General features: G+C 45.4%; 2 protein-coding genes and 2 long non-coding RNA genes across 4 annotated transcripts; 2 read left to right on the top strand and 2 right to left on the bottom strand.

Moving 5' to 3' along the window:
- Positions 1-18,253: 18,253 nt before the first annotated feature.
- LOC127043225 (olfactory receptor 2G3-like) lies at positions 18,254-19,219 on the bottom strand. The gene has a single exon (XM_050937061.1). The coding sequence runs from the start codon at positions 19,217-19,219 to the stop codon at positions 18,254-18,256; it is 966 nt and encodes a 321-aa protein (XP_050793018.1).
- Positions 19,220-19,620: 401 nt separating this feature from the next.
- LOC127055792 (uncharacterized) lies at positions 19,621-26,261 on the top strand. Its single transcript, XR_007775621.1, has 3 exons — positions 19,621-19,682; positions 24,670-24,861; positions 26,053-26,261. It is a non-coding gene; the product is annotated as an uncharacterized LOC127055792 (long non-coding RNA).
- A 21,666-nt stretch (positions 26,262-47,927) lies between these two features.
- Positions 47,928-52,247, bottom strand: LOC127055721 (uncharacterized). The gene is made up of 2 exons (XR_007775586.1): positions 52,152-52,247; positions 47,928-48,221 (listed from the first exon to the last, which is right to left on the bottom strand). It is a non-coding gene; the product is annotated as an uncharacterized LOC127055721 (long non-coding RNA).
- POGLUT1 (protein O-glucosyltransferase 1) lies at positions 51,062-70,902 on the top strand. Its single transcript, XM_050960254.1, has 11 exons — positions 51,062-51,637; positions 54,134-54,224; positions 54,843-54,986; positions 57,874-58,009; positions 60,714-60,835; positions 63,243-63,302; positions 65,007-65,106; positions 67,969-68,027; positions 68,704-68,871; positions 69,643-69,699; positions 70,286-70,902. Exons 1-11 carry the CDS (start codon positions 51,559-51,561, stop codon positions 70,440-70,442), a joined length of 1,173 nt encoding a protein of 390 aa, XP_050816211.1. The 5' UTR covers positions 51,062-51,558; the 3' UTR covers positions 70,443-70,902.
- Positions 70,903-71,437: the final 535 nt, after the last annotated feature.

Raw genomic sequence — 71,437 nt, 5'->3', positions numbered from 1 at the left:
GGATTGTTCCTACTAGGTGGACAAATGATTAACCTTGGTTTACTTAGGGCATGACTACATTATGCGCAGGATCCACGGACAGCAATCGATTCAGCATGAGTCGATTTATCATGTCTAGACTAGATGCGATAAATTGACTGCTGAGTGCTCTCCCATTGACTCTGCTTCTCCACCGGACTGAAGACACCGTGGTAAGTAGATCTAAGTATGCCAACTTCAGCTACATTATTCAGCTACGTAGCTGAAGTTGCATAACTTAGATTGATTTTCCCTCCCCCCTCCCGCCCCTGCAGTGTAGACCAGGCCTTAGACTGTAAAGTCTATGGACAGCGAATGCCTCTTTGGGCATGTTGACAGAGCAAAAGCTGTGCACAGTCTAGCCGACCTAAGTTAGCTTGAATCCACCTAGTGCAGGTAATAATAGCAGAGAAGACAGCACAGCATGGACTTCAGAGTGAGCCAAGTACACACACAGTGTCCATGCTGGGCTTGTACTACCTGTGCCGAAGTCCACGCTATGCGGTCTTGGCTGTTATTGTTAGCCCTGCTAGCTGGATTCAAGCTAGCTCATGCAGACTAGGCCATGCATTAGGGTGACCAGATGTCCTGATTTTTCGGTCTTTTTCTTATATAGACTCCTATTACCCCCCACCCCTCATCCCGATTTTTCACACTTGCTGTCTGGTCACCCTACCATGCACAGCTTTTGCTGTGTAGACATATCTTCTGTTATGCATTTGTACTGTGCTTAGCACAATGAGGTCCTGATCCATGACTACTGAAGTAGCACTTAGGGGCTACAAATAAGAATTGTTTCCCAGTCTCATGACTGAATGTTTCTCTCATCTTGTTTTGCAGACAAAATTGATCAGATTCAGGAATGTTGCTCTGATACCCAGAAAGCAATGCCAGTCCAGGAAAGACCAAATGCACCACGCTTCGTGTTCAAGTCTCATTCAGAGATTCTGAGGGCCCCAGGGAGAAATCTGTACCAGTGAACCCACACATCTCATATCTGGCAAAAGGTTGGGCTATACCCAGCACTGTTGCTGATGAGGACTACTAATGCCTCCCTGTTGGTACAATATTAATTAACAATCTGCCAACCCTCACTCAGTCATAACCAAGCCTTTCTTAGGAAATTTTAGGAAGGAAGCAACAGTGGATATCCATGTTTTTTACTTTCCATTGATGGCACAAAGGATGGAGAATGTAGCAAGCAGTTGGCACTCCTGGGGGTATCAGCAAGGAGTGAGATGTGCCTCTATAGTTTTCCAGGTAATTTTGGATCTTAAGTGACTACTCTGTATTCAAAAATTTAAACTAAAAAGAACAGGGTTGGAAAACCAGCCAAAGGAATAATAGTAACATTCATGTTTGGTAAGGGTTTGGCAGATACAGAATACTGATTACTCCTGGGTAAGTTTTATGGTTTCCTTTTCCCATCTGTACAATTTAGACATGGATGCTATTGAAAATCCTACCTTATGTGACCTAGGAGCATGAGTCTCATTGAAAAGCAATGACTTAAAGCATCCAAGTGACTTAGGTGTTTTTAAAAAAAAATTGCACTGAGAGGTTCAGTGACTTGCCCAAAGTCATACACAGAGGGAGTTAAGAGTCAGAGCAGGGAATCTCCTTCAGAAGTTCCTAGTTTCTAGTCTTAAAATTGAGGAACATGGGACAGGAACATAGGCAATGCCATACTGACAGTCCATCTAATTCAGTCTCCTCACTTCAACCATAGCTAGTACCAGATGCTTCCAAAGAAGTCCAAGAAACTTTATAATAGGTGCATTTTAGTAGAGTAGGGGAGGGCACAGATAACCTGCTCATAAGGGCAATTTCTTCCTAGCCATGGTGGTTGGTGGTTTTCTTACACAGGAGTGTATATGGCCTTTATAACTTTGTATCCTTACTAATAACTGTGGGTGTTGTTGTCCATATCTAATCCTTTAAAGAGTTCGGCAGGTGTCTGAGTATCAATGTTACAATGAGTTCTGCAGGTCATTTGCATTATAATAATGCCCAGCTCTTATATAGCACTCTTCATCAGTAGATCTTAAAAGTGTTTTATGTAATAAAGCATGTCTTTTTATCAGTTAGAAATGTTACCCAACAAAATTAAGACATCCTATTCTTGTTTCTCAAGAGACCAAATAGGAACTCCCAATCTAACCTCTCTACACTGTTCATTTTATCTCTGAATCATGTCACCTCATATTTTTTCTACTCCCCAGCCCTGCAGTCCCAATCTTTTTCATCTCTCTTCATACCAAATTCTACCCATGCATCTAATTTTTGTAGCCCTTTTCTAGACTCTCTGTTTCTCCTATATCCTTTCTGAGATGGGGTGATCAGCATTGAGCCCAATTTTCAAAGTGAAGCTGTCCCATCACTTTATATAATAGCAGTATAATACTGAGTATTATTCTGTATCCCTTCCTTACTATAACCTATCATCTTGTTTGCTTTGACCAGCACATCGAGCAGATGTTTCCATTGAGCTGTCCTCAATGACGCTTAGAGCTTGTTTCTGAGATTAGTTAATTTAGAATGCATCAGTGTGTCTGAGTAGTTCAAACTGTTCCTTCCAATGTGCGTCACTTGCCCTTTGTTTACACTTACATTAATCTGTCCTCATGCTGCCAGTCCCCTCATATTTCTGTAGTTCCTAGTGGTGTCCCATAGTATCTGCAGCATCTTAAAGCCCCAGCTCTTGGAATCACTGGATTTTGTGAGACTCTGCTATTTTTGTTTTAGTGAATGTTTCTAGCTCTCATGGCTGGGAGAAAAGCTACTCCAAAGGTTAAAAACACTAGAAGGCAAATAAGCAGAACTGAAATTTTAGAACCGTTATTTCTCATGATTTGGGGGAGGTCTGCCTCATGTTTTTGATTGCTTGGGGTTCGCAGTGCTATAATCAGTTTCTAAACCATTGTGTCTTTCCCTATGACTACTGCATTTCCTTAATAGCCTCCTATACATTATTTTATGAAAGGTTTCTTGAAAAGTCCAAATATGTATTATTAAAAATAGTGAATAAACAATAACTGATTGAGATCCTCAAGGAATTCCAATAGACTGGTGAGGCTGTGTTGGTTTGTCCATCTATGTCATGTTCACTGTGGTGTTTTAGCTTATCATTTCCAGCCCGTTTAGCTGCTAGCAAACCAAACTTAACCAAAGTCAGACTTGTTGGTCTGTAATCCCCAGGATAACTCCTAATGCCTTAAAAAACAAAAAGAAATGTATAAGATTTTCTTCCTTCCCAGTCTCAGCTGAGTCAGCTTGTTTCAATGACTAATTGAACTAGACCATGATCAAAATAGTTAAAAACTGCAAGACGCTGATCAGGAATATATCATTCCAAAGAGCACAGACAGGGTCATGCTCAAGTCTGCGCAAGAGAGTAAAAGGTATGAAAGCAACAGCAAACACTGAATTCAAGAACTTTCTGGAATGGCTCTTTCTGTGATGTCCTGGGTATTGAACGCAGGCCTGAGAGTCCCCAGGCATCTGCTGCATCCTGGCCTCTGCCCACTGTCTGCTGAAACCTGGTGGATCAAGGAGCTAGCAGGACTATAGCCTCAGCCAAGGCACCACCCAGGGTGCCATTGCCCAGCACCACTGATTTGTCCAACATGCTATTTTGGCCAGAAGGAAACGCAGGAAGTTTGTCCAAGCAACCAGGTGATTTCTTGTGGTTGCTGCATTGGACCCTGCTTGTGCCTGCCTCCTGCACCTACCCCTGTTCCTGAGTCCTGCTCTGCTCCTGGCTTGCCCCTGCCTTTGCTCCTGTTTCCGGCATGCTCCAGCTTTGAACTTGATCCTTGCCTCTTATCCAGTTCCTACCCTTATACCTTGCCTCCAATCAGCAGTTACTAGTCCTGGTTCTTACCCAAGCTTCCGGCATCTGACTCTAACTCAGGCTTGGCTCTGACCCTCACCTTCGATTCCTGGCTCTCACTCTGGCTTGACCCCTGGCTCTGGTAATCGGCAATTGAATCTGGTGCTGACCCTTGGCTTTGTTCTCCAACCTGCTGCATGCTCTGATCACTAGACCTGACTCCTGCTCTGACCACAAGGACAGATTATCTACATCCCAGTCCATAATACCACCAGAGACAGCAGTAGAACCTGCAGCTGTGAACATCTGCAAAGCGATAGCTGTACTTAGAGAAAAAACACTGAATTAATCATTTGATTTTACTGAATAGGATACTATATCCCAAGACATGTTATAAGAGTTATTTAAGCCCTACAATAACCCTGTGAGATAGGGATTATCCATTTGTAGGTATGGAAACTGAGGCACGGAGATTGTGTGGCTTTGAGCAGGTCTCTCAGTGAGTTCATACAGAACAGAGACCAAGAGCCCCAGCACTTGAGCCCCTGCTTTTATCCAGATCCAATCCCTCCTGACTTGATGAGGGGAAAGGGAGAGTTTGGTGGTGTACTACCCAGCTTTGTCTGCAAGCCAAGCTCCACCCACCTGAAATGCCAAATTGAAACCATTCACAGCAGACTGTGAACCTAGTCAAAATATGATCACAGGGGCTGTTCTGGACTCCTCAGGCTTGGCTCTGGGTAAAAGGGGTTCTGAAGTAAACATGCCTAGGCCAGATCAAGCCTTAGGTCCAACTGACACATATTGATAGTCTCAGCTCCTGGAAAGAGTCATGAGATGACGCTGGAATCATCTGTCATATTATTTTTTCTAGCCCTTATGTCTTGAACATCTGACCCAGGTGTAACTGTTGCAGTGGTGTCTGTCTGAGTCTGCAGACTGCCTCCTATAGAGGAAGGAGCAGCAGTCACTAGAGCCAGGGAAGAAGCTGTCTTGCCCTACACCCACCACCAGACATTGTATGAGCATAAGAATGGCTACACTGGGACAGAGCAAAGGTCCATCCAGCCCAGTGTCCTGTCTTTTGACAGTGGCCAATGCCAGGTGTCCCAGAGGGAATGAACAGAACAGGTAATCACCAAATGATCCAGACCCTTTTGCCCACTGGATGTCCTGCTGGCCTCTGTCGGATCAGCTTCCTTTTTATGGAAACCAATTCACACCTAGCGCTCTGATTAACCCCTCTAATCTTTTTGTCTCCATGGGTCAGCTTAGGGAAAAGGCGGTATCTCTCAAGCACCATCCACTTGTGCCACTAAAATGAAACTTGTTTTGACAGCAGCGGAATAGCTCAGAACATTGAGAGTTTGAGCATCCCCATGCCAGCAGGGTGAACACAGCCTTGAGAGGAATGGGGTAGCTCTCGGCCTCTCAGAGCTACTGTCATTTCAGGCTCTGTACAAATCCCAGCAGGCATTACTCACTATACCAGTTTACATCAGTGTCTATAAGGACTAGAGATTTAGCTTTTATTATTTTTTTAAAAAGGTAAATTCTGCAGAACATGGAAGTCTGAAAAGAAGGGGCAGGTCGTTGACCTGTTGTGACCCAGCCCAGTTTCACCCTTGCTTACTCATAGTACATGGATGGATGATCTTCTTCCTTCTTGAAAAATTACTGTGCTACTTCCAGGAGAGTGTGTCTTGGCTGGGTCCAAACAGGATCAGCCCAAATTTAACTCAGGTTTACAAAATATTTGTGCAATCAAATATTAGGTCTCGTTAGTATTCAGTCCTTAATCCCATTCTGATCCATATATGAATTGGCAGAAACACCACAATGCTGCCATTGTCAGGGTGTTTCCAGCATGAATGCATTCAACATCATAAGAGAAGTGGTCTCTCGGCATATGGCATTTAAAAAAAAAAGGCTGCTCTTGTGGAATTGTTCAGCTCCATTTCATGGAGAGAGCTGCACAGAGGGAGGGCTATGTTGCTGTGAGAAAAACATGCTCTGCTACATACATATGACAGAGGGAGCCAGAAGGAACCTGACAGGCGGGGAGAGGACAGCAAGAATAGAATAAAGACAAAAATGAGAGAGGAAAGAAACTTAGAAATTAGAGAGGAGACCATAAAAAAACCAAACACAGCTCTATATAGTCAGCTCCTGGGTCTTAGATTTAAATTGGAATATAAATATGGGATCAAAATACAAGTAAGCCTCATTCTCCCAGCCACAATGTTACTAAGAAAATAACCATTTAGGTATTCAGCTCATAAGATGTTTTTCCGCCTGCTTCCTTATTACTAGCCTGTGCTGCCCTCTAGTGAAGATAAGACAAACTTCCAAAATAAAATTCATATTATGATGGATTGCTTCCCTTAAAAAAAAACCCCACCTCTCACCAGTCCAGTTCCTAGCTCTACCATACTTCATCTGGGCTAGTAATACTGTTTCCTATTCCCTATCCCTATGGTGATGAGTGCCATCAAAATGCTTGTTTTCAGAAAAACATCTGTACATTGCTAAATATTATAACCCAACCACTCTGCAATGACAGCCTCATTGCCCAGTTCTCCAGGAAGTATTTTCTCCCGTGCCACCCCTTACAAGTGGGAAATGCTCCCAGTCAAAGTTTGCAAACCCACCACCTTATCTTTCAAGTCTCTCCTCAAAACTCACCTCTTTCATGAGACGGACAGTGAGCTGCAGCATGATCATGGCCAGGCAGATGGTGAGTGGTGTTCCCTGCTCCCGACTGGTTAAGAAATTATCTGTAAAACTCTGGTGGTAGAATCATAGCACTGGAAGGGACTGTGAGAGGTCATCTAGTCCAGTCCCCTGCACTCAAGGCAGGACTGAGTATTATCTAGACCAGGGGTCGGCAACCTTTCAGAAGCAATGTGCCGAGTCTTTATTTATTCATTCTAATTTAAGTGCCAGTAATACATTTTAATGTTTTTAGAAGGTCTCTTTCTATAAGTCTATAATATATAACTAAACTATTGTTGTGTGTAAAGTAAATAAGGTTTTCAAAATGTATAAGAAGCTTCATTTAAAATTAAATTAAAATGCAGAGCCCCCTGGACCAGTGGCCAGGACCTGGGCAGTGTGAGTGCCACTGAAAATCAGCTCACATGCCACCTTTGGCATGCATGCTATAGGTTGCCCACCTCTGATCTAGACCATCCCTGACAGGTGTTTGTCCAACCTGCTCTTAAAAATCCCCAATGATGGAGACTTCACAGTCTCCCTAGGCAATTTATTCCAGTGCTTATCCACTCTGACAGTTAGGAAGTTTTTCCTAATATCCAACCTAAACTTCTCTTGCTGCAATTTAAGCCCATGTCTTCTTGTCCTATCCTCAGAGGTTAAGGAGAATAATTTTTGCCCCTCTTCCTTATAACACCTTTTATGTTCTTGAAAACTATTATCATGTCCCCTCTCAGTCTTCTCTTTTCCAGACTAAACAAACCCAATTTTTTTCAGTCTTTCCTCATAGGTCATCTTTTCTAGACCTTTAATCATTTTGTTGCTCTTCTCTGGACTTTCTCCAATTTGTCCACCTCTTTCCTGAAATGTGCACCCAGAACTGGACACAATACTCCAGTTGAGGCCTAATCCGTGCAGAATAGAGCAGAAGAATTACTTCTTGTGTCTTTTTTACAACACTCCTGCTAATGCATCCCAGAATGATGTTCACTTTTTTTGCAATAGTGTTACGCTGTTGACTCATATTTAGCTTGTGGTCCATTATGACCCCCAGTTCCTTTTCTGCAGTACTCCTTCCTAGGCAGTCATTTCCCATTTTGTATTTGTAAAGTTGATTGTTCCTTCCTCGGTGGAGAACTTTGGATTTGTCCTGATTGAATTTCATCCTATTTACTTCATACCGTTTTCCCAGTTTGTCCAGATCACTTTGAATTTTAATCCTGTCCTCCAAAGCACTTGCAAGCCCTCCCAGTTTGGTATTGTCTGCAAACTTCATAAGTGTACTCTGTATGGTGCTATCTAAATGATAATGGAAACTGTATGAACTCTTCACAAAACTTACACTCTCCCAAGGGTGGTGCTGTAGAAACTGGAAAGTCCCCTTTGCTATGTAAGTGAGGAGGCAAATAGCATGGAGTGAGATAGGGAGGAAGAATGATCTTATGGGTGGGGCACTGGAATGGGACTTGGGAGACCTGAATTCAAATCCAGATTTGGTGATGGACTTTCTGCATGACCTTAGGCAAATTACTTGTTCCTCCCCATGCCTCAGTTCCCCCTTCTGAGAGATGGGGACAATATGTCCCACTTTTAGGATAAAATCCATAAATGATTGCAAGTGCTCAGATACTACAATGATGAGGGCCATACATACCTAGATAAAGCTTAGAAATACATTTCCTTACTGGGGTGGGGTGGGGGGATCCCTTCAATTTTAGGGGTGATGAAGGAAGCATGAGCAATCTCTTGAATCATTAAGGGAATGATAGAAAATGTATGGGCTTCTCTTCTGCTCTGCACATGGTGGAAACTGGAGGGATCCTCTCTGAAATGGCTTATTGGACATAGAGGAATCCAGATTGTGGACAGAGTAGAAATTCTGCTGTTCTTTAGTGCTCCCATCTAAGGATCTCTAAGTGTTTTCCTTGCAACACCTCCAATTAAGTATTATCCCTATATCTCAGGTGGGGAAATTGATGAAGTAGAATCTGTTTAGGTGACTTGCTCCTAAGTCACATAACAAAACTGCAGCAGAGCCAGGAAGAGTACCTGGATCTCCCAACTCCTGTTCAAATACTTTAATCCCCAAGCCTTCAAAAAATGTGTCTGTCCATGCCACGAACCTCTTCTCCATCACTCAGTGTAGGTGATCCAAAAGGTCCTTTCACTTTTGGGATCCAGAGAGCGAGGGCAAGAATTCAACTTTCCTTCTATAGGTCCCTGAACCTGTGAACACCTATGCACATGTTTAACTCTCTGCTCAAAAGTAGCCCTATTAATGTCAGTGAAATCATGTGTGTGTGTAAAGTTAAGCACTTGTCTAAGTGTTTGCAGGATCAGTGCACAGATTAATCTTCTAGGAAAGCAGCTCCACTAACTCCCCTGCTGCTCAAATAGGGAAGACCTCACCAGGAACGTAACTGGTTGTCATTTATTACTGGTGAAGGATGAAGACTGTGACAGTTTGGGGAAATGATCTTCGTACAGCTTATGAGTTCTGACTGACATTATGAAGGCTGTGTACAATGCTAATCTTCACTGTGAAGAGGCGTAGTCCCTGTCAGAAAATAGCTGATTCCTGTATTACATTCCCTGTCTGGAAACAGCTACAAGACAATCACAAGAATGGTTCACATGGATTGACCCTGAGCTGATAGAACAATTCTTATGCTAGAGGAAACTGGTTTTCCCCCCAAAGTTGACTGCAGGGAGATGAGTTGGAGCAATGGAAATTCCTCATCAAAGGAGAACAGTTTGAATTTTAATCCTGTCCTCCAAAGCACTTGCAACCCTTCCCAGCTTGTTCTCGTCTGCAAACTTTATAAGTGTACTCTGTATGCCATTATCTAAATGATAATAGAAACTGTCTGAACTCTTCACAAAACTTACACTCTCCCAAGGGTGGTGCTGTGGAAACTGGAAAGTCCCCTTTACTCTGTAGGCAAGGTGGCATTAGAAACTGCTGTCCAAAAGGTTCATGTCCTCTGTGCAAGGGGAACCTGTTGATGCCAGACCTGAGCAAAGCAAGGAGAGTGTGTTGCATGGGGAGGGAGCAGGGCTGGCTCTAGGCACTAGCGAAGGAAGCAGGTGCCTGGGGCGGCCAATAGAAAAGGGTGGCAGGTCCGTCTGTTCTTGAGGTAGCATGTCTAGGACTGCAGTGGCAATTCGGTGGTGGGCCCTTTAGTCTTTCGCTTCCTCTTCAGCGGCACTTTGGTGGCCACTCAATTGGTTTGTGTTTTTTTGTTGTTTTTTTTCCTCTCAATGCTGCTTGGGGCGGCAAAAAAGCTGGAGCCGGCCCTGGGAAGGAGAGAGAACCTGAAGGCTGAGCCAAAGGAGTGGAGGGTCTGGGGACAGTGAAGGATTTTCCAAAAACCTGAAGGCCTTCAGAATCTCAAGGACACCATTGGCTTGGTTTCTGTGTGTGGGTTTTGTGATTTTGGCATAGATCTGTAAGTCCCTATGCTGTCTCTAGGAATAAGGTGTGTGTGGTTAAGTTACTTTGCAAAGCCTTGCAGTTCATTGCTCTAACTGTCATGCATCCCCAAACTGACCAAGTGAAAACCAGAGTACTCTGAAGGTGGCAATTTGGGAAAGGGTGTGGTTGAGCTACTGGGGATATTTGAGGGGGTCAGCACTGGCCTTGGGACCTAGGGCTACTGGACTTCAGGCTCCCATTTCCGAGAAGAGGTACCAGACATGGAGTGTACACCCTGAGCGTGAGCTTGAGTAGCCAGAACAATGCAGGGATGCTGCTCAGACTCAGTGTGCGGAGATGCATCAGCCATAACAGAGCAGGCTGGTGAGTGTCCAGCAGGGGAACATCAACGACAGCTGTGACAAAGAGAAAGGACAGTCCGACATTACTTATTTAACTGGATGATGGATGCAGTGTAGATTGATTCACTTCTAGGATTCCACCTCCAGCTCTAGTGATCTCTAAACATATTAATACAACTGTCTAAAATTACTTTATTTTCTAGACTGCAGCATCTTGCATGATGACACCTGATGTTTTTATTTTGTTTTGAAAACAGATTTTGGAGCACAATTTGTAGCAAATAAAAAGATCTGTGTCCATATATAGGGTTGTATAATGACATGATATGTAGGCCTTGTGTACACCATATAGCAGAGCAGGGGTGGAATGGTATGGGTAAGAGCTAAAAGCCAGATTTCTTGATGAGATCAGAGAGTATATAGGAAGTCACTAAGCAGGAGAGATGGCTGGAAGGCTCTTCCATACTGCAGGAGCTGCAGAGCAGGGCTCAGCTTTCAACACAATCAGAGCAAGATGCCTCTTGGGGGTGGGTGGGGAGCTGTATTCTGTACCCTGTCATGAAAACTGAATGAGGAACACAGCTTGTGGCTTGAACCCTTTGCTCTCCCCACAGTTTGGGGCTTCAACACCATTTACTCTCCATGGCTGCCAAGCTAGGACCTTTCACCAGCACTAAATTCACTACCAAAAGTAAGATTACATCACTCCGCTCTACTCTACTGCATGAGAAATTAAAGCTGGCAATTGTAGCCATCCACTCTGGACTATCCAGGCTACACCAAAGCCAGAAGCTGCCAGGAACCCTAGTACGCAGAACAAAAGATCAATACCGAGAGGGAAAAGAGCTGCCTCTTTTCCCCAAACCACGAGCAGCATGTTGAGGATGTAAGCTACAAGCTCTCCATAAGCACATAATGCCATTATAAGGGGCCATTACTCACGCAGGCCCAATTACACCACTCTGACAGTTTAAGAGAGGCTGTAGTCAGGGCCGGCCTTAGGATTTATGGTGCCCTAGGCGAGATTATTAAACTGGTGCCCCTGTGCCTGATCTGCTCTTAGCAACACAAACATAAGCTTATAGTATTGGAAAACTTGCCACATTCACATTATTAAAACCAGTTTAACTTAATTAAGCACACTGCAATGCTGATGGACTAGCACTAAAGAAGCAGCACTATAGAAAAAATTCTGATATGACAGAATGATGCAAATAATATATTTTTTTTAATTTATCAAAATTTTATTGGAAATTTATATGAAGAAGTATTGAAACAAAGATTTGTTTTTAATTAAAAGCAATCTTTCTGGCTTTTTTGGCTGCAAAATCAGTAATAATGTCATCATATGACAAAGACAAAGTCGTGTCTTGTTCGATCGCAAGAACAGCAAGACCAGTTAAGCGTTCCTGACTCATTGTAGAGCGGAGATAGTTTTTAATGAGCTTTAGTTTTGAGAAACTCCGTTCTCCTGATGCTACTGTTACAGGAATTGTCAGTAGAATATGAGTGGCAATGTACACATTAGGATATATGTCAACAGGTTTGCGGGTATGAATAAACTGTACAATGTCCATCACCGATTTTGCATGTGGCAACATTGATGACAGTGTACTCAATTCTACGTACAGTTCAAGTCCATTTAAATCAAAACTATCACCGTGCATCAGGAGGCTCTCTAGATTCTTGCACTTTGTCATTAGTTGCTCTTGTTTTCCTATTTCGTTGAATTTAGTTATGTCATACAAAAATCCAAACTGTTCATGGTGTACTTGCAAGGTATTAAACCTTTCATCAACAGCAGATACTGCTTTATCCATCACAACATTAAAAAATTCAACCTCAAATTTCTTTTCTGGATCGTCTATGGGCATGATCTGCTGTACAGATTCTTCACAAAGAAGTGTCCCTGGCCTTTTTAACTCATATTAACTATGTATTTACTTTATGAACATTGGAGAAAACATTGTGAAAACGTAAAACATTGGCTGCCCAACTCCTGGGCTGGCAAAAGTTATACTGACTCACAAGGGAAAAAAAAAGCAGGAGAATCTTAGTACAACATATGGTCACTCTATACCAGGGGTTGGCAACCTTTCAGAAGTGGTGTGCCAAGTTCACTGTAATTTAAGGTTTCTCGTGCCAGTAATACATTTTAATGTTTGTAGAAGGTTTCTCTCTATGTCTATATTATATAAATAAACTATTGTTATTATCTGAGGTCTTGACCACCGGTCCTGCTCAGGCCACTGCCAGCTGAGTAAATGAAACCCCAAACTGGCAGCGGGCTGGTGGCTGGAACCCTAGACAAGGATCCCAGGCCCTGCTCAGCCCGCTGCTGGTCTGGGGTTCTGACCACCAACTCCTGCCAGCCAGGATCCCGGCCGCCAACCCCCCCTCAGCCTGCTACCAGCCTGGGATTCTGCTCACCCAGGCTGGCAGGAGGCAGAGTGGGGCTGGCGGCTGAGCTCCTGACTGGCAAGGGGCCGGCAGCCGGAACCCCGGAGTAGCAGTAGGCTGAGTGCTGCTGGCACCCCAGACTGGCAGCAGACTGAGCCACTCAACCCCCCACCGGCCCTGCTCAGCCCGCCACCAGCCCACTCAGCCTGCTGCCGGCTGAGTGAATGGAACCCCAGGCTGACAGCAGGTTGAGTGGTTCAGCTGGCCTGCTCAGCCCACTGCCAGCCTGGGGTTCCTTGGGGGTCCCCAGGCCAGCAGCAGGTGCTGAGTGGGGCCAATGGCTGGTATCCCAGATGGCAATAGGGCAGCAGCCAGAACCCCAGAGCAGTGATGGGATGAGCCGCTCAGCCTGCTGCTGCATACCATCAAAAATCAGCTCACCTGCCACCTTTGACACGTGTGCCGTAGGTTGCCGACCCCTGCTTTATACACTAATGAGGAGATGAGCATATTACAGTTGTTGGAGGGCTCTTATCAGGAGTAACAGGCTATAGGAAAGTCAGTCAACATTTTTTGTTTCTCTGATGAAAACTGGCCCACTCCCTGCCTCAAACCAAACCTGTCACTAATAATTGTCAACAACTTAATTTTCTGTTTTTGGCTAAGATATTGATTTTTTTTTAAAATATTGAAATTGGATTCAGGATTGTTAGCAAGAATTTTTGGCAAACAAAGTTGTTAAATGACAATCTAAATGGCAACAAAGTACTGCTTTCATGCTTGGCTCACCCCCCAGCCCGCTGGTCCAACAGCTGCAGTAGAGGAGGAGATAGGTGGAAAACTGCAGGACCCCAAAATCCACCTCTTGGGGTGCAGAGTGGCAACAGCAGCAGCAGACCCTCAGATCCAATCACACGGCAATGGGCACCACCACCAGCCTTATGGACCATGGTGAAGTTAGCACAGCATCTGATCTCAGGTACAGGGCACCCATGGAGCCACAGCAGCTCATCCTGCCCTGTGCAGCTCCCCCCGGATGAGATGGATCCCTGGAAGCTGCCAGCCTGGGGGAGAGGCGCTCCCCAGCTAGGGTGGCCAGATCCAGATGTCCTGATTTTATAGGGCCAGTCCCGATATTTGGGGCTTTGTCTTATATAGGCAGTGTGACATTCCAATTCTGGTTGCCTGCCCAGGAAGTGAGTTACTTTCACTTTCATTCCTCAGCAAGCAGCCAGCCAGCCTTCCCTCCCTCCCAGCACTTCACCCAACCCAGCCCTGACGGAGGGGAGAGAGGAGAGAGAGAGAGGTGCTCCTGGGGAGGAGGGAGAAAGGAGGGGGTGCTCCGTGGGGCGGGGGGGAGAAGAATGGATGTTATGGGAGACAACAAAGGATACTGGTTCCAGAGCCACAGCCTCACCTGACCTCAGCCAGGGGGAAAGACTCACACTCACAGGTGAGCTCCTTCCCCAACCCTACCCCTGCCCCTTCCCAGAGACCCCAGCAGCCAATCCCATTCCTCAGACTGTGCTGCATTCGGCTCTCTCTAGGACCCAGCAGCCCTGCTTCTACACTGTCTGGGCTGCCTGGAGAGTGGTGCCCCCAGGCAGTGTGAGGCCCTACGCAGTTGCCTATTCTGCCTATGCCTAAGGACGGCCCTGGCTGTAGTGTAAATACAAAGCTGGCCACATGTGCTTACCTTCAGTTTCTTTGAGTGTGGCACATCATGTGACAAGAGTGAAGTTAGCACAGCATCTGATCTACGCCACAAGAGGTGGCAGGCACAGCCTGAGGACAGGCTCTTGACAAGACTCTGCTTGGAAAAATGTTAGGAATTCCTGGATTCCCCTTTTTTTCCAGGCAGCTCCCTGATCTCAGTAGCTGAGCCACTGGTTCAGATCCTAGTGCCTTCTACGCTAGAGAATCACCAGGTTGCTGCTTAGCTGGCTCTGTGTACCCAATCCAAGCACTGGGGAGCCTTCCTTTCCACCCCTGCACACTACCCAAGGAAATATCTAAGCCTGCAGAAAGCTGTGGTAGTGGAAATAGAGGCTGAAGCAGGCTGAAACACAAACTAAGGAGCAGGGTGAGACTGGGGTCAGAAACGCAGGTTAAGCTTGTTACAAATTTTGGTAGAAGCAATTAATTGCATTAATGTTGTTTGAGAAATGAGGGGCCATTTTACTTGAACTGAAGGATGCACCACCAATCTGAGCATTTTCCTCACATTGTCCACCCCTGGCTGGCTGGGACATGCAAAGATCTGGTCCTTGAATACCAGGAAGAGATTGTTTTAAGGTGCGGGGAGAGAGTCTTCTTGTGACCCATGAGCAGGGCCGGTGCAAGGATGTTTCACGCCCTAGGCGAAACTTCCACTTTGTGCCCCCCCCACCCCGTGCCCCCACACTGAGGCAACCCCCTCCGCCATGAGGCTTCCCCCTTGCGGCAGCTCCCCACCCTCCACCCTGAGGCACCCCTCCCACCCCAGTTCACCCCTGCTCCACGCATGAGCACAAGCATGAGCACCCCGAGCACGCCGTCGCTGCTTCACTTCTCCCGCCTCCCAGGCTTGCACTGCCTAAGCTGATTGGCGCCGCAAGCCTGGGAGGTGGGAGAAGTGAAGCAGCTCACCCCTTCCCCACCACCTCCCCGAGCACACTGTGGCTGCTTCACTTCTCCTGCCTCCCAGGCTTGCGGCGCCAATCAGCTTAGACGCCGCAAGCCTGGGAGAAGTGAAGCAGCCACGGCGTGCTTGGGGAGGAGGCGGGGCAGGGGTGAGCTGGGGCAGGGAGTTTCCCTGAGTGCTGCCCCCCCACCTTACTTGCTGCAGGCGGCCCTCCCCACGCTCCCCTGCCCAGCTCCCTCTGCCTAAATGCCGACGGCAACTGGGGTGGCTGAAGATCTAGCCACCGCAGTTGCTGCCGAAGAAAATGGTGCCCCCCAAATCCCAGCGCCCTAGGCAGGCGACTGCCTAGGTCACCTAAATGGTTGCACCAGCCCTGCCCATGAGTCCAGTCCTGGACTGCATCAATACTTCCTTAGCTTCAGTTCCCCCTAGATCAGAGTACAAGCAGAGGTCAGGCAGGGCAGTACTCAGATAAGAGAGGCCTTCTTTGCAAGTGTTGGGGCACTGGGCCAATACCCCAGCATGGTAGAACTGGCCAATACCAGCTGATCCAAGGGGCCAGTATGGCAGAATGGAATCAATGAGGCAAAAACCATCTCTTGTGCAGGCAGCAGGGAGGGAAGGTGGCACAGGAGCCACCATCCTGGCTTCACACTCCTCAAGGATCCCTCTACATTGGGGAAATACCAGAAGTGAAATTAAGCCGGTCCGGTCCCGTACGGCATACTGGCAAAAGCCAGTACACCATGCTGGACTGCACTGGCTTCCACGGTGGGGACTGAAAGGGCTCTGGGCTGCCTGCGGCTGTGGACAGCTCAGAGCCATTTAAATCCTGGCCGTGGCTGATATTTAAAGGGCTCAAAGCACCCCGTGGCTGCGGGCAGCCCAGAGACCTTTAAATCCCGGCCGCAGCTCCAGCGGCTGGGCTGGGGCCAGGATTAAAGGGCTCAGAGCTCCCTGCGGCTGCGGGCAGCCCAGAGCCCTTTAAATCCTAGCCGTGGCTGAGATTTAAAGGGTTCAGAGCTTCCCGCGGCTGCGGGCAGTCCAGAGCCCTTTGAATCCCGACCGCAGCTGGGATTTAAAGGGCTCAGAGCTCCCTGCGGCTGTGGGCAGCCCAGAGCCCTTTGAATCCCAGCCACGGCTTTGGCGGCTGGGCTGGGGCCAGGATTTAAAGGGTGCGGGGCTCCGCTCAGTGGCAGGAGCTCTGGGCCCTTTAAATCTCTGTCCCAGCCCCGCAAATCTCGGGGTTCCCCCATGCGGCTGGAGTCCTGGGCCCTTTAATTTGCTCCTGAGCTCCGGGAGGCTCCCAGCCACCTCTTCAGCTGGGAGCCCCTGGTTGATTTAAAGGCCCTGGGTCTCCCAGCCACAGCTGGTGCCTCAGGGCCTGTAAATCTTGAGAGGCCACACCTCTTCTGGATGATGCCACGCCCCCTCAGGACTCCAGCAGTACCTGTTAGTGCTGTAAGTTACTTTCACCCCTGGGAAATACACAGCTGCTGACACCAGCTTCTGTGCACTAGCAGCACAGCCCAAGCAGCTGTCCCACAACGCAGAATCTGGGCAGTGAAATTTCCACTGGGCTCTAGTCTCCCTGAAATGAGTTAGCTGTATCCAGCCCACTCCCACGACTGTGAGACAGAATCCATATTTACTACTACAGCCTATGATTTAAGGACACGGCAAGCTCTTACTCTCTCTTCTCTAAGAAACATCTTCACCCATCTGCTTTATGGAGTCATCTTGTCCATCTACACTCAGTTCATTGTACAAGCAGTAGGATAGTGGGAGAGCAGGAGAATCACATTGCCCTTCTCAAACTGAGTCGTCCAGGCTCAAGGGGAGTATTTAGCTTTCCCAGCCCCAGAACCTGCTACTCTCACCTCCTCTTCTCTCCGCACCAAGTGCATCTGGGCAGATCTGGACCAAGTTCACAAGCTTAATTCCCTCACTTTGGGCCAAATCCAGAAGGTAAGAGGAGCCCTTGAAACTCTTACGAACTTCAGTAGGAGAGGAAGGAGCTCAACACCATTCTGGATTCAAAGCTACATACAGACACTGTCCTTTGAGAAAACCCAGATTTAACATAGAGTGGAAGTTTATATGGAAAGCATGGATGGCTATAGGCATTTACTCTGGTTTGAAGATAAGCTCAGGTCTTTAGCATACTGTTTGGCCCATAACCATTGCAGTTTGGATAGTCCTTGCAACTGAACCATATGCTCTTTGATGCCTTTGCAGCAAACAATGTTGGCTTCCGGAGGTTATGCCTGTTAGTCCTTCACAAAGAACTGGGCCCCTCAAAGAGATCTGCCTCTGTACAGTAGCTTCCAACAAAATTAAGGAAGACACTGAGAAGGATAAGACAGGGGACTGGGACTCAGGAGATCATGTTCTGCCACAGGCTTCCAGGGTGACCTGGGGCAAATCAATTGATCTCTGTGTCAGTTCCCCACCTGTGAGATGAGGATAATACTTCCTTCCTTCTCTTCCCTTTGTCTGATCTGATGCCCCAATCCCACAAGTTATTTTGCAGAGTCATGCCTCTTTACACACATGAAGCTCCCCTACAGGTGCACAGGTCCTCCCAGATGGATTAATTTGTAGGACTGTGGCCTTAGATAGTAAACTCTTTCAGATGGAGACTGTTCTCACTCTGTGCTATCCCCTGTGCAAACACCCAGGGGCTCTTATCTCAGTCAAGGGCTCCAGGGGTAATAAGAATTAGCAGTAAACTCAAATCTGTCTGATTGTTGAACCAGCCTCCACAAAGTGATTGGAGAGTCACCAAACCCTTGAGTTTCATGGAGCTCAGCAAACCCAGATTAAGATGCCCTGCTACTCATTTTACATGGGGGCTCCCTTTCTTCTGTGCTAAAGCAAAGCTCATGTCATTGACATTCCCCCTCCTTTCCTCTGGGCCTGGCCACTGCAGCGAAATATTTTCTGCCCATTTTTTTCAATGCACCCTTCACCTCTTTATTCCTTAGACTATAGATAACTGGGTTTAACATGGGAGTCACAATGCAATATAATGACGAAACCAAGGTGTCTATGTCCAGAGAGTAGCCTAAGCTGGGCCGATTATAATTGAAGTTGGAGGTACTGTAGAAGATGATGACCACAATCAAATGGGAGGTGCAGGTGGAGAAAGCTTTGAATCGGCCCTTGATCGACTGGATCTTCAGGATGGCGCTGATGATGTGGCCGTAGGAGACCACAGTGAACAGACAAGGGCTCAGTCCAATCAAGGCACTAGCCAAATGAAGCACAGCTTCATTGACAGAGGTGTCTGTGCAAGAGATCTTCAGCAGCAATGGGACATCACAAAAGAAGTGGCTGAGTTGATTGGACTTGCATATGACTATGGCTGATGTGAGGACAGTGTGCACCAGGGAATTCACCAAGCCACACAGCCATGAAAACCCTGCCAGCTGCACACAAAGCCTGTTGCTCATAATGCTTGCGTAGCTCAAGGGCTTGCAGACAGCCACATATCGGTCATAAGCCATGACAGCCAACAGGACACACTCTGTGCCAGCGCACGTAATGAGGAAAAATAGTTGGGCCATGCACCCGGCATATGAGATGGTTTTCCTGCGCCTGAAAAAGTTGACCAGCATGACTGGCACTGTGGTGGACGTGTAGCAGATATCTAAGAAGGACAGATTACTAAGAAAAAAATACATGGGTGTGTGAAGGGTTGGATCAGCCCTAGTCAGGGTTAAGATCAGTGTGTTCCCCAGGAGGGTTACCGTGTAGATGACCAAGAACACCAGGAAGAATAACATCTGAAGGTTGGGATGGTTTGAAAAGCCCAGGAAAATGAATTCCATTATGTGTGTTTGATTTCCCATATACACAGTGGCTTTTTAAAATATCTGTCAAGGAAAAGGATGTGGGAAACAGTCAGTGTGCAGACAATGAGAATAGTCAATGAACACCACTTTTTCTTTCTAAAGAATCTTCCAGGTAGGGAACCAGAGCATCTGCTGGTGCAAATTGGCATTTGCTACATTGAACTCAATGAAGCTACACAAATTTACATCAATTGAGGATCTTGCCCCAGTGAGCTATTGTTATTTTATTAATACATTAAGTTGAGTGTATAGAATGTATAAGAGACATGGTCCCAGTACCCTAGAGCTTACAGTCTAAGCATGGGCAAAATATAACAAATTAAGACAGACGAAAAAAGAGCGAGGGGAAGGGAAGTGTGGTTGCCATGGTTAGTAATGGCATGCTTCTTATTTCCCAAACAAAAGAGAAAACTACAAGAAGAAGGAGTTATAGTTGACAGCACATATCAGTAAATTTAGGGTAAGATATATTAGAGAGATGTGTATTTATCCCCAAAGCAGCTATTATAAACCCACAACATTCAGAATTAAGGTTAAACTTAAATCCAGACATGCAAAGATCTAGAGATGCAGTTAAGGCACCCAAACAACTTTAATTCTGCCCTGTAGTGATGTCATGCAATAACCATGTGATTAATATCTTTTAGTGTTTGAAGTCCAATGATAAATGAACAGTTTTTAAAAGACACATCTAGCTTTTAGCCTCCCCTGCCAGGGTTACCCTAAAGGGCAGAGTTAAGGGTATTAAGGTGCCCTAACTGTGTATTTCCAGACTTGTACATGGTTGGGTTTCTTTAAGTTAAACCTTAACTAAATTTTTTTTTAATTTATTTTTTTACTCTATAAATAGATTACTTCCATCCACCACAATATGTTCCCACTGTTTGTTACTGTTTCAGTCTTCACTTATATAATTAAGAAATTGTTCCTTTATTTCAGTTTTGTGTGTATGTTCTTTATGGGGTATTTTTCATACAATGTGACTTCTACTATGTCAGATCTACATTTTATTGGTCCCAAAGTGGCCTAATAAGATCCATTTGGACATTTCCATGAGAGAGAATTAAGTTAAAGTTAAACTATGCAAACTAGCTCAAATCTGTAGGATATCCCTACCTTCTTGCCTTCTTTCTTTCTTTTCTGAGAGTTTTTAGACACATAAACAACATTCAGGATCTGACATTTCAGTTTGATTGCGAAGTTACTGTAAATAAGAACTGAAGCCTTATGAGTTTTAATCAGCAGTAAGTGTCACATTATCCAGTTCACAACAAAAGCAATCAAGCGGGTAAGATATTTTTAGAGGAATTACTGTGGAAATATTACATTAGGTAGCAGTTAGTGTACTATGTTCACCCTCCAATGCTGTCACGTATCAGCCTGACTATAAAAAAAAAGTGGTTCTCAAGTACAGTGAGAAGGGCAATTAAAATAGCTAGAAGAGATTTACACTTCCATAAAGGGAGAATCATCTAATCCAAGGCAGAGTTGGGGATATTTTAGCATTATGGGCCTAATTCTACTTCCGTTGAAGTCAATGGCAAAAAAACCCTGCATTGACTTGAACAGGTGCAGGATGGGAAGGATAGTTTCTCCTGAGAGGAAGAACATGAGAGAGGTGGAGGATAGGGGGAAGCAGGCAATAGAAGTACAAGAAATCTGAATCTTGCATGAGCCTACTGCTTCAACATTGCAATCCTGCCGCACTTTACAGTTGTAAAGTGTGAAAGCAGGGAATAAATGGGAAATACCTGCCCCTTCAGCTTATAAAAGGAAATCGAGCATGTTTTGTTCTGTGTTATATTACAATCCCTGGAAGCAAAAATAGGCCAGGTCTACACTGTAAACGTATACGAAAAATCCCCACCCCTGAGTGATGCAGTTATACCAACCTAACCTGGATGTAGACAGTGCTACGTTAACAGCAGGGCTTCTTCCATTGACATAGCTACAGCTTTTCGGGGAGGTGGATTAACTCCGCTGTCCTGTCGGTGCAGTAGTGTTTTCAGTGAAGCACCACAGCTGCAGTGTTTTAAGTGTCAACCTGCCCTCACTTAACCTGTAGCTATAGATGTCTCTTCTGTCAGTGCATGAGGGTCTAACATACATAACTGTCCGCTGAAAGAAGGATACATTCCAAGGTACTCTTGTTAGATTAAAGAAACTTGAGAAAAATTTGCTTGCAATTAGGACTATTGCAAAGAGCCAGAATGACATCCTTGGAAACAGAGCTCCTCAATTCAGTCTCTGATCTGATATAGTAGGAGTCACATTGGTATCCCATTAGCAGTGTGCCTGACTGCAGACCTGAGAAGACTTTTTTTTTAACTGTTTCGTGTGGGTTTTGCCAGCTCTAGGGTTGAGGGATCAGGAAGCATTATACGCCTGGACTATTTGTCAAGTGCATAACTCATGCTGGTTGCCACCAGGAGCCAGCTACCACACTATCTTGGTGCTTGAACTGCCCGGGGAATGGCCACTTAGTACCAAGTGTGGTGGCATTTGTGCTATAGACAGTTCTCCACACAGAACTGGACTGAAACTAGGGACTTGTTTTAAACAGAAATGAGATGGAGCAGCCAATAATCAGGATTAGTATTCACTTATTATCCAGGTCAGTATTTGATATCAATTCAGTGTAAAAGTTTAAACTGGCTTCACATTTACTGACAGAATGCTAGAGTCTGCTACCCTTATTCACATGGAGTGACGATTTGCTCCTTGAATGGTCACATTGATTTCCAATCAGGCTAGTCAAGGATTACATTACTGCATGTGAGTAAGGGTGGCAGAACCCAGCCCATACACTGTTTTGTATAGACAGACAGTAGAAGGAAAAGTAGCATGGAAGTACTTACCAGGCTTCACTTACAGATCAGACCACCATTTCTGAGGTTTGCCTTGCATTGCCGTTTTCCTGTCCCCCAAATAAGGTTTATTCTATGGTAATATAAGCAGCTCTGGCAAAGAACAAGTCCAGGACCAAACAAGAGCCCAATCCAAAATACTGTCACTTGCACACGGTGCAGTAAATAAGAGAAATTCTAGCTTTTATGAACATCTAACACTGCATGACTTACCAGTGAACAAAAGAACCCTTTCATCCTGGACTCCTATGGTTTCCCTCCGAAAGCAGTATTTAACCATGTGTCCAGGACCTCTGGGACATATTCTGTTCACAGAAATATCTCAGGGATGTATGCAGCGACTAGACAATTATTAATATTCCTTTTCATGTTGTGATAAACAGTGAGGAACGTATACAATAAGAAGTTCTGTTCATTTAGAGAAAAAGTACCTACCAGGAAACTTTTAGCAGATCTGTGCATGCCATAAGAGAAGCAAAGTATATGATGGCTTAGGTCTCTGGATCTATGTCTGAAGATTTGTCTTTGGGTGAAGGTCCATAACTATTCTTCCAGTGCACATGGGGCAGACCTGTGCCCATATATGGGACTCTTCTTAAAGCATTTGGGGCCAGCTTCACAACTTGCGCTTTTGTGGAATCATCAATGCAAAGGGTGAAGTGGGTGTCAAATACTATTATTCTGGGTTGGCACCATTTTGCTCAGGTGTAACTGACTCTACAAGGTGCAAGGAAGCTGCAAAGTAAGTCCCCAGCTTTCCATTTCTCAAGTCATGACAGAAATTCCCCTTTTGGACTTCCATTGGAATTGTCACTCTGGATCAGGCTAGTGATCCTTCTGGTCCAGTATCCTGGCTCTGACACTGGTCAGCACCAGATACTTCAGAGGAAAGTGCAAGAAGAAAGTGCGAAGAGTTGGAATAAGATGCTGACCCTCAGATTAAGGTATTATTTGAATCCCTACTAACTGGAGATTGGTTTGAGCCCTGAAGCATGAGACTTTGTACAGATTCCAAAACTTTTATCAATGCCTGTAGCTCTAGATATTCTTGTTATCCATATATAATTCCAATCCCTCTTTGAACCTTTGGCCATGAGCTCTGCAATCTAATGACACAGTGAGTCAGGGAAGAAAGATCCTTTTGTCAGTTTTGAATGTGCCACCTTTTGGCATCACTGAATTTCCGGTTGTTCCTGGGTTACAGGAGAAAGAGAACAGACCTTCCTGATCTACATTCTCTAGACCAGGGGCAGGCAACCTATGGCACGTGTGCCGAAGGCGGCACATGAGCTGATTTTCAGTGGCATTCACAGGACCATGTATGTGGTCCTGGCCACTGGTCTGGGGGGCTCTGCATTTTAATTTAATTTTAAATGAAGCTTCTTAAACATTTTAAAAACCTTATTTACTTTACATACAACAATAGTTTAGTTATATATTATAGACTTATAGAAAGAGACCTTCTAAAAATGTCAAAATGTATTACTGGCACGCAAAACCTTAAATTAGAGTGAATAAATGAAGACTCAGCACACCACTTCTGAAAGGTTGCCGACCCCTGCTCTAGACCATTCATTTTTAATATACTTTTATCAGCATTTCCCCTATATGGGTCTTCCTTTCAAGGTAAACAATCCCAGTCGTTTCAGTATCTCCATATGAATTTTTCAGTGCCCCTAATCATCCTCAACTTCTCTGACCCCTCCCCCCTTGAATTCTGCGCACTGGTGAAAAATTGAACAAGATTCCACTACTAATATTTAAGCTACAGTGAGAGTGAAGAAAAGACATACTGAATTTAAAACAATAGTTAAAATGCTTTGTTATTCAAAGCTCAAAAAGCTGAAATTTCAAGTTGGACACATTCAGTGCGTTCATCACTAAGGATTAAAGCCCTTTACCCACAACAGTTATCCACAGATATTCATTTTCAAATTAGTCTTATTCACAGCTTAAATCCAGCTTGTCGTAGCTTTCTGTAATTTATCAGCACTATGGATGTGAAGTGGGGCAGGTGGATTAGTGGGGAAGTGATGCAGTGAAAGGTACATGGCAAGTAAGTATCATGCAACTATGGAACTGACATCTCCATGTATGTGATGTAGACAATGGTGGGTCCCTATCAGCATCCAATGCAAGAGGGCAAGAGGTGACTGATATCTGGTAGTGAATTTCAGCTGACCTGACCAGTTCAGTGAACCCCAATTCATTAATGTCATATATGATATGTGTCATGTAAGGTATCACTGGAAAACTAATAACACACTGATCATTAATATTCCTGTATCTGATGTGTATACTAAACACTCAAGGGACCATACAAATGTGAAGAAAATAACTGAAATGTGTTTATCAGACAAGTCTGGAGAGGGAGTAAACAGGTTTCTCCCAGACAAAGGACAAGCCATTTCCTCCAGCCAAGTATCATCAGAGTCCATTGACAATCATATGCCAAGTGGCCATTCATTTGCATTGGAGTGGACAGGAACAGACCAATTTGCATTACAACAAACAACAGCAGGGAAAGAAACCAGCATGGAACTTCCTTCACCACCAGATTCAATGTCTCCTTTCTCACAGCTTGAATGAACTTTATTTTGGAGGGAGAGCCTTCAGAAGAATCCATTTCAAAGGTTCACTGAAATATAAGAAAGAGGAGCAAACAATACCAAGTTATCTTTCACCCAGGAAGATGAGGAGAAATAGCACCCTGTACTTCTGTGGGAGGTCCTGAGTCAAAGACAGTCAGCCATGCTGGACAAAGAGTGATTGGTGAGAGAAACCATCTTACACAAAGACTGTGTCTTGCTAGATTAAGTGTTAGATTTTAGATGCGTGCTTTTCACTTGTATTTGTTTATAACCATCTCTACCTTTCTTTCTTTTACTTGGCATAATTTAATCTATGCCCTTTTGTTGTTAATCTTGTTTTATTTTAATCTAAACCAGTCCAGTGCTGTATTTGAATGGAAGTGATTGTTAACTCAAGTTAAAGTGGCAAGCTGCTGGGTATAGTCTCTTTAGAGGAGCAGAAGAACGTCATTTTTACTCTGAGTGATCCACAAGAGAGCTGAACATTTCAGGGCTGATGGTTTTGGGGAAATGCAGGGGGCAATGGATAGCTCAGTGGTTTGAGCATTGGCCTGCTAAACCCAGGGTTGTGAGCTCAATCCTTGAGTGGGCCATTTGGGGATTGGTCCTGCTTTGAGCAGGGAGCTGGACTAGATGATCTCCTGAGGTCCTTTCCAACCCTAATGATCTATGATTCTATGAGTAGACATGCATTGGGGTTGTTTGGCTAGTAGTAATCAAGCATAATGGAGACCAGAGTGTGGCTGTGGTGTAACAAGCAGGCTGTTTATTATACAGATACTCAATGCATGCTTGTCTGCTGGCTAGGAGCATCCAGGCCAGGAAGCTACAGCAGCAGCCCATTTTAAGGCACAAAGGGTTACAGGGCAGTCAGTGACACAACTTCTCACTGGTCTGGATTGCACTCCAAAGCCTGACAGTGGAACAATATGAGCAATCACATTTATCATGCACCTCATCTGCATTCTGCCATCTGTGCTATCTCCATCCTCTCAAGGAACTTCAAACTTTCTGGAACCCAGAGCAGTTTCCAACTTGACAAAGTCAAACCAACAGTATGCCAGAGGAATGTTTTCCATATTCTCCTTAGGGGTAAATTTCCCCTCAAAATTACCCTGGCCTGAGCCCAGGACAGATACTATTTAGTATTGAATCTATGATAAATTGAAGGTCAGATATCCATGACCTATCATGTCTAAAATTGGGAGATTTCTCATTGGGGAAATCCCAGTATCACAGGGGTCCAAGACTTGCTTCCACCCCTGGAAGGTCCCAATATCACAGCTTGATGCTGCAAGTATTTTTATGTCTAAAAGAAAGACTTTCGATCATTTGAGTTTTTTCTAAATTTTCCTCTCTGTTCTCTGTACAGCTGGACTCCTTGGAACTAAGGCATTTGGTTTCACAGACCGAGGATAATAGTCCTAGTGAAGTATTAAAATCTTGTGAATGTAAGAGTTTTTGATCACACTGTATATTAAGGATATATTTCTGAAGCATTAATAAGTGATTAATAGGTGTTATAATCATGTTACACGGATCACGATAATGGTCATAGATGGTTATAAGCAGCCAGGTGGACTCTAGACAGGTTATCAAACACTTTTTATGAATGTGTTTATAATAATCTCTAACACCTATTCCTAATATCATTTATTATCATCTCTGTCATGTATAAACCCTTTTTAAACTATAGGAGTACCTGCTTCATTTTTGTATAGCTTGCGGTGGTGCAATAAAAGTTTTATCAGCATGAGAGCACTATGCTGCCAGTGAAGGGCCTAATACAAGGTTCATTATAGTCAGTGGAAACACCCACATTTGCTTCAAAGAGCTTTGGATTAGGCCCCAAAGGAGCAATAGGCTGCCTCCAAAATTCTAGCTCTACTCCCCATCCTGACATTTATGAGTTAGGAGGAAGGCTCTGGATATGTGACTTTTGATATCCCCAGGGAATGCACACCTATCTGTGATAAACAATTGTGCAAAACTTTACCAATAAAAAACAATAAGGGTATGTTGTCTTCAATACAAATGAGTGATGCTGAGCTTCACGTCTTAGGTTTGAACAAACACCAACTTTTTTGTGTCTTCACAGAACACACAGTAAACGTGTGGAACTATTTGCCAGAGGATGTTGTGAAGGCCAAGACTACAACAGGATTCAAAAAAGAGCTAGTTAAATTTATGGAGGCTAGGTCCATCAATGGCTATTAGCCAGGATGGGCAGGGATGGTGTCCCTAGTCTCTATTTGCCAGAAGCTAGGAATGGGTGACAGGGGATGGATCATTTGATGTTTACCTGTTCTGTTCATTCCCTCTGGGGCACCTGCCTTTGGTTGCTGTCGGAAGACAGGATACTGGGCTGGAGGGACTTTTGGTCTGACCCAGTATGGCCTTTCTTATGCTCTCCCTTCTTCACTTCACATCGTTCACCTTGCCCTTCTCTTTCCCAATCCTTCTCTTTCCTGATTACCTCACAGCTTACTCTTCCGAATATCAAAACACTTCCATGACCCTCCCCACCACTCACCCCTACATACTTTCTCCCTTCAGTATTTCATTGAGGACCACCACCCTTTCCCTCATGTTCTGCTCTCTGCTGTGATCTGATCAGGTCCTTGGTATATGAGAGTCCATGTAGTAGTGTGACTGGGATCCCAGGAAGCCATGCTGTAGTTACTCAATTAGGGTGAGCTGCAAAGAATGGGGCAGACAATCCTCAAAGCTGGTGGATATTCCAATAATTAGATTTACCAAACTAGCACAAAACAGCTTCTACAATACCTAACTGGTTACCCAGAAGCCAACAACACAGTTCCTGTAAAGCAACCCAGCCTTAGGCCTCCACCCAGACACCCAAGTCAAATATGATAAAGATTACTGAAAATCTTATTAATCATGTATGAAAGTTCTACCAATCCCAAAGGATCGGACACATTATCTCCCAGCTTAATGATTATTTCAGATCTTACTCAAATACACGCTTACAGCCAATTCTTATTAACTAAACTAAAATGTATTTAAAAGGAAAAGAAAGTATTGGTTAAAAAATCAATATACATACAGACATGAGTACAGTTCTGAGACCAGATTCATAGCAGATGGTGAGCTTTGTAGTTGCAAAGAGTCCTTTCAGAATTAGTCCATAGGTTATAGTCCAATGTCGCTATTCAGGGTGATCCAGATAGGACTGGAGATCCTAGTCTTATGACTTGAGCTTCCCCAGCATGACGCATCAAGCAGATCTGAGATTAAAAGGATCAGGACCCAAGAGTTTTTATAAAGTTCTAGGCCTTCTCTTGACAGCTCGGAGTCCTAATGCGAACAATAGGCAATCATGGAGATGTTGAAGTAGACCTATTTCCTAAGCATCACTGGTAATTAGCTACAAGAATTAACATAAGGCAATTGCCTGACTTCCACCATTCGCAAGTGATTTGCTATACATTTCAAACAGGGATGAATACAGTGATATCATTATTTTACAGTTCATTTAAATGTTAAGATTTCCTTTTGATCTCTGAATTAACAGAATACAGCATAGACAGAGACTGCTCCATTACATTGTTAACCTCTAACAATATATATGTAAATAAACAATAACACAAACATTATCTACCAATTTATCCCTAAAGGTTGAATCTGGTCAATTAGCCTGCAAGCTGCTTAACCCTTTCTGACCATGTGTCACAAGTAGTCATTTACATCTGTGCAAACTGGGTGTAAACATTTAGAGGAAAATCTAGCTCTACCAAATTCATCCTTGGTGTGACCCTGTTGAAGTCAATGGAGTTGTGGTAGGGATTAATCTAGCTCAAGTACTTTCACTTGAGCCAAGGTAAATTAGTCTCAGAATCCAGGTTGCATTATCCTCAAACCTCATGGAGACCTTGGGACTCAAGAACCTGAGGACAGCTAGCTCAGAGATCAGTAGACTTGCTAAGCCACCAGATGGATTTCAGTGAAAGCAAGTGACCCACAGGAGAGAAGGAGTGGGGGAACTTTTCCAAACTTTGAAGAAGTTCTGATCCATTTTAGGGTTTCTGAGCTGGTTCCGTTACTAAGGTAAAATTGAAGTTTAAGTTTGAACTGAACAAGAGAGAACATTCTAGCAGACATTTAAATAAGAGACATTTTAATGGAAAGGAAATCATGCCTGAGGAAAGGAGGGATGAGCTACATGACCCACGGGAGTCCTTTTCATTCTACTTTGAAAAAAGAAATTGTCCATCTTGTTGCCACCAGAGACTTTGCTCTTGCAAAGTTTAATTTCCTCAGACTAATCACCTTTAGAAAACAAGTGCCAATAATGGATAATTAAGTTGCATAGGGCTCTATTAAAAAACTTTAGAAGTCAATGTTTACACTCTGTAGTTGCAAATTAGCTGCGATGGGCATTGTTAAGGAACCAGCGTGTTCATAAGACAAACAGTAGGTGTGAATACACATTAGGGGAGTTCTCCAATGACTGAAAGTCACAGCATAACTCATTTTATTCCATCCTAAATTAGAAACTAGGAGTCCTGAGGCTTCATTAAGAAAGGAAATTGTACCACATACAAGCTAGTTAAAAACAGAAAAGCTGACCTGCTTCTCAACTCTGACATGCAAGAAAAAGTTGGAACATAATACCTTTGGAATTATGTTGTAACTCCTGATTGGATAAATGTAATGGGAAGTGCCATGAAGTCACAATCATTTCGCTTGTCATCTCTGTAATAAGAACCTTTTGGTAAGATACACTATCTCTTGCAGTTTTAAATAACGAATATTTTTATTTTTTGCACTTTCAACATAACAATCATGTGACTGTCTCCATATACAGTAGTTTTCCCAGATAGCCATTGGTTAGGTGGTACATGTTATTATTAAAATGGTAAAACAGCTTCAATTTTATCCCCCTGTTTTTATAACTTTCTGTAACATTCATCCTTGTGACTGAAATTTTCCCTGGTTGAAGGTGCAACTTGTTTTTAAGTTTGATTTGAGCAGAATCTTTTTCAGGCACTTCAGAGCTATACAAGAATAAAAGACAGACACTTTCTATGGTAAAAAGTTTACCCCCCCATTTTTTGAACAGGGCTTCAGTGAAGGTGACTGATGTTTGAAACTTGTAATACAGTACGAACAGTCTTTGGGGTATAATTAACCATTAGTTTGAGGGAAAGGAGAAATCAAAAGCACAGCAATTGAAAAGTCCATCAAGCATGCTCAGAAACTAAGAATTTTTTAGCAGAGCTAAATGGAGCCCCAAACCTTTTGTGTCATTTCAGCCTAACAATCAGAGTTGTGACAAGTTGTTCAAATAGAATGCGTCCTGAAAAGTAGTTTATTTAGTAGGATTTAGGGAAATTAAGAGCTGCCTTGAAGTTTTTGAAAAATAAAAAGCATGACATTTTAGTGTTGGAAAACCTGCTTAGTTACTTGAAGATGGTCAGGAGAAAAGCTGGGACAATGAGATCTGCACAAAACAGGATGGCTTCCCCACCCACAGCTCTAACACAAGGCTATCTATCCGTAGTACTCACAGGTTTCCATTGCCATAGTATCTGAGCATCTCACAATTTTTACAACACCTCTATGAGGTACAGTAGTGCTATTCTCCTCATTTCTCAGATGGGGAAACGATACACAAAGGCTAAGGGACTTGCCCAAGGTCATACATGGAGTCTATGGCAGAGAAGAGAATTAAACCCAGCTCCCTGTTAGCCCATGCTAGTGTCCTAGAGCACTGAATCATTCTTCCTCTTTAGGTGAGTACTGGTTGAGTGGAGTTGTGCTCTGCCCCAAACCTAGTGCTGAGATGGCTATGGTAGGAGCAGGCTCCAGAAGAGAATTCCTCATTCCAGCAGAGGGGAATTGTGCTGGAGCATCTGCCCCACACTGCCCAGACCCTTTGCATCATATCAAAGTAGCTGGAGCTGGCACCACATTGGCACCAGTGCAGTAAAAGTGGGAAACAAAGCCACAGGTTAAGCAAAGCCATATGTTGAGGAGTATTTCCTGTTGATGAGGCAACCACCTATTCTTCATCCTCAACACACTAAGAGTCCTTTTGGGGACTAAAGTGTTTTATTAATTGAGGCAGATGAAAGACTGTCCCAGGAGTCTGTGGGCAAAATACAAATGGTGGACTAAATAGTTTCCCTGTCATTTTTCCTTTGACAGGAAGTCTGTTAGATCACCGAGAGTTTAAAATCTCTAAAGTGGAGTAAGAAAGCTTGAGAATTCAGAGGAGAGCAGCTTTCAAAGACACTTCTTAGTCTATGGACAGTGAACTAAGGAGCTGAGTTAATTATTTACATACATGATCCAGCAGCAAATGCTTTTGGAAAAATTGTTGCTGGAGGTGGTAGCTTAGAAGTCAACCTGCTAGTATCAATGAAGTTCTGAAAAGTCACTTGTATTACGGTACTACATAGAGGGCCCAACTGAGATTGGGCCCCATAGGCACACAGTGACAGGCCTTGCCCTGAAGAGTTTCATTCTGAATAGATAAGAATAACTAAGCCCTGGTCTACACTATGGGGTTAGGTCAAATTTAGACCCTGTTCTATCGACTTAAAGGCTCTTAAAATTGACTTCTGTACTCCTCCCTGGTGAGGGGAGTTGCACTAAAATCGACCTTGCCGAGTTGAATTTGGGGTAGTGCGGATGCAAATCAATGGTACTGGCCTCCGGGAGCTATCCCTAAGTGTTCCATTGTGACCATTCTGGACTGCACTTTGAACTCCGATGCACTAGCCAGGTACACAGGAAAAGCCCCGGGAACTTTTGAATTTCATTTCCTGTTTGGTCAGCGTGGCGAACTCAGCAGCACAGATGAACATGCAGAATCATAGAGTGTAGAATGTTTCTACACTCCCCCTCTCATCTCCATCCCTGAGGTTATCGCAGATTAGAAAGTGAAAAAACCGCACTCACGATGACATGTTTTCCGAGCTCATGCAGTCCTCCTGCACTGATAGGGCACAGCTTAATGCATGGAGGCATTCAGTGGCAGAGACCAGGAAAGAATTAAGTGAGTGCAAAGAGCGGAGGCAGGATGCGATGCTGAGGCTAATGAGGGAGCAAACAGACATGATGAAGCATCTGTTGGAGCTGCAGGAAAGCCAACAAGAGCACAGAGTCCTGCTGCATCCACTGTATAACCACCTACCCTCCTCCCCATTTCCATAGCCTCCTCACCAAGACGCCCAAGAATGTAGGGTGGAGGAGGCTCCGGGCACCCAGCCACTCCACTCCAGAGGATGTCCCAAGCAACAGAAGGCTGTCATTCAAACAGTCTGATTTTAGTGTGGTTACAATAAGCAATGTGGCCTTGTCCTTCCCTCCTCCTCCACCTCACCCGGGCTACCTTGTCTGTTATCTTGCTGTTGTTGTTTTTTAATTAATAAAAAAAGAATGCATGGTTTCAAAACAATAGTTACTTTATTTCGAAGGGGGGAGGGTGGTTGGCTTACAGGGTATTAAAATCAACAAAGGGGGTGGGTTTGCATCAAGGAAAAACACACACAACTGTCACATCGAAGCCTGGCCAGTCATGAAACTGGTTTTCAAAGCCTCTCTAATGCGCAGCACATTTTGCTGTGCTCCTCTAATTGCCCTGGTGTCTGGCTGCTCAAAATTGGATGCCAGGCGATTTTTCTCAACCTCCCACCCTGCCATAAACGTCTCCCCCTTACTCTCAAAGATATTATGGAGCACAGAGAAAGCAGCAATAACAATGGTAATGTTGGTTGCACTGAGGTCTGACCTAGTCAGCAAACAGCGCCAGCGAGCTTTTAAACATCCAAAGGCACATTCTACCACCATTCTGCACTTGCTCAGCCTATAATTGAACTGCTCCTTACTACTGACCAGGCTTCATGAGCCATGGGAGCAAGGGATAGGCTGGGGTAGGTGTGACCACGCGGTGCTGTCAGCTGGGAGAGCAGTCTGAGGCAGAAGCCTCCAGCTCGCATGATATTCCAGGCAGGACTGAATCTCCATGAGATGAAACTTAAAGAAGAGAATGACCTGGAGTCTGTGGCTCCCATTCGGTGCTCTAAGAGGGGGATAGCCATGTCTGTCCAAGCACCCCTGATTGATTTCACTGTGGTCTGTCAGGAGCACCCAGGAGATGTACAATGGTTATCAGTTCTATTGCACCATCTGCCACAAAGGCAAGGAGCTGCTGCTGTGTAGCAATGCAGTACTGTGTCTGCCAGCAGCACCCAGGAGACATACGGTGACGGTGAGCTGAGCGGGGTCCATGCTTGCCAAGGTATGGCATCTACATGGGTAACTCAAGAAAAAAGGTGCAAAACGATTGTCTGCCATTGCTTTCACGGATGGAGGAAGGGAGGAAGGGGGGCCTGACGACATGTACCCAAAACCACCCACGACAATGTTTTTGCCCCATCAGGCATGGGGAGCTTAACCCGAAATTCCAATGGACAGCGGAGAGTACAGGAACTGTGGGTTAGCTACCCACTGTGCAATGCTCTGTAAGTTGATGCTAGCCACAGTAGTGAGGATGCACTCCACCGATTTAATGTGCTTAGTGTGGACATACACAATTGACTGTATAAAATCAGGTTCTAAAAATCGACTTCTATAAAATCAACCTAATTTTGTAGTGTAGACATACCCTAAGGGAGGAAGTTAACAGAGGTGAAGCAACTCTCCCAAGATCACACAACAGGCTAGAGAGAGGGCTAGAAATAGAACACGTCTCCAGGAGCGCAGTCCAGTGTACTATTCCCTGAGCTATGCTGCTTCCATGTCATGCATATGTAGACTCTATAGTTCTCCCACCTGGGTTGGGAGTGTATGGTAAGTAAAATAGCTACTTCTTGAGATTTACTTAAGTCAGATAACAAATATGTCTCAGAAATCAATACAATGACTCCTGGAGCACTGTGTTCTCTAGATTCTGTTTCCATGTCTTGACACTTTCACCATGGATTCCACACAATGTTAGAATGCCTTATTTGTGACTAAAATTCAGCACTTAGCCAGGTGAAGCTTTAAATTTGGACTATCGATGTCCAGGCTTTCCCCACATTTTAGCTGTTTCTCTTGACTTAAAGGGTTCCATGACTTAAGAAAGCAAGGAGAGTTATACTTTAGTTTAGAACAACTGAACGATAATGGTTTAAGCCTGAAAAATTGGAAAATGCAACATTCCGTGAACTGGCATGTTTATTTCAGTGACTGATACTGTAAGCTGGCTGGAAAACTGTACTGTGTGTCTTTGTCTGTTGTCAGCTTGGTCTTAAGGAAAGTGAGTGCTTCAAATAAAGTAAATGATGTGTTTCTGTAACTTGACATCTCAGATCAGTCTCTGAATGAAGTCAGTGCTCAGCCACATAAAGAATGTTACATAGTAAGGATTACCGTGCTTCCGTTTTCCTGGCAGAGTTGGCTAATAGAGATGTTTAGGTTATAACAGACAACCTATTTAGTTGTGTTACTTCCTACTTCCATAAGCATACTAAGTGTGCTATGCAAGATGACATATCTTCAGACCGAAGCCTAGCATTGGAGCATTGCAACTGATGTGCAATGGGAGAGTGGTGTCTGAGAAGGTGCCAGACAGATTTCAGGAACAAGTCTGAAACTTTTATTTGTACAGTAAAAGCTTTGGTATCCGGCCTGTTGGGGGAATGGGAGGCGCTGATAAGTAAAAAATTCCAGTTAACTAAGAGGGAGGGAGTTTGGGTGTGGGAGGGGGCTCACGGCTGTGGCGCAGAAGGGGGTGCGGAGCCCAGGCTCTGGGAGGGAGTTTGGGCACAGGAGGGAGCTGAGGGCAGGGGGTTGGGGTGTGGGAGGAGGTGCGGGGTGCCAGATGCAGCCGTCACTCACCTCAGGCAGCTCCTTGCGAGCGGCGACATGTCCCTGCTACTCCTAGGTGGAGGCATGGCTAGGTGGCTCTTCATGCTGCCCCTGCCCTGCCCCAAATGCTGGCTCTGCAGCTGGGTCCTGGCCAACGGGAGCTGCAGGGGCAGTGCCTGCAGGCGGAGGCAGTGCTCAGAGACGCCTGCCATGCCTCTGCCTAGGCACAGGTCGCACTCCAAACCCCTCATGGCTATTCCTCTGCCAAGGAGCAGCAGGGACATGTTGCCACTTCAGGAGAGCTACATGGAGCCAGGTAGTGAGCCTGCCAGCCCTGCACCAACTGGACTATAAACCAGACTTTCAATGAAGATCAGAAATGCCAGTTTATAGAGCTTTCCAGGTGGTAAAGTGCCGGATAACACAGCTTTTTCTGTACTATCTTCTGTGTCTCAAACTTCAGAACAGATCTCTGCTAATGAGAAAGTATGTACAGTTATGAAGAAACTGATAATTTTATTAGCTCACATGCTACACAGCAAAAGCAGCACTTCCTGTAGTAGAAGTCTGACTAACGGTTGGAGTTGCCCCTTGTTCTGAATAAAGGCTATATACACACAGGGCATGGCCTGAACGTAACAACTTAAAAAAACCCATAAACTTTTGCTAAGCTTTCACCCCACATTCAGATGTTCCCATAGTTTCCCAGAGGGACCTCAGTCTCAAGTTCCCTCTGCTTCAGAGTGAAATTTCACCCCCCTTACATGTCTAGGATGGAGCTAGATGGATACACCTGCTTGTAACTCCAGACTTACTCAACAAAAATATACCCCTGCATCTCTATGCAGAGTTTAATCCCTGGGTATCAAGAAGTCTCAACAGAAGAGTCCTGCATGCCTGAGCAGAGGCCAAGAGTCTGCTATCCTATCAGAGATATTAGTGCACCTTCCTTGAAGATGAGTGAATGGAGGCAGGTGTTTCAACATAAACAATTAATACCATATACAAAATGTCCCACTGATACATTGTGGCCTTACATCTGTGAGAGTGAAAGAAAACCAAATAAGTGCAGATGGCACATAGGGAAAAGAGATATTGGCCATGCAGTTGTTCATACCAATATTAGGCCATAATTAGGATCATCATCTCCATAACACAAAGTGAACAAGTTCACTCTGCACTTGTACTAGTTAGAATTGTGCTGCAGGGCTGACTCCCTCCCTGGTTGCAACTGAGAGGTGAGCCACAGGTGATCTTTGGCCTGAAGATTTGCAATACAAGATTATAGAACTCCCCAAACTCATTGGTGCTCCAAGTTTGAGTCAGTGAAGTTTCAAATTACAATAAAATAATAAAGTTTAGCAACTACAGGGAAATTAAGAGATCTCTGGAACAACCCAGTGTTATAACCTTCTTGTCTCCAGAAATTTGAAAAGATACCCCCCTGGCACTCTGTACCTCAAGGGAGCGACCTGGAACCCTCATATTCACCGTCACATAATTATCACATATTTCATACAAAGCATGCCATGTAAGATATCATATGAAAGGTCATGATCTGCTAGAGCCCCTTGTTCTGGTAATTTCATACACACTAACGATATACATGGTGATAAATGAGAGGAGGGATAGCTCCCTTTTGTGGACACTCAGCCAGCCAATTGGCTATAGAATCACTCTGGGTGTTTGTTCTTTACTTGCTTTACCTGTAAAGGGTTAACAGGCCCACAGGTAAAAGGAAAGAAGTGGGCACTTGACCAAAAGAGCCAATGGGAGAGCTAGAACTTTTTAAAATTGGGAATAAAGCTTTCCCTTTGTGTTCTGTGGTTGTTCTCTGGAGAGAAGGGACAGAGCAAAGTCAGGGCTATGACTGCTGTAAATTTTTTTTTGCCAGGTATGGAAATCATCAGATTATATCCAGAACTACCCAAATATGTCAGTAGATTAGGAGATCTCTAGAAAGACACAATTAGGTGTGTAAACAGAGTCAGGATAAGCTCTACCCTGACATCTGGTGGAAAGAATTTCAGAGAGTGTATTTGCATAGGCACGCCCACCCTATCCCAGACTGCCGAGCTGTGGGACTGCTTGGTGACAAATGACTCACCCTCAGTTGGGTGGTACTTGCTAGACAAGGGACATGGGTTCCAAAACCCAGTGAAGTAGAGAGGCTGGGGACAGGTATCTGTGCCTGGTGGTGCAGTCTCCTTGTGGAGCCAGAAGCACCAGTTCCACCCCCTCCTCTCTCCACTGTGGAATGTCAGAGTTGATTTTTTTTATTCCCTCAAGAATCTAAGTACAGGTTACTGAGCTGAATTCACTTTGGGCTAATGGTGCACTAGCACTGGGGCTCCCCCATAAGAGCTGAGATCACTAAGAGTTGAAATCACTAAAGAGCTGAAATAAGTGAGCTGAGAGCACTGAGTACTGTGCTAACTAGTGGGGGAGCCTGTAGTTATACTGTGGAACAGAGCAGCTGGTGAAGTGGAGCAGTTGCGGGGACGGCTGGTGGCAGCAGAGCGGCTGGCAGAGCGGAGTAGCTGTGGGACGGGTGGAGCGGCCCACAGAGCGAGCGGAGCCAAGCAGTTTGCAGAGCAGCTCATGGAGCAGAGAAGCTGGTGGAGCGGAGCAGTTCCTGAGGACGGCTGGAGGAGCAGAGTGGAGCAGCTGGTAAAGTGGAGCAGTTCGTGGAGAAGGCAGAAGCAGAACCCACGGAGAGGCAGGGCAGTTGGCCCCGGACCACGTAAGGTGCCCCTTTCTACCCAGGCTGGGGGGAGGGACCTCTACAGATAAACTCTCGAACTCTGGGGTGGCATTGACCAGAGACTTTTGGGTTGTTGGACTTTGGGGTGATTGGACTTAAAACCCTAAGGGGAAAAAGGACGTGCCAAATGTACTTGGAGGTGGGTTTTTGTTTATGGTTTGTGTTATAACCCGGTTTGTGGTGTTTCTCCAATGGGATGCCGCATTGATTCCTCCCTTTATTAAAAAGATTTTGCTACACTCAGACTCCGTGCTTGCGAGAGGGGAAGTATTGCCTCCTAGAGGCACCCAGGGGGGTGTGGTATGTGAGTGTCCCAGGTCACTGGGTTGGGGCTCGAGCCGGTTATGCATTGTGTTACTGAAACGGAACCCCTGGATACTGAACCTGGCCTTTGTTGCTGCCAACTCAGAGGGGCAGAAGGTTTACAGGTGTATTTCTTTTGTTTTCTGTAAGGCTTGTGGACTTCTCTGTGCTAACCCCAAATGCTTTTTGTTTTGCTTGTGACCTTTAAGCTGGACCTCAAGAAGGTTATTCTTGATGTTTAAATTTTGTAAATGGAGTTTTTTAATCTGGCAAAAGCCTAAATTCCAGATGTATTTTCTTTATTTTTGGTTTTAATAAAATTTACCTCTTTTAAGAACAGGACTGGGGTTTTGTGTCCTAAGAGGTTTGTGCGTATGTTGTTTAATTAGCTGGTGGCAACAGCTGGTTTCTCTTTTTTCTTCAGCTCTTCCTGGGCAAGGGGAGGTGAAAGGGCTTGAGGGTACCCCACAGGAAGGAATTCCCAAGTGTTCCTTCCTGGGTTCTCAAAAGGGGTTGTTGTTTTTTGCACCTAGGTGGTGGCAGCATCTACCCATCCAGGATCAGAGAGAAGCTGTGACCATAGGAGTTTAATACAAGCCTGGAGTGGCCACTATTAATTTTTAAAATCCTTGCGGGCCCCCACCTTCTGCACTCAAAGTGCCAGAGTGGGGAAGCAGCCTTGACATACATATTTTGAGATTTTGGTATATGGTTGTTACTGAATATGTTGTAAATTTATGGGGTGTCCACTGACAGTTCTCCAGTGACAACAAAGGAGGTGATCCATTCCCAGGAGGGTGTTAAATGATCATTAGTCAGCATGGGAGTTGTAAACAAGGGATTTACAATGCTGTAAGAGAGCTGCACAAGCATCACACGATGGGGGATTGCTCAGCAAATGTGACTCAGCAAAGCCCACCAGGATGTATTTGGGCTAGTATTTTTCAGGCACATGGCTGAGGATATAAAATAGGGGACAGTGGCATCGTGCTTCTACATTTCTCCTCCCCCACCTACGCTGGAAGCAACAAGTATTCTGGGGAAGATAATGACTTGGACTGAGAAGACTGGTCCCAGGCTTAAAGGGAAAGCCTGTATATTAAGGACTGTAACCTGCCTGTAACATCCAGTGAGGTGAGAAAACTGCTTAATCCAAATACTGTTAGTCTAATAAGGTTCCGAATTTAGACTGCATGCTTACTCTTACCTTTTATTTTCTTTGGTAACTATGTCTGACCTTTTGTGCCTACCACTTATAATGACTTCAAATATTTCTTTCTGTAGTTAATAAATCTGTCTTATGTTTTATCTAAAACAGTGTGTGATTTGGTTGAAGTGCTTGGAAAATCACAGCTCAATTTACAAAGGCTGGCGTGTGTCCTCACCACATTGAGGGAGGGGCGGACTGGGTAATGAACTTACATTGGTCAGGCTTCTGAGCAGGGCAAGATGATACAGTCCTGGGGTGCAAGGCTGGGGGCTTGGGAGATTTGCTGGTGCTTTTCCCTGTGTGATTTGTGAGTGGCTCAGTGAGCATTCATGCAATTTAGCTGGTGTCAGGCTCCACATGCTATTGCACTGAGTGATAACAGTGCCTGGAGCGGGTTAGCTGTTGTCACAAGAAAAGCCTTGTGAGAACAGCCCAGGCTGGAGAGTTAAGGTGCTGCAGCGAGGCAGTCTGGTTCCCCACCACCCTGGAGGGGAACGAGTCCCTCTGGATGCCAAAGTGGGCGGAGCTAGTGGAGCTTGCGCCCGCTCCCCAGAAGTCAGGGCACAGGACAGAAAGTACAAAAGCCCAAACCCAGAGCTCACTAGAGGCCCGGCTGCCAGGAAAGCCAGATGCCTGTGGCCTAGTGGGCAGACTCCTACAGTCTGCGACTGACCTGAGGACTGGACAGACCAGCCAAGGCCTGATGCTGACCAGGCCCCAGGGACGCTGTTAAGCCTGCCTGTGGCAAGCCAGTCAGAGGAGCTGCTAAGCCTACCGCTCGCCGAGTACCTGGAGGAGCCCATGGTGCTTGGTTCCGTGGAGGACATCGTCCAGACGCAGGTACCTGTAGAGAGGGAGGTAGGAAGTAGCCCAGGGGCAGCCGACCCTAGTCTGGCTGCAGCACTGCTGGAGCTGATGTCAGTGTGTTGCGGCCAGGATCCCCACTGGCTCAGCAGCGGGTCTTCTGCTGCTGCTAGGGCCCTGGGCTGGGACGCAGTGGAGTGTCCCCCCTGCCACCTAACATGTGGGTAGCAGTCTCCCCCTCTCCCCAGGCCCTTCGGAGCCAGGGCCTGGGCCTCTTGAATTCATTTGTTTGCTCAGCCCCTGCATAAGGGCCTGAGCCGTAGACTCTCTACTGCCCCATCCTGATCTAGGGCTAGGGTCTGTGTTAACTGTTGCTCAGCCCCTACCTAAGGGCCTGAGCAAAAGACTCTTGACTGCCCTGCCCTGAACGAGGGCCTGGGTCTGTGGAATAGAGCTGTTTGTTTGTCTCTACCATTGCTGTGGCCAGGCTAGTTCCCCCAAAATAACCTGAGGGATGTAGTGAGGTGGTCTGGTTCCTCGCCATCCCAGAGAGGGATGAACTCAGCCGAACTCTTCTACAGGGGCATAGTGGTACCCCAGTTCCAGGTTTTACCCTGGGGGTCCCGTCACATCCTATGCATTATACATTTCTTAGTTCCTCTCATGCTGTTTTTGTATACAGATACAACATACAAAAACACTTTTAAAACACTGAAATAGAAGTGACTGTAAAGACAAATCAGACAATATAGATATGCCATATATGAAGCTGATAAAACATACCAAATAACTTACTACATGTTTGGTTGTATGATAACACCTAGCCTAGTCTAACTTGTTAATGGGATCACACATGATTTAGAATCCTTACCATGGCACAGATATTTGTGATGATAAACCTTTACCTCTGTGTGTTAATAGTCCAGTTGGACTACTGGTCTGTTGACCAAAGGTCAAGTTTGCCAGAAGATGTTTACAAGTGGTAATAGCTCTGCATGCATCAGAGAGCTCATCTGCCTTCTCTTTTAAACGGTATCAGCTTCTTCTCCAGCATTGTCCTGCTAACAACTCCTTTCTCATCAAGCATGTTTTAGAACATTTTCTAGGAATGTGCTGCCAGCTGGCCAGAGACAGATAATCAGGCACTGGTAGCCATCTGGAGCTACAAGAACCAGTCATAGCCAAATGCCGGTAATTCAGGAAAACCCAGTGCACAACTGGACATTCCAAACAGGGCATCATTCAGTCCAACAAACAGTGCCAGCAACAGATGAAGGTCACTTGTTAATGTCCTCACAAGTTAGCTGCAACAGGTGTTATCAACTCTCACACTTTGTTGCTGAGGCCTGGTCCACACTACACAGTTAAACCGATTTTAACAGCATTAAATCGATTTAACGCTGTACCCATCCACACTACAATGCACTTTATATTGATTTAAAGGGCTCTTTAATTGATTTAAATCGATTTCTGTACTCCTCCCCGACGAGAGGAGTAACGCTAAAATCGATATTAACCTATCGATTTAGGGTTAGTGTGGCCGCAAATTGAAGTTATTGGCCTCCGGGTGGTATCCCACAGTGCACCACTGGCCACTCTGGACAGGAATCTGAACTCTAATGCACTGGCCAGGTATACAGGAAAAGCCCCGCAAACTTTTGAATTGCATTTCCTGTTTGGCCAGCGTGGAGCTCTCACCAGCACAGGTGACCACGCAGAGCTCATCAGCACAGGTAACAATGCAGTCTCCTGAGAATAGAAAAAAAGCACCAGCATGGACCGCACGAGAGGGACTGGATCTTATCGCTATATGGGGAGAGGATTCTGTGCTAACGTTCCAAAAGACGAAATGAAAAAACTTTTGAAAAAATTTCCAGGACCATGATAGAGAGAGGCCACAGCAGGGACTCAGTGCAGTGCAATGTGAAAGTGAAGGAGCTCAGACAAGCCTACCAGAAAACCAAAGCAGCAAAGGGAAGATCAGGGTCAGGGCCAAAAACATGCCGCTTCTACGCTGAGCTGCATGCAATTTTAGGGGGCTGCGCCACCACTACCCCCCCTCCCTTGTCCGTGGATTCCGAGGTGGGGGTTATAATCTCAACCATGGATGAGGATTTAGCGGAGGGGGAAGATGAGGAAGAAGAAGAGGAGGAAGAGCTTGCGGAGAGCACACAGCACTCCATTCTCCCCAGCAGCCAGGAGCTTTTTGTGACCCAGACGGAATTACCCTCCCAGCCCTCCCAAGCCACTAGCCCAGACAGTGAAGCCATGGAAGTGACCTCTGGTGAGTGTACCTCTCTAAATATAAAACAAGCAAGTTTAAAAGCAAGCGTTTTTTAATGATTGATTTGCCATGAGGGCTTTGGATGCATTAGCAGCCAGTAAAGTTACTGGAAAAGTTTGTTAACATGTCTGGGGATGGAGCGGAAATCCTCCAGGGACATCTCCATGAAGCGCTCCTGGAGGTACTCCAAAAGCCTTTGCAGAAGGTTTCTGGGCAAGGCAGCCTTGCTCCATCCACCATGGTAGGACACTTTACCACGCCATGCATGTAGCAAGTAATCTGATATCATTGCATGACAAAGCCTAGCTGCGTATGGTCCCGGTGATTTCAGGCATTCAAGAAACATCCATTCTTTATCTCGCTCTGTTATCCTCAGCAGAGTGATATCGTTCATGGTAACCTGGTTGAAATTAAGGAATTTAAGTAAGGGGACAGAGAGATGGGGGAGGGGAGGAAGGATAGCGCTGAGATTTTTAGCATTTGGCCAGCAGGAATCTTCCCAGCTACCAGCCACGCGGTGGGGGGTGGGGGGGAGAAAGGTTGGTGATTAGCAGTGATTTTCCATGATACCAGCCATGTGGTGGGGGGAGGGGTAAAGCAATTCTAGAGAATTGGATTGGGGGGGAGGGGTTGGCGTCTGCTGCTCCTTGTTAACAGGAAAGAAGCAGCAAAGGTAGAAGGTATGCCTTACCATGACAGCATGCAAGCTGAACTGTGATGTCCGGACCTGCGTCTGTGTTGATCTGTAACACCAGAGCCGCAGGCACTCAATATTAAAAGATTCCAAATGCGACCTTGTAGTGAAATCACATGTGCTATGTAAGGTGAATAGTGTTGTTCACTGTGAAAGAGTATAACCATTGTTCTGTAAAATGTATCTTTTATAATCCTTCTCTCCCTATTTTCCCTCACTCATGCAGCTGCACATTTTTCAAGCCTCCCTACTCCATCCCGAAGGCTAGCTCAGATAAGGCGGAGGAAGAAAAGGATGCGAGATGAAACATTCTCAGAAATCATGGAAGTAACCCGCAATGAAAGAGCTTATCTGAGGGAGTGGAAGGATGTGGTAGCAAAGTACAGGAAAGATACCAGTGAATGTGAGGATAGGAGAGACGCTCGAGATGAGAGGTGGCGGCAGGAAGATCAGCGGTGGCGGGATGCAACGCTGGAGCTGCTGCGTGATCAAACTGACATCCTCCGACGTCTGGTGGATCTTCAGGAGGAGCAGCAGGGTCACAGAGTGCCGCTGCAGCCCATGTTTAACCACCCTCATTACTCACCATGTTCCATGTCTTCTTCACCCAGACGTGTAAGAACGCGTGAGGGAAGGCTTTGTGCACCAGCCCACTCCACCCCCGTGGACAGTCCAACCAAAAAGCTGTCATTACATTGAAATGTGCTTAATGGCCTTTTCCTTCCCTCCTGTCCTCCTCCCAAACCACTCCCGGGATACCTTGTTAATTCTCTTCCTCTTTTTATAATTACATGCTTTTTAAACGAAGGGGGAGGGTGGGTTGCTTACAGGGAATGACTTTTAAGAAAGAATACATGCTTTTTAAACGATAGTGACTTTATTTCCATAAGCAAGCTGTAATCGAAGGGGGAGGGTGGGTTGCTTACAGGGAATGACTTTTAAGAAAGAATACATGCTTTTTTAAACGATAGTGGTATTTATTTCCATAAGCAAGCTATAATCGAAGGGGGAGGGTGGGTTGCTTACAGGAGGAGTCAATAAAGGGGGGGAGGTTCATGAAGGGGAAACAAACACAGCAGTCACACCGTACCCTGGCCCGTGATGAAATTCGTTTTCAAGGCTTCTCTGATGCGCACCGCTTCCTGGTGAGCTCTTCTAATCGCCCTGGTGTCTGGCTGCGCGTAATCAGCGGCCAGGTGATTTGCCTCAGCCTCCCACCCCACCATAAAGGTCTCCCCTTTACTTTTACAGAGATTGTGGAGCACACAGCAAGCAGCAATAACAAAGGGGACATTGGTTTGGCTGAGGTCTGAGCGAGTGAGTAACGTTCACCAGCGAGCCTTTAAACGGCCAAATGCACATTCTACCACCATCCTGCACTTGCTCAGCCTGTAGTTGAACAGCTCCTGACCACTGTCCAGGCTGCCTGTGTATGGCTTCATGAGCCATGGCATCAAGGGGTAGGCTGGGTCACCCAGGATAACAACAGACATTTCAACATCCCCAATTGTTATTTTCTGGTCCGGGAAGTAAGTCCCTTGCTGCAGCCATTTAAACAGAACAGTGCTTCTGAAGACGTGAGCGTCATGAACCCTTTCTGGCCATCCCACGTGGATGTTGGTGAAATGTCCCTTGTGATCCACCAGTGCTTGCAGCACCATTGAAAAGTACCCCTTGTGGTTTATGTACTGGGTACCCTGGTGCTCCGGTGCCAAGATAGGGATATGGGTTCCATCTATTGCCCCCCTCCCCAGTTAGGGAATCCCATTGCAGCAAAGCCACCCACTATGACCTGCACGTTTCCCAGAGTCACAACCTTTCGTAGCAGCAGCTTAATGATTGCTTTGGCTACTTGCAACACAGCAGCCCCCACAGTAGATTTTCCCACTCCAAATTGATTCCCGACTTGACCGGTAGCTGTCTGGCGTTGCAAGCTTCCAGAGGGCTATTGGCACTCGCTTCTCCACTGTGAGGGCTGCTCTCGTCTTGGTATTATGGCGTTTCAGGGCAGGGGAAAGCAAGTCACAAAGTTCAAAGAAAGTGCTCTTACGCATGCAAAAGTTTTGCAGCCACTGCGAATCGTCCCACACCTGCAAAACTATGTGGTCCCACCAGTCTGTGCTTGTTTCCCGGGCCCAAAATCGGCGTTCAATGGGTAGAACCTCCCCCATTACCAACAGGAGCTCCAAAGAGCGGGGGCCCATGGTTAGGGAGAAATCAGTGTCCATGTCCTTATCACTCTTGTCGCCGCGCTGCCGTAGCTGCCTCCTCCTCGCCTGCCTTTGCAGTTCATGGTTCACCATAGGCTGCACGAGAATGCGCGAGGTGTTTACAACGTCCACGATTGCGCTATTGATCTGAGCAGGGTCCATGCTTGCTGTGCTATGGCGTTTGCTTTCAGTTCACCCAGGAAAAAAGGCGCGAAATGGTTGTCTGCTGCTTTCAGGAAGGGAGGGGTGAGGCTGTACCCAGAACCACCCGCGACAATGATTTTTGCCCCATCAGGCACTGGGATCTCAACCCAGAATTCCAAGGGGCAGGGGAGACTGCAGGAACTGTGGGATAACTACGGAATAGCTACCCACAGTGCAACGCTCCGGAAATCGATGCTAGCCTCGGACCATGGACGCACACCGCCAAATTAATGTGCCTAGTGTGGATGCGTGCAATTGACTTTATAATATCTGTTTTATAAAACCGGTTTAAGTTAATTCAAAATTACCCTGTAGTGTAGACGTACCCTAAGATTTTGGCCATTACTGCAGGCAGTGTTGGTGAGAGAGAGAAAGAAGTTCTTTGCTTATGCTGATTTTTCAGACCGACCAAGATAGAAGCGCCTCCTATTGGCTGCCTTCCTTACTTCCTTGGATCCTGGAGAAGCACAGCTAACCATAGCTGCTGCTTTTGGCAGGCAGAGCTCTCGCCCCAGGACCCACAGAAGTTTTTGGGTAGGCAGAAGGAGCAGCCAATGCCATTGTCCCAAGAGGGGAGGAAGCTGAGAGAACCAGCAGCTCAGGGACGCTTGCTTCCTCCTCTCTTCTTGTGGAAAAAAGAAAATAATGGAGGTGGGCAGCTCTTCTCTAGCTAGACAACACCAGGCCTGGGAGTGAGGGGTGAAGAATTTCTGCAGGTGCCCCGCATGCCACCTCAGGGCGAGGGTGGGAGATTAAGAGCCAAGGAGGAGACAAGGTGCACAGAGACCAAGGGGCAGATGTGGGGCTGGGAGTGTGGAGAAGTAATTGGAAATTTGCGGTTTGTAGCCCTCTACACTATCAGGCAGTATCTGAGGCAAGTTTGCAATTTTATCTCAATTGGATCTTCTATTCAGAGCTCCTGCAGTGGCCTCCTTCCCATTCCCCAAAATAAGTCACTTTACTTACTGTAAACTGAGATGACAACAGTACATGTCACCGCCTTCCCCCATACATACAAGAGAGTCTGAAAACTAACCAAGAATCACAATGGTTTTCTTTAAAAAATCTCATTTTGGGGGACATCTGAATCATGATTTTCAGACTGCTGGGGGTGGCAGTACTATGTAACACCAAAAGGCCCATGACTATGAATGAAGGTCAAGAGCTGAAGGAAAGGCCTGTCCATTCTTTGAGGAACTAAACAGCATACCTAGGACTTGCTTTTCAATACAGCCTGATGTAAGGGACAAAGAGAGGGAATCTTTGTTGCACAGCAGATGACAGGAATGAGGAGTGAATTCCAAATTCTGGGATCCTGGAGAGACTCAAGATCTGGATTTGGTAGCACGGCACAACCTATAGCTTTTTCCTCTATTGGGCCCTGAGATCTCAGAATTCTTCCCCAAGCACCCATCTTCTGTGCCATAATGACTATCTGCGCAAGGACATTGCACACTGCAGGTTTACAGCCAACAGCTTTTCTGCTCCCGGCAGATGGAGCATAATGAAAATGGGTTTCTGCTGGTACTTGTCCTGACAGAAAAATTGAGGGAGGAATGATGTTTGAAACAGCCAGGTGTTCCTTCCACAAAGCTCCAGGCTTGGAAGGAAATTGGGGAGAGGAGGGAAGGTGAGGCAAGGTTGGTATTTGAAATGAGAATTAAGGGGTTCCAATTAAGCTCACAGCCAAGTCACTTTGGGAAGGCTCCAAGCTTAAGAAAAGCTGCATAATCCAAAAGCAATCATCAATGGCCTGAGGTATTTTCATTACATAAAGCTGGAGGGTGGGGGGAAGAGTCTATCTATGGCTTCACAGGAGTTTCTTCTTAAAATCATGCATCTTAACTTCTTAAACCTCATGCATCTGACGAAGTGGGTATTCACTGACAAAAGCTCATGCTCCAAAACGTCTGTTAGTCTATAAGGTGCCACAGGACTCTTTGCTGCTCTTCTTAAACTTGACCATGAAGGTAGATTTACCTCAAATGAGTTGAGCCCTGGAAAGACTTAGTGGCTATTGACTATTTCTGCTGTCTGCCTAAAAGAGAGCACTGCAAATGACAACCTTCTGCTGCAGAGCCATTTACTACAGTCCTACTGGCTGTGTGACAGGTTGGCATGCAACTTACAAGAGGCAACCACAATGAGAACATTGACACAGGACATGGATGCCACAAGTAGGTGATCAGAGGCAACAATGGGGAAATATGTTCTGGAACTTGAAATGGGAGACAAACAGAGAACAACACTATTAATAGTAATATAGCAGTTCGATCAGATGTGTAGGAAGGCCCAGGGAGAGATGGGGTCTCGGGCAACTGTATAGGTGACAAAGATCTAAGGCATTCACGCTATGCTTGCCTTTTCAGGCTTTTGTAAGATTTATAAGCCTAGCCACCACAATTAATAGGCAGCAGTTTTAAAAGAAGCAAAACGAAATACTACTTCACACAATGCACAGTCAATGTGTGGAAGCCATTGCCAGGGGATGTTGTGAAGGGCAAAACTATAACTGGATTAAAAAAAGAATTGGATAGGTCCGTTAATGGCTATTAGCCAAGATGGTCAGGGATGCTACCCTCTGCTCTGGGTGTCCCTACGCCTCTGACTGATCCAGTATGGCCATTCTTATGTTCTTAATTTTAGGATTATTCACATCACTTGCACAGTTGCAACAGTAACAGCTTAGAAGAGGAACAGAAAAATTGATTGTTTAAACAGAAAGCAAGAAGACTGCTCCTGACAACCATTGAGAGGAGTAGATTCTTTTCCTGACCTAATGGGTTTTTGCGAGGAGGCTCATATGCCAAGAAAAGTTTTTTGGATCAGCATATGAGGAATGCCTTAGATTTTCCAATTTCTCACTGTAGGTAGTGTTACCACTTTTGACCTAAGTGGCTAATCACAGTTTAGGTCCCTGCAGGTTGTTCCAGTTAGGAGAAGAAATCTATGATGGGTTCAGGTACCTTTAATGCAATCTTTTTTTCATTTAGAGAGAATGTACAACTTTCTGTTTCCCTGAACATGGGAGGAGCTAAACAATAGGAGACCGTTTCCTTGCTCACAGCCCGAAACCTCACAGTCCTGTACTTCTTTTTGCCAGAACCTGGCCCAAAAGCTCTCTCTCCACTTTTCCAGGACCACACACTAAATGCTTGTTCAGAGCATGCCTGATGCTTCCTTGCAGCCTTGTCTCTCAGCTTTTCTGTAGTTTCTTAGAAATCAGATGAGACCAGCGTCAGATACCTGCATTTAAGAAAAAAAAAATTACAAAGCAAAAGGAAAAACAATGAAAAACCTTGTTGTATGTACCAATAATTTTCAGGCATGTCCAGGGATGAAAGTAAGCTAGGCCACTTATTGGTACAGGCAGGGGGGAGGTGCGGGGGGGGATTGCTCCGGCCCCAGCCCCTGGAAGGGGTGGGGTCTTGGGCAGAAGAGGCAGGGTTGGGGGTCAGCATTCCCCAATTAGCCCTTTCAGGCCACCTGGTCTGCACTGCCCAGGGCTCCCGTGTTGATTTAAAGGACCCAGAGCCCTGGACCCTTTTAAATTGCTGGCCCCAGGGCAACTGCTCCCTTTGACCCCTTCCCCACCCATAGAAGTCTGCGGGGGGGAGGAGCAGACAATGGGACAGGGACATTAAAGCACTATAGGACCCTTTGCCGATGCAGCACTTTAATGTTGCTGTGCCCCCCTGCCGACCGGGGGGCACAGGCACATTAAAGCACTGCCGCAGCAAAGGACCACCAATGTAGGGATGGGCAGTAATGTTAAAGCACTGCCATGGTAAATGGCTCTGCAGTGCTTTAATGTCCCTGCCCCACTGAGGATCCTTAAAGCGCTGCTGCAGCAAAGGACCATCCTTAAAGTGCTTTAATGTTGCTGCCCATCCCCTTCCAACCCCTCCACCCCACCCCCGTCAGCAGCCCAGCCTGTACGGATCCTACCAGCAGGGCTGCCGACAGGGGAGACAAAAGGGGCAGGGACATTAAAGCAGCGCTTTAATGTGGGCTGGGTATGGACTGGTGCAGGTTCTTACCAGTATGGAGTACCAGCCCCTACCAGCTCACTTTCACCCCTGGGCAAGTCTCTCAGTACAACCTACCTCCTTGCAGGTATTTAGGACTTGTCTGCTCTTAGAAGTTAGGGCAACATAGCTACGGTACTCAGAATTCACACCCCTGAGCACCATAGTTAAGCCTATTTAACCCCCAGTGTAAACACAGCTAGATTGATGGCAGAATTCTTCTGACAACACAGTTTCTGCTGCTCAGGGAGGTGGATTAACTACACAAATAGAAAAACACTTCTATCACTGTAGGAAGCATTTATACTATGGTGCTGCACCACCATAGCATCTGTAATGTAATGTAGACATACTCTTGGGAGAGGACAGGATTCCTATACTTCCCTGACTTCCTAGCTTGCTTTGCCCTAGGCAAGGACTACATTACTACATTTCCCAGAATCCCACTCGCCCGGATCTCAAAAAATAAGGTAGTTCCTATCTGCTCTGAGACTGCCTTATCTATCTCAGGTTTTCAATATTTGTTTATAGACAGGATCAGAAGCACATATAAAGGATGGTTGGGAGAGAGGAAAAAAAAGGAGAGGGGGTGACCAACGTTACTCTCAGAAATTGACTATTTTCTGAAACTTTTTATCCAGCTTGTAACATCCTTCCAGGAAGATGCATCGCTTCTCTTATGTATTCAAGTCACACCATAATTAACAGATTACTTCAATCTGGTTTCAGATAACATAGTTACACAGGCCATTGCTAGACACTGTGGACAAGGCATCATTCTCAAAATATTTTTATCTCTAATGGTTTCCAACAAAAAAAGTGGCTTTCAAAACAGTAATGCAGCCTTCTCGAATTGGTTGGCACTTTTGAAAATAGGTAGCAAATTCACAGATACATAGATTATAAGGCCAGGTCTACACAACAGGCTTTTCTTGGTATAACTACATTGTTCAGGGTGTGAAAAATCCATAGCTCTTGTGTGACATAGTTATACCGACCTAACTCCAAATATAAACAGTGCTATGTTGATGGGAAAGCTTCTCCTGTGGCCATAGCTATTGCCTCTCAGATAGGTGGATTAGCTACACTAATGGAAGAAGCTTTCCTGTTAGCATAGTAGCATCACCAGTAAAGCACGACAGCAGCACAGCTGCACCACTGCTGTGCTGTACGTGAAGAGAAGCCCTAAGACCGGAGGGAATCACTGTGATCTTCTAATCTGAGCTCCTGCATAACACAAGCTAGAGAACATCCCTGAATTTATTCCTGTTTGACCTAGAAAAGGATCTAATCTTGATTTAAAAAACAGCCTGTGATGGAGAATCCACCGCAACTCTTGTTAAGTTTTCCCAATAATGAATTACCCTCACTGTTATAAATGTGTGCCTTATTTCAAGTCTGAATTTGTCAGCTTCAGTTTCTACCCACTGGATCTTGTTATCCTTTGTTTGCTAGCCTGAGGAACCCATTATCAAGTTTGTGTTCCTCATGTAGGTACTTACAGACTGATCAAGTCACCCCTTTACCTTGTCTTTGTTAAGGTAAATTGATTGAGCTTCTGGAGTCTCTCACTATAAGACATGTTTGCTAATCATTTACTCATTCTTGTGGTGCTTCTCTGAATTCTTTCCAATTTACCAATTTCCTTCTTGGTTGACACCAGAAATGGACACAGACTTCCAGCAGTAATAGCACTAGTGCATTGTCTGGGCACTAGCTTCAAGCAAATGAACCCCTCAGCCCTGGCTCTCACCCCCTTTACTTACCCTGTGCAGTGTCCTTTGGAGGGGTAGAGTGACCAGACAGCAAGTGTGAAAAATTGGGACTGGGTGGGGAGTCATAGCCACCTATATAACATAAAGTCCCAAATATCAAGACTGTCCCTATAAAATTGGGACAGCTGGTCTCCCTACTGAAGAGACAGGACATAGGTGCTGGAACTATGGTGCTGCCACACCTCCTGGTGTGAAGTGGTTTCCATCATATACAGGGTTTACAGTTGGTTTGATGGCTCTTAGCACCCCCCACTATACAAACTGTACCCCTGAGGTGGGGCAATTCCCAGGTGACGTTCACATGCTCCTTGCGTACACCCAAGCCAGCAGGGTTAGTGAGGGGCTCCAGGGCTGCGATCCACACCGCAGTCACCCTGGACAGGGAAGGGCAGTGGTCTGGGTTCACCCCCTGCCCAGGGCTGAGAGCGGGGGAGGGGGGCCGAGGGAGGCTGGGGATGTCCCAGACCTGCACCCAAATCTCTCTGAGATGTAACGTGCAAGCGTCCGGCACTACAACTCCCAGCAGGCAAAGCGAGTTTTGTCCCGGATGCCAGCGGCGACGGGACCGATGAGGAATTGACTAGGGCGGCCATCTTTGTGAGGGGCGAGCTGCCACCTTCCCCGCTGCGGCGGCCATCTTTGTGTGGGGGCGCTTTTCGCCCTTCGCTCCCCCGACTTCTTATTTTCTTGAATCAGCCGGCGGCCCGATGGAAGGTGGAGGGGCCGGCCGGGGGCGCGCAGGCGCAGTAAGTGGGCGGCGACTGCCCGCCGGGCTGCACAATGGGGCCGCTGGTGGCGTGGACGCTGCGAGTGGCTGCCTGGTCCCAGCTGGTTCCCAGCCCGGGGAGCAGCGCCGCAGGTGAGAGGCTGCGATCGGGGCGGGGGTCCCTCCCAGCAGCAGCCCCCCGCACTGGGGAGCGGGGTATTTCCCACCCCCAGAGCCCCGGGACCCGTCCTGCTTTGCCCGCTGCCGCCTCTGGCTCTGAGTCGTCCTCTCCCGCTCGTGCCTTCCCCTGCGTCCCCAGTGCTCACTTCCTCTCGCCTCCAGCTGGAGACTCGGGCTTCTCCGCTCCGGGCCCTTGCAGCTCTGCCCCCATCCCCGCCTGCAGCCGGGTCCCGTGTGAGCTCTTCTGCCCGCCTAGGAGAGGCTGCCACTTCCGTTTGGATCAGCCTCCTGCTGGTCACTGTGCAAGCTTCCTCAGCCGCCTCGCAGGCCTCCGTGACCAACCCGCTCTACTCAGATGCTGTCTGCGGCGTAGTTTAGGATAGGAAGTACACACTCCTATATCCAAATGAAGTTACTCTCCACTCTGGGGTTTCATTTATTAGTATAAAGTAGTTTAACTGAAAGCCGGAGACTTCTCCAGGCTCACCACTTCATGATGCTTCTCCTGGACTTCTATTTCCCTCTGAAGAGTTTTGCTGCTGTTCTTTATTGCAAGTAGTTCCAACCAGCTGGTATAAAGAGCTTCTTCTTTGACCCTGGGTTTACTCTAGTGCCACCCACAGGAGCCTCCTTGTAGGTCTGTGTCTACTCTTTACCCTTGTATCAGGCCTCAGCTCCCCAGACTTCTCTAAGCAGGGTACTTCTGCCAGCCAACTTTAGGATTCTTTGAAAAGACTCACCCTTACTCCTGATCTCTCATTCCTGAGAAAGCAGGATCCCTCTTATATGAAGCCTCACCCCAGACTACCATCCTGTGATGCCTGACCACATGACCCAACCACCAGCCAAATCTGAACTCATCACCTGGGAGGTGGAAAACTAGGCACAGGTCGGGATCAGCCTCACTCCCCTTACAAGGTGACAAAGAGTCCTGTGGCACCTTACAAACTAAGGGCTTGGCTACATTGGCGCTTTATAGCACTGCAACTTTCGCGCTCAGGGGTGTGAAAAAACACCCCCCTGAGCGCTGCAAGATACAGCGCTGTAAAGCCTCAGTGTAAACAGTGCCACAGTGCTGGGAACACAACTCCCAGCACTGCAAGCTACACCGTAAGGGATGTGGTTTACGTGCAGCGCTGGGAGAGCTCTCTCCCAGCGCTGGCGCTCCGACCACACTCTCACTTCAAAGCGCTGCCGTGGCAGCGCTTTGAAATTTCAAGTGTAGCCATACCCTAACAGATTTATTGGAGCATAAGCTTTTGTGGGTGAATATCCACTTCATCAGATGTCGTGCATCTGACGAAGTGGGTATTCACCCACAAAAGCTTACGCTCCACTACTTCTGTTAGTTTGTGAAGTGCCACAGGACTCTTTGTCCCTTTTTACAGATCCAGACTAACACGGCTGCTCCTCTGATACCTGTCCCCTTAAAAGGCTAGCCCACCTAGTGACAGAGGTATTTTACAGTTGTAATAGGAGAGTAGCCCAGCTAGTGCAGAGTGCACCTTCTTGAGATGGCTCTGTGCATGTTCACTGATTGCTTTGGAGTAGTACTAGTAATATACAGCACCTACATCACACATGTCCCTTTATCTAGATGTTTGGTTGAGTAAGGACAATGCCTTGACAGGAATCCAAGATTTGGTCTCTGGTACCTAGGAGAGTAAGGGGCAGACATTACTGAGCTTTCTTTCTGCCCCTCTCAGAAGTGGGGAAAAATCAAAGGAGAGCTGATTCCCAGATTCCAAGGCCAGAAGGGACCATTGTGATCATCTAGTCTGACCTCCTATAAAGCACAGCCCATAGAACTTCCCCATAATAATTCCTAGAGCAGATCTTTTAGAACAACATCCAATCTTGATTTAAAAATTGTCTGTGTTGGAGAATCCACCGTGACCCTTGGTAAATTGTTCCAGTGGTTATTTTCTCTCACCCTTAAAAATTGATGTCTTATTTCCAGTTTGAATTTGTCTATCTTCAATTTCTAGCCATTAGGTCATGTCTTAACTAGGTAGCATGTACAAGTAAAAATACTTTCCTTTAAAACACAGGTTCAAATCCAGCTCTCTCTAGCACTGACCAGAGTCATTGCTACCTAATGCTTGTTCAGTGGCTTATGTGAATTGAGTCTGTTCTTTCAATCTGGATTGAGGAATCCACATTAAAAGAACCACTGTCACCTCTGGCACCCCCTTGCTGACAGTTTCAATGGAGAAGTCATGAACTGAATAAACATGGACATTCAACTCCCTCTCACACCTAGAGGCAGCAGCACCACCATGTAATGTGTTAGACACATAGATAAGAGTAGTACAGAAGTGGTCTGTGGTGTTCGACACACACCATTGGTGTCATCAAACCAGCTGGCTTTCATGGACTGGAAGATCCATTCATCTCCTGGTAGCTGCTGTGATAATATAATGGATGTACTATACTAAGTCTTTTTTGTTCTCTCTTTCTTTCTTCCAGATGCAAAATGGAAACATTTCATTGGCCAGATTGACAGAGCAGTGGAGAGCTACAGACCATGTATAAGGGAGAACTGCAGCTGCTACCAAAGGTGAGGGCATGTTTTCCTGGTTGCTTGAGGGGCCCTCTGGCATGAGAGAGAAAATACTCTTGCAGTGCACTGATACGTAGGGTGTAGCTGTTAAGTGGCTGAGAGCTAACCTATCATATCTTCAACCAAGGAGGGAAAACTAGTATTAAAGGGAACACTATTGATGGCCGTCTAAAAAAAATTAGTTGATGGTTCCTACTGTTTCCTAGAGAAGGGACATCCACACACAAAAGCTACCCTCCTAATTTTCTCCTTGTTGGCAGCATCAGCAGTAAAGCAGGTGACTAACTGGACCATAGTCTACTCTAAATGCTCCTTTTGCCCTCCTGCTGATGGCCACTGCAGAGCAGGACTGCATCACTGGCTTCCTGTGCTTTAACAATCCTGTGGATAAGGGCTTTAGTCTCTGCCCATGTTTATCTGATACCTCTAAACAGCACCATGCTTTTAAACGAAGACAGTGGTGGGAAGAGAAGGAAGAATCAAAATGTGCAGCCTACACAGTGGAGTACTTGGAAGACAAGAAAGCCATCAGAGTAAAGTTAGGAAACATGAGAACTGGGAATGTAATATCTTCCCTAATGTGTCTAATGAAAGATAGTGTCTCTTCTTTCTCAGTGTTAGGGAGCAGGACTTGGCTCCCTTTCAAGGAGGCATCTCCAAGGACCTGCTGTCCGATGTGGTTAGCCGGAAGCTTGGGACGCACTACCAGATCATCAAGAGCAAGTTGTACCGTGAGCATGACTGCATGTTCCCTGCTAGGTGAGAGCAATGCAGAAAATCTCATCCATGCCACAGGGAAATAAAAAATTACTCCAGAACCAGCCACATGACCACTTACTGAACGGAGGAGTGTTTTGACAGGTCTCAGTCCCACTGTGTGAGGGAAGATCCTGATGGAGCGTGCACTGGATTGAAATCTAGGCTCTGCAATTAGTTGGACCAGGGATTAGAAGAGGTTAGAGTCCCAGAGAAGGCTGGCTTAAATTTTTGTGGGGAGCAAGGTTGGCTGAAAGGGATAATTTTCATTGTTGCTTAGATCAAGGTTGGGTTGAGGGTCAGAGAGGGCTAGTGACTGTATCCAAGCTACCTTTATAGTGTGGAAAGATAATTTAGTGCTCTTTTGTTCAATGGAGTGAGAGGATCCAGAGGGAAGATTCTAATCTATTTTCCCTGCATTTGCACCCTCTATCATAGTAACATCCCTTTAGTGAAAAGGGTTGGATGCAGATGCTTTCGCGGTCCATCAGTGCTGCTCCTCAATTAACCAGGAGGGTTTACTGCAAAGTAGGGTGGGTGAAAATCTTGGTTAAAAAAATTCAGAAATATTTTTGTTTTAAATTATGATTTTTTTTTTAAAAAATATCTTTTTATAATGCATTGCTCATTTTTTACTTTCTTCCTATTTAATGGTCTTTAATCATTAAAACAGGTTTGTTTTGTAATTGTTTCTTTAATTCATTTCTTAACTGTTAGTTGGATTTCAGGTTTTACATAGTTATTTTTTTCTGCTAAGGAGATTCCATGATTAAAATGCTCATCTGTGACATGTGAAAAAAACAAACATGTCTAGGGCCTCAGTAACATTCTCACAACTTTTCAATAGACTACCCTTCCTAAAGTCAAGAAAGCTTGAAATGTTTTGACCAAACTATAGTCCTCCATTAGAGGTTTCCTATTTTGAAGTTACTGGGACATGCTGTCCAAGTTGCTTAGGGGCTTTTGAAAATCCCACCAGTAGGTACATAAATCTGGGTACTGGCTCTGTTTTTGTAACTTTTCACATGTGTGTATTAAAAAGTTCACAATAAGTTTGTTAATATATTGAAAGTATAAATAACTTTTCATTGGTAACATAGTGTCAAAATCTTTATCACTTCAATACAAAATTGCTTCTAAGAGAAGTTTTTAATGGAAATACAGTTTTAGCTTCAGAGACTGCAAACTTCTATGCACATGTTTAACTTCAAACATCTGAGTAATGGAAGTCGGTGAGACTATTTGTGGGACTAAAGTTCTGTACCCAAGTTTTTCAGGCTAAGAGCCTTCATTTTCAATATTTTGAGTTTTTTTCTATATAGCAATTTTGGATGATTAAAATCCCCTCACAGTAACAGCATTTTAAAAAACCCAGCATTTATTATCTAGTTCATTGTACATATTAATGTAAAGTTTCAGTAGCACAAATTTTCAAATTAGTATTACAGAATCTCAACCTGATTTAAATAGTTTGTTTTAAAAAAATAAAATGCATATGATTTAAATCAGTTAATTACATTGTCTTAATTGAAATCACTTCACCCTGCTACAAAGTGACCTGAGATGCTTGCTTCTGTCCCTTGCCAACCCTAGAAGGCAACAGATGAGGGGTCCTTCCCTGCTTATGTGCTTGAGAGTAAAGGATTGACCTAGGAATTGAACTGCAGTGTCTTCCATTAGTGCACAGCCTACTGACCAGATCTTCTCACTTGGGGAAAAATCACTTTAACAGAGTTATCTTGTTCTCTTCTGATCTGTTGCATTATGTTTGTGGCTTCCTCAGTCACTCATTAGGTGAAGAACTCTTCTGTGATGGACGTGAATGCTAAATAAGGGCTAACCCGTTAAATTTCCTATGGTTGGGTTAGGTCAGTCCTTGGCTGGGAGATTCTAGTAAAAGCCCAGGTTCTTCAGCAAGTGGTATTGATGATTTGGTTGGTGCCATGCTACTTTTGAGTCACCCATACAGCCAGCTCCAGCCTGATGTCTTGCTTGAAATGGGCTGTTTCAAACGAGACATAAAACTAAGATTTTGACCACTTATCATAAACAATCCCAGGGCAGTTTTTTCTGCCAGAGTAGGAATGTTTACCCTGCATGATTATAATTACATTCTGCCACTCTAGATTCCCTAGGCAGTTCCATTTGGATGGGTTAGTCTTGATTTCCTGTCCTAGGCAGCTGAGTAGTGGTGTGCGCTCTGAAACTGTTATTATGTTGCCTCCCTGAATTTCAATGGTGGGTGGAGTGATTGCTGTGTCTATTGTCTACAGATTGTACACTTTGTTGAGTGCTTCTGGGGCGTTTGGATGAAAGATACTATGTAAATGTCTATTATTAAGGCCCTACTTAACTTGCGATATTGCAATAATTGCGAATTCTGCAATATTAGGCTTCCACCATAGTTTTGACAGTGGGAGCTACACCGTATACGGGGCTGACAGCAGGAGCCCCTGCTCTCAGCCCCGGGTGGCTGATAGTGGAAAATCGCAGAAAAATAATATTACTTTTCTGCAGTTTTCCATGGCTTGTCCACAACTCAGCCACAATTTTTTGACAATCATCCCATGATTCAAGTCGGGCCTTATCTATAATACATGTAGAAAAACCTACCCAGTAGGCAGTAGTGCCACTCGACAGAAGAGTCCCAACGGTTCATGGAGAAGATGAAAGCATTAATTACCTCACTGTCTTTGTTTCCAGCTAGCCCCAAACCTGGCCATCTCATACTTCAGCGTTTGTGTCCTCCAGCTTCGTTCTCCCTTGTAGCTTTTCTTTTCCACCTTCTTCAGCTCTGCCCCTTCAGAAGAGTAACTGGTGGGGGAAGCAAAGGCCTGGTGACACCAAACCTTTTGCTCATGGCTTTTCGTTGTATGTCAATTCTCTGCAGATGTAATGGGGTCGAACATTTCATTCTGGAGATCAGCAGCCGTCTCCCAGACATGGAGATGGTAATCAATGTGCGAGATTACCCCCAGGTCCCCAAGTGGATGAAGCCAGTCATGCCAGTATTCTCCTTCAGCAAGGTGAGAGTCTGCAGGCACCTTTGTGATAGTGAGGGACACTGTGACCTGCATTTCATCCTCTAGTTCATTGCAGTCACAAGAGTAAGAAGTTATAAATTCCTTTCCTAATGGGACACAGGAATTTTTAAGTGAGTAGGGGTTCTACCACAATGTAATTTCTTTTTCCGATGCCCAGAGGCTCTGAGTCAAAATTACCCTTTTCTTTCAGATACAAAACCTGGAGTTGTTTGCTCTTCATATTTATAGACTTTCTCCTTCTAGCTCTCCAGTGCAAAGAATTAGAAATTTGTTCAAGGGAATGACCCCCTCACAAGCTCATGCTCCAGATAAGTGTCTCATCTGTCCAACAGTGGGGTGATGCATACCGCCACTGGATTTAGTGTTGTTCTCCCTGTGGTTCATTATCAGCTTTAGATCTTTGATAAAGTTATAGTTTCCAGGGATGGCTCCAGGCACCAGCACGCCAAGCGCGTGCTTGGGGCAGCAAGACGCAGGGGGCGCTCTGCTGGTCGCCGCGAGGGCGGCAGGCAGGTTGCCTTCGGCTGCATGCCTGCGGAGGGTCCGCTGGTCCCGCGGCTTCAGTGGACCTCCCGCAGGCGTGCCGCCAAATCCGCGGGACCAGGGATCTCCCGCAGGCAAGCCACCGAAAGCAGCCTCCTGCCATGCTTAGGGCGGCAAAATACCTAGAGCCGACCCTGATAGTTTCATTTTAAGATCACTGTTAAGGGAGCGGGCTTGTGGCCTCACTAAAAACTCAGTTGACCATCATATAGTTGCTTTGAGTTAATTTGCATATTATAATCCTCTTGGTTGATAGTCCAGAAAAGTAACGGTAACTTTTTCTCATAGCTATGAGGTCACACCCGTGAACTCTAGCTTAAAGAATACATCATGGCTGTGAAAAATTACAGGAGTTTATTGAACTTCCTTCTTTATTTCAAGTGGAATGTGGCCAATGGATCCAGCTGCTCAGATACCAGTTGAGGGTACAGTACAAATACTTTTACAGAGCCATTGGGAAGTGCTGATAGACCATTGGATGCTCAATTCTGATAAGGGCCATTTGGCCAGTGAAGTTAAGTGGCATTGCTTAAGGGATTATGTCTTTACGGTGACTTGTAGGACGGTCACCAGGAAGTCTGATGTGGATTAAAGAGAAGCCATGAGAAGCCTAGATGGCAAAGTGTTGCAGGAAATGGTCATAACAGTACTGCCTATTTTATGACCAATAATAACGTTTGTAGCTATATATAATTCATATCCTTTTTAAAAAGGTAATCAAAGCCATGCTTCAGAGTATTCACTGATCATGCTAGTGGTCAGGAAAAGTATTTTTTTCTCCATGTAGAGCATTGCACATCTAATCTGGTGCATTATGGGTTTCTCTTCCACTTTCTCTGTAGCATCTGGTATTAGCCATGGCCCGAGGCAGGATACTGGGTTTAACTGTCGAGCAAATCACATAGCACCTCTTTCCCCTTCGCATACATACACAAACAAAACTAGACTCTTTGTTGGGCATGTGGCCTTTCAGTACTACAAGGATGGCACTGCTACATTCCCAGGGGAGTGGGCGGTAAGTGAGGGCAACACACTGAGAAACAGAATCTAAGCTTGGTTCTGCTTCCCTGGATAAACCTGCAATCCGTGCTCTGCATGTGTGAGGGCATTTGATTGAAACATTTCGCCCAAGTAAAATGTTAGATTGCTGGAAACCAGAAGAAGGCCAGGCAAGTCACAAGAATGGCTTATTTAACACCAGCTGTGCAGGAAGCTTATGTTCAGTGTGGCAGAGCTCTGACCTTGTCCCTATGGGTCCCACGCGGTTTATGTTAGCCTCAGAGGGTCACTGTGACCCTCCACGTAGCCCTTCTCTCTCTAGGGCCAGGGTTACAGTCTACTGAGCCCTTTTCATCATAAGCCAGCAGGGAGGTTGGTGAGAGAACTCCCATAGTCTTTGTTGTCCCTATGGGTTTATTCAAGAACAATTGAGTCTCCCATCCTGACAGGGACCTGTCTTCCCTTCCCAGGAGGTGTTTCTGTAGTGGCAGGTTGGGGGGAACCTGGGCCCGCCCTCTACTCTGGTTTCCGGCCCAGGGACCCTAATGGCAGCATCTGTTGGCAGCCAACCTTTCACTGCCAGAGTTGATACATTTCCCTGGGCTACTTCCCCACAGCTCCCCTGCTTCTCTCTCTCAATGCCTTCTTCACCCTTACTGTAGGACTCCCTTTCAGTGGTTTCAGGGTGTCTTCATTACCCAGCCCTTCAGCCACACTTCCTCTCCTCTGGCTCCCTACCTCTCTTTGGTCTGACTGGAGTGAGCCCTTTTATAGCATCAGAGGGGCCTTAATTAGAGTCAGGTGCTTAACAGCCTCACCTGACTCTTAGCAGGTTAATTGGAGTCAGGTGTTCTCATTAGCATGGAGCAGCCCCTGCTCTGGTCTGTCAGGGAACAGAAAACTCCTTATCCAGTGGCCAGTATATCTGCCTTCTGCTACTCTGCTGTTCCCAGCTGGCCTGGGTCTATCACATCAGGCTAGTTACAAGGAATTGTCCCTATCGTGTGTACTGGCTAAATACCTGTGTGTGTTTATTTTTTTTGTTTTTTAAACAAAACCCAGTTGCTCCTCTTCTTAACAGTGAGGGTGAAACTTGGTTAAATGCATGGCCACTTGTGTACCTGCTGATTTTCCTGTTTTTAAGACTTCTGAGTACCATGATATCATGTATCCCGCCTGGACGTTTTGGGAAGGGGGACCAGCTGTTTGGCCAATTTACCCGACAGGTCTTGGGCGCTGGGACTTAATGAGAGAGGACCTCCGAAGGTACGTTTCAGGAGAGAGGAGGTTTTTTTCATAGAAAAGAAACCGCTCAGCACAACTGTGCAAGAGAACCTCCTAGCATTGATGCAACATGGTGACAATAACTTCTAAGCCAATTAGGTCTATTTTCCTGAAGCCAAATCATCTCGTGCTCAGAGTGACTGTTTTTACACAAGAGAAGAGACAGGACTTTTTAAGACAATAGCTCTCAACCTTTCCGGAGTACTTTACCCACTTCAGGTGTCTGATTTGTCTTGTGTACCCCCAAGTTTCACCTCACTTAAAAACTACTTGCTTACAAATTATTTACTTTCTCATTTTTACCATATAATTATAAAATTAATAAGTTGGAATATAAATATTGTACTTACATTTCAGTGTACAGTAAATAGAGCAGTATAAACAGGTCATTGTCTATATGAAATTTTAGTTTGTACTGACTTTGCTAGTGCTTTTTATGTAGTCTGTTGTAAAACTAGGCAAATATCTAGATGAGTTGATATATCCCCTGAAAGACCTCTGCGTACCCCCAGGGGTACACATACCGCTAGTTCAGAACCACTGATCTAAGGGTAAGTCTGAACTGCAATTAAAAAACCCACGGCTGGCGTGTACTAGCTGACTCGGGCTTGTGGGACATGGACTGTAGAGCTGTTTAATTGCTGTGTAGATGTCCAGTCTTGCAGTTTAATTTCAGGGTAGACATCCCTGCGAGGTTCCCAGCACTCAGGCTGCAGCCCGAGCCAGAATGTTTACACTGCAGTTAAACAGCCCCACAGCACCAACCCCATGAGCCTGAGTCAGCTGGCATGGGTCAGCTGTGGGTGATTGTAGTGTAGACATACCCTAGGGGACCAGAGTCACTGACTAGTAAGGCACGAGAAGTTTGTGAGAGGGTATTTTTCATTTGACCATGATATTCTTTTGTCAGTCTAAGGGTTGGTCTCCCTCAGAGAGCAGCACTTAGGCCTGGTTTACACTACAGAGTTAGGTTGGCCTAAGGCAGCTTACGTCGACCTAACTCTGTAAGCATCCACACTAAAATGTCAGTCCCACTACACCAACTTAACTGCACCTCTGTAAGAGGTGTTACGCTTAAGTCAATGTAGTTAGGTTGACCCCACAGTGTCTATGTAGACACTGCATTGCTTGCATCAACTGTTGATGCCTTTCAGAAGCCATCCCACAATGCCCCACACTGGCAGTTAAATCAGTGCAAGAGCTCCTGGTGAGGACATGCACCGCTGATGCAAGGAGCATAATGTGGACCTGCAAAAGTGATTTAATTACTGCGGCGGCTGTATGTCGATATAACCTAAGTCAATTTCATTTTGTAGTGTAGACTTGTCCATAGGCTATGGGAAGGTGAGCAGATATAGGAGTGCCATGGGAAACAAAGCATTCTGAAGCAAAGATCTGTTAGCAACAGACCCCAGGGTTAAATATTTTCCACCTTGAATTCCGAAGGCAATAATTGATGCCCAAAATACAGGTTTAAAAAAAAACTGGAGGAGCATTAATAAAATAAATCATTATTTCTCAAGCACAGAATTACGCCAGACATCTAATGGCATGATTTTTTAAAAATAGCTTTCCACCTTAAAAAATGTACAATCAGATCCATGCAAGCAGATTCTCCCACCCATATGGACCTCCAGTGACTTCATTGGGGCTCCATGCATGTGCAAAGGTCTACCTGCACAGAGCTGACTGCAGGATTGGGACCTATGTTTTAGACAAGACACAAGTGAGAGCAACAGACATTGGGGAAGAAAGGACAAGGATTACAGAAACTAATCTTGTGGGATAACAATTCTGACATGCATATGTTTTGGTGGATGTGTGAACATACACATTAGACACACAAGCAGTAAATTTAAACTTTCTTTTTATTTTGTTTTTCTAATGGTTCAGTGATGTGTTTAAATTTAAAACGAAGGTGGTTCACGCAACCATTAGCCTGCAAATTTAGGGACTGAACAATGTTTTGCACGTACAAGAGAAGTAGAAAGTAAAAATGCCTAGAAAGTGCTCATTTGATTTGCATGACCGATGCTCAGTGAAATGCAAAAAAAGGAAAGCAGCGGGATAAGTAGTGAAATGTGAACTGGAGTTTTAAAATGATTTAAGTTTCAATAATTCACAGTGCTACTGATAACACAGGAAAGAGTTTGTTTTTGTGTGTATAGATTGATATACACCCCCCTATAACATCTTGGCTAGAGAGCTACCATCTGTGGAAAAGGCCCGTCTTGTTGGGCTTAGCGGAGATGTTTTTCTGCTCTAATGAAAGAATTGGTTCCCATCAAACCTCAAGAATAATGAAATGTGACTATACTGCAGAAACTGAGAACACTTTTTCATGCTTGTGTTAAATTATTTATTCTCACATATTAAAAAATGTTTCCAGATCTGCAGAAAAATGGCCGTGGAAGAAAAAAATCTCCAAAGGATATTTTCGAGGATCCAGGTGAGCGCATTTTCCAACTCCAGGTTATTCTGGCAATATAGGCTGCCAACAGGTGCCAGTTTAATTAAGGCCAAAATAAGGCTGATGAAAATATGCACTAGCTTTTTATTTCTGGGGATCTTTAAGTACTACTTGACACAGCAGCTGCCATTTAAAAAGCAGTATGTGCAGTTCTATGACATTTCCTGTGCTAAGTGTAGGCAATATTGCAAAGACCATGCCAAAGGGAAATAGTGCTGCACAGCAAATAATGCTTTGTTTCACCCTCAGCCCACCACGTGGCTACTGCTGTTTTTGTCCACTTCATGAGGAAAAATACCTGACAGAGTTAGGTTCAGTCACTAGTTTCTGCTTGAATCAGTAAGAAAGCAGAATATGTTTGGCTTGAGGGGCAGTAGTGGAGCTGCATGGGGTTGCATTTAGGGGTACTGCAGCTGGAAGCAAGCCTTCCAGCCCAAATAAATAGACTTGCACTAGCATGCTAAAAAATAGCAGCGGTGGACGTTGTGGCACTAGCAGAGGCTTGGGCTAGCTACCCGAGCTCAGACCCACCCTGCTCCCTGGATCCAAGCTCAGGTGGCCAGTGAGCCTCAACCATTGCCGCAGCATCCACACAGCTACTTTTTAGCGTGCTGGCACAAGCCCCGCTAGCCTGAATCTGTTGACCTGGGCTGGGAGGCTTGCTCTTAGCTGCAGTGCCTTACAGTGTCAGCTGTCTGGATGTGTGAAATTTTCTCTAGGTACTAACCAAAAAATGTAACCAAAATATGTTTCTAAAAAGCAAATTGGGTCCCCCACCTTGTACAACATCCTCTCGGCTCATGTGCCAAGCATTCGCTGCCATTTGCAACTAATTTAGTGTAGTAAGATATACATATAACAATAGCGGTGGTGGGTGTGCTATGAAGAGTTCAGCTGTTTTAGTTCTTAATTAATAAATGGTTTGAATAAGGACTCTTTTTGTTCTGTATTTTGCTTCCCTTGCAATGGGAACTACAGCTACTTTGATATGCATTGGAAGGTTTGTCTGGTATCATCATAACTCCTTTTTGGGCATCTGTATGCTTTATTATGTAATTCTCTGCAGCAGTGCACTTTAGTGAGTCAGCAAGTATCCTTGCAGCAATGATGGGACGAGTAAGGAAGGAGCAGACTATTTTTGTCCTATTGTTTATAGGCTGTGCATTTAAGAAAACAGACATGAAAATGTGCGACTCTCAATAGTGTATCCAGGGGGCAAAGAGAATGAAGATTTCATTCAGGTCACACCCATGTTAATTTTTCTCCTAACAAAGGGCCTAATCCTAAAAGGTGCTAAACATCTCTGAACTTCATAATTTAGATATAAATTGAGAGTAGTCCGCACTTCTCAGGATCAGGCATGAAGATAATAGCTCTTTTGCTGATTTGTTCTGAATAATGTTTAAAGACTATACCACTTAAAACTAAATGGGATAAGGGAATATCACTTAAAGTTATTCCATTTCACATACCCCCTGTCCCCTTTCCCCCAGATATGTCCTCCTACAGATATTGTGAGCAGCATTTACCAATATTGCCTTCAGGCCACACAAGAGCCAATCTGATAGAGACTAGGAGGTAATTCTGTCTTGAATCCCATTGTTAGTTGGCTGTCATGCAGGCGTGCGGAATTGGAGACATTCAGAATGACACTGACTGATCTGAATGTTGTTTCTCTTGCAGAACAAGTCCTGAGAGGGATCCCCTCATTGTTCTGTCTCGAGAGAACCCAGAACTCGTCGATGCTGAGTACACTAAAAACCAGGCCTGGAAATCTGAAAAAGTAACCACTAAGGAGCCAACTGCATAAGCAGCTTAGGAAGCAATAGTTTAAAAAGGGCGATTTCAAGTGCTTTATGTAAATGTTGCTTCTTAGGAGACTGGTGATAATATTGGTGGGGGAGGCTGTGTCACTAGTTAAGCCACTTCTAAGTCAGGCGTTCAAATTTTTGCCATCGGATGGCTGTATCTGTCTAATGTAGGTACGGGCATGGCTCCATCACTGCAGTCTCTGAGCATCTCACAAGTATTTAAAAATAAGTAACAAGCACTCCCCCTTCTCCCAGTCTGCAGGATAAGTAACTTGAGGAGTTTTTTTTCTTGTGTATGTGTGAGAGACACAAAAGAGGTTGTTAAGAGAAAGTGGCATCAGAGAGAGGAGTTTTCCGTGTAGATCTGAATGCAGCGAGAGCCAGGGTCATTTCTATCTCTTTCAGGCATGAGTCCCTTAGGGCTTGTCTACATCACAAAGTTGCAGCGCTGGTGAGGGGGTTACAGTGCTGCAACTTAGGAGGTGTACACATCTGCAGGGCATCACCAGCGCTGCAACTCCCTGTTTGCAGCGCTGGCCGTACTCCCGTATTGTCTCGGGTGTAGAGGATCCAGCGCTGGTGATCCAGCGCTGGTAATCAAGTGTAGACACTTACCAGCGCTTTTCTTGAGCTCCGTGGAATAAGCAGGTATCCCAGCATACCTGAGGAAGCCTCTCCTTCAAGCAGGTCTCTTTCCCTGCGGTTTGCAGGGGGATTCGGGGAACGCGAGAGCAAACCGCGGGGAAGCTGGTCTCCTTCCCCGGTTTGCTCTCGCGTTCCCCGAACCCCCGTGCAAGCAGTTCTCCTTCCCTGCGGTTTGCTCTCGCGTTCCCCGAACCCCCGAGCAAGCAGGTCTCCTTCCCTGCGGTTTGCAGGGGGGTTCGGGGAACGCGAGAGCAAACCGCGGGGAAGCTGGTCTGCTTCCCCGGTTTGCTCTCGCGTTCCCCGAACCCCCCTTGAAGCCGCCCAACAGCGCTGCAGTGTGGCCACATCTAACACCACTTGCAGCGCTGGTTGCTGTAAGTGTGGCCACTCTGCAGCGCTGGCCCTATACAGCTGTACTAATACAGCTGTAACAACCAGCGCTGCAAAATTGTAGATGTAGACATACCCTTAGTGTAACACAAGTCCTGTGAAGTTCTGTTTCCAGCACTTGTGAATCTCCCCCTGGTGGTTGATAGTTTCACTGTTGTGGGAGCTCAGAGGGAGAGAGGCTCTCACAGATAGTTTTGAATCCAACAGAGGGCTTTAAATAGCCGGGAAAGGACTTTGGAGTAGGGTGACCAGATGTCCCGATTTTATAGGGAAGTCCTGATTTTTGGGTCTTTTTCTTATTTAGGCGCCTATTACACTCCCACCCCCATCCCGATTTCTCACATTTGCTGTCTGGTCACCCTACTTTAGAGTGAATTCTGCATGCACTCCCTACTGAATATAGAGAGTGGAGCACTGGAGAGATGTGGTCAGGGTGACCTGTGATGCTACTGGTGTTTTATCCCAGTTAGAGCTTTCCCAGGGTGGGTGGCTTCAATCCTAGAGTTGCAGTAACCAGACCAGTAGGTCATGAATTCATGGATTGCTGTAGCCCAGTCTGTGTTTGATGGACTAGAGCACAATCTTCTTTTTATCTTTTGCTCTCCTGGTTATTTGAGCATCTAGTAGCCTTAACCTGTCCAAGTGAACCCCAAAGCTAGAGACTGACTTGACGAACTGAGGGGAGATGCCCACAATTGTGGGGGAAGCAAGTTCTTTGAAGTGCTTCCCTCTTCTACCAGCTCATTCTTCCCTTGGTTTGGCTTTAGCCAGCTGCCCTTTTTCCAGGTGCTGCTTTTGAATAGGCACTGAGAAATCTGGGCAACTGTGCTGCTCATGTTTGATATAGAGTTGGGTGCTGTCATCTGGAAATGGCTGGCACTTCAGCTCAGGTTGTCTGACTTGCTCCCCCAAAGGCTTCATATATGTGCTGAACAAAAGTGGAGAGGGGAGGGTAGAGCCTCATGGGACTCCACCCATGAGGGCTATAGAGGAACTGTTGCCCATAACAATCTTCTGCTGTTCTGAGAAGAAAGATCTGACCCACTGAAGGCATCCTTCTAGGAAGCTGGACTGAGATATTTCATTGTCAGTGAGGAAAATTCTTGTCAGTTTGCAAAGACCATCACTTAGATTCAGACTGTGGTAGCAGAGCAGGTTCTTTAGGGGACAGAGGGCTGGGCATTCTCTGCTTGAGTTTAAGCCATTGTTGTTCACTGAGGTTTTAGACATGTGGGAGAAGCAACCAGAGACAGTAGCAAAGATTATTTTGGCCCCTGTGATTGAGGGGGTGTGTCTGCTGAGGATGGGGGTCTGGGAGTCAGTGACCAACATGGCTTTTTGCTATCTGCATCTGCTCAGGAGGTTGCAACCCTTCCTCTGTTATGGGGGAAGCTCTCACTGTGGCTGACTGTTAACTCTTCAGGGGACACGTTGGAGGCTTTTTAACAGTTCCTGTACACTAATCAACAACACTTTCCCCCAGCACTATTAACTTAGAAGTTCCAGTGCATACAGAGATGAGGAAAATGCATTGCTAAAGCCCAAGCCTGTTTGTAGTCATTAAGTAAGAGACTTGTTCTTAGAATGTTTGTAACAGACAGAGAATATTTCTCAGGTAAAGATGAGAGAGGCCCCCAAAGATGCTAATGCAGTTAGAAGCCAAACTGGTTTTCCATGACCAGGGAAACTTTTGAGACTTTAGCCTTATTTATGGTTTGTTGAAGAAGAAGCCTCGCGCAAAATGTGATCAGAAAATAAATTGTACTGAAGTAATATTTTGAAGTCTCGTTTTCTTGAAGGACACACTTGGGAAACCGCCTGCGAAGGAAATTCCTCTGGTCGATCACTGCAAATACAAGTGAGGTTTTGCTCAATAAATCTGTTCAGGAGCTGCTGAAATCTTGTCTGATTGTTAGTGTTGCTAGGCTTGTTTGTTTTAATGTGTCATTTTCTTTTTAAGGCCCCAATCCTGCAACTGAATCCATGCAGGCAGGCAGATCTCTGCACCTATGTGGAGTCAATTTAAGGTTTGGGAGAGCTTAGTTTGGCCTCTTTAAATGTCAGTGTCAAGAGACTGCCAAGTCTGGAATGTAAAGGAGAACTGAAGAGTTCTGTGGAAACTAACTACAAAAGTCTCCTTTACACCAAAATGTTTAAAATTAAGCGTGTCCTTTTTACTTCCCTACCAAACCCTGAGTTCAGGGTTCTCTACAGTTGTATATATTACTAATCTCCATAGCATAAGAAATGCAGCTCTTGGTCTGGTATCTGTAATCTGACCTTGGCAGGTGAAGTGTCTTTGTTTTCACTTTGTCACTAGTTCTTACATTAGAGGCAGGGGGGATGGAAAATGCAAACTTGTTAGCTGGAGCCTGGTCTCTCCACGCACATTTTTCATTTGAGGTGAGGGCACTTAGCATTTCAGATTTTAAAAAGCAGCCAAAGTTTCAAAAAAGTGCTTTAAAAAAATCCTGAGTTAGTGGATGGAGAATGCCAATACAAAATCAAATTTTTTTTTGCTTCTCTTTTTACAGATACCTGTTTAATTTCCGAGGGGTAGCAGCCAGTTTCCGCTTCAAACACCTCTTCTTGTGTAGCTCATTGGTCTTTCATGTAGGGGAAGAGTGGCTTGAGTTCTTCTACCTACAGCTGAAGCCTTGGGTACATTACATCCCAGTCAAACCAGACCTCTCTGATGTCAGGTAGGAGACTACAGTTGATTTTCTGGAATGACTCAATGATCCCAAGTGTGTTATGTAGAGTATTTCATGCAGTGGGCTCTATGCTACCCGTGCTACTCAAGGTATGATCAGGCTTGGGTTGTATTGACAAATACCCACGCTCTGCTCATATTTAGTGCACCAAAGGTAGAAAGAACATCATGTGGCATTTGCTGATCCCTTAGACAGTGGGGATATATGTGTTTCATTCTCCTTTCTTTGTAAAAGAAACAAACAAAATTCTCAGTACATATTAGTCATACAGGAAATAGTTTAGAGCCATAGACATGTTGAGGAAAAATATATTATTGGCCTCGTTAGAGACACACAGTAAATGTTGACATTCTTCTAACATAAGTTTGATTATTGAAGGTATTTTTGATTATTCCTTACCTTTTTAGTAGTAATATCTATTCTGAGATCTAGGCCAGGAGGATGTCGCCGATGTTCAGCATACCTTGAACCTAAAGGTTAGAAGTGAAAATTGAGACAAGCCCTCAGTATTTCTGACTTAGAGTAAAAAGGAGAGCAGTCATCTTAGCTGTTAATGGTTCCAAACGTTCGTCAGCTGCCAGAATTCAGATTCCCCCTTGCCCCCCCAAGACTGGTAAAAATTTGGTTATGAAAGTAGCAGCACCAGCCACATGCTTGGCTTTAGGATCCCCAAATCTAGTTCTGCCACAACACACTAGCTGGGTGTGTGGTATTATGCATTGAGCCAATACTTATTGCAATTTTTCTTTTTCCTTTTAGGGAGCTGTTGCAGTTTGTGAAGGAAAATGATGATGTAGCACAAGAAATTTCAGAGAGGTAAATTGTGTATTCTTCCTGATTGACAAACACCCATCCTCCAATACTCTTTGTGCCATACAGCATTCAAAAGAGATACCTGTCAAGTACAGCCTGGTGATAACAGTACACAATGTCTCTATCTTCAGCAGGGAGAGTGGCGAGCGCAGGGTATTGATAACAGAACTCTTCACCTCTAGTTCAAATCTGATCCATATCAATAGTCCTCCAAAGAGGTATCAGATCCTGATAACTTTTGTTCACTGTACAAAATGAATTAGCCCCAGGGAGCAAATATCCATTTTACAAAAATGCTACCACCAGAACTGGCAGTAAATGTCAGATAGGACTGATTGGTGGGGCAATATAGGGGAAGCTTGCAGTGCCACTCGCTAGGCTGTACCTGTCTTGTGAATAATTAGTCATCAGAGCTGCTAGTGGTAATGAAAGGTGTCACATTAATATTAATAATAAACAGTATATACCGCTGTACATCCAAATTCTCATGTTTCCCCATTTTAAAAAAAATAGCTAAATCCAAGGATTTTTCATCTTCCAGGAACAAAGTTTGACTTTGAGCTGTCACTTTATTTTTCTTTGCCTCCAGGGGGCACCAGTTCATCATGGACCACTTGCAGATGGAGGATGTCTCTTGTTACTGGGAGACTCTGCTGACTGAATACTCTAAAGCCCTGACTTACAAAGTTAAGAGGAAGAAAAACTATGATGAGATTGTCTCCAAACACTTGAAAACAGAACTTTAAAACCATTGTGGTTCTCTTTCCGATTCAAGGCCTGGGACTGGTGGTCACTGAAAATCCAAAAACGAGTGTACCTTCTGTTACTCTTCTTCCCTTAGGCCTGGTCTACACTACGCGTTTAAACCGAATTTAGCAGCGTTAAACCGATTTAACCCTGCACCTGTCCACACAATGAGGCCCTTTATATCGATATAAAGGGCTCTTTAAACCGATTTCTGTACTCCTCCCCAATGAGAGGATTAGCGCTGAAACTGGTATTGCCATGTCGGATTAGGGTTAGTGTGGCTGCAAATCGACAGTATTGGCCTCCGGGCGTTATCCCACAGTGCACCATTGGACCGCTCTGGAAAGCAATCTGAACTCAGATGCACTGGCCAGGTAGACAGAAAAAGCCCTGCGAACTTTTGAATTTCATTTCCTGTTTGCCCATCATGGAGCTCTGATCAGCACAGGTGGCGATGCAGTCCCAAATCCAAAAAGAGCTCCAGCATGGATCGTACGGAAGATACTGGATCTGATCGCTGTATGGGGAGACAAATGTGTTCTATCAGAGCTCCGTTACAGAAGACGAAATGAGAAAGCATTTGAAAAAATCTCCAGGCTATGATAGACAGAGGCCACTGCACAGTGCTGTGTGACAAGCGTAACAGAAAGCCAAAGAATCAAATGGACGCTCATGGAGGGAGGGAGAGGGTACTGAGGACTCCAGCTAATCCCACAGTCCCCACAGTCTCTGAAAAGCATTTGCATTCTTGGTTGAGCTCCCAGTGCCTGAAGGGTCAAAAACATTTTCCCGGGTGTTTCAGGGTATGTGTCGTCAATTTACACTCTTCCCGCGACACTGTTTTTGCATTAGGATCTCAACCCAGAATTCCAATGAGCGGGGGAGACTGCGGGAACTATGGGATAGCTACCCACAGTGCAACGCTCCGGAAATCGACGCTATGCTTGGTACATGAACGCACACCGCCGAATTAATGTGCTTAGTGTGGCCGCGT

This window comes from Gopherus flavomarginatus, chromosome 1 (genome assembly GCF_025201925.1).
Source record: "Gopherus flavomarginatus isolate rGopFla2 chromosome 1, rGopFla2.mat.asm, whole genome shotgun sequence".
Classification (NCBI taxonomy): domain Eukaryota; kingdom Metazoa; phylum Chordata; order Testudines; family Testudinidae; genus Gopherus; species Gopherus flavomarginatus.
The sequence above is the reverse complement of the archived record's forward strand: the minus strand, read 5'-3'. Positions and strand labels throughout refer to the sequence as shown.

Bases quoted from the DNA above. Each gene is read 5' to 3' on its own strand.
- LOC127043225 (XM_050937061.1), bottom strand. From the start codon at position 19,219: ATGGGAAATCAAACACACATAATGGAATTCATTTTCCTGGGCTTTTCA.
- POGLUT1 (XM_050960254.1), top strand. From the start codon at position 51,559: ATGGGGCCGCTGGTGGCGTGGACGCTGCGAGTGGCTGCCTGGTCCCAG. The intron at 51,638-54,133 runs GTGAGAGGCTGC...TCTTTCTTCCAG, and splicing joins CCCGGGGAGCAGCGCCGCAG to ATGCAAAATGGAAACATTTC. The intron at 54,987-57,873 runs GTGAGAGCAATG...AATTCTCTGCAG, and splicing joins GACTGCATGTTCCCTGCTAG to ATGTAATGGGGTCGAACATT.